General features: G+C 42.2%; 1 protein-coding gene across 1 annotated transcript; it reads left to right on the forward strand.

Moving 5' to 3' along the window:
* Nucleotides 1–12,275: 12,275 nt before the first annotated feature.
* On the forward strand, nucleotides 12,276–48,888 carry C9H8orf48 (chromosome 9 C8orf48 homolog). The gene is made up of 6 exons (XM_065411317.1): nucleotides 12,276–12,489; nucleotides 15,890–16,009; nucleotides 32,344–32,576; nucleotides 35,245–35,397; nucleotides 36,853–36,943; nucleotides 48,755–48,888. The coding sequence occupies exons 1-6, from the start codon at nucleotides 12,276–12,278 to the stop codon at nucleotides 48,886–48,888; spliced, it is 945 nt and encodes a 314-aa protein (XP_065267389.1).
* Nucleotides 48,889–72,089: the final 23,201 nt, after the last annotated feature.

Genomic DNA, 72,089 nt, shown 5'->3' on the forward strand with positions numbered 1-72,089 from the left:
TGTCTAAGGCTACATGCAAACAAAGGGCGGGTTTTCACTGTCAGCCAACTCCAGACAGGATACTGGGCTGGATGGACCTTTGGTCTGACCCAGTAGGGCCGTTCTTATGTGCTGTCAACCCTATGCGGACAGGGCCCTGGGGGCTTCTACCGCCACGGAGCGAGCTGGGGTCAGTCGTAGGCTGAGCTCTATTAGCTGGGGCAGCCGGGGCCCGCGCCCAGCCAGGCCGCCCCGGCGCTTTCTCCGTCTGTCACTGGCAGGCTCGGAGTCCGGGCCCCCTTCCCCCGCAGCAGTAGCGGCAGCTGAGCCAGTCGGGCCCCCGCCCCGCGCGGCTAGAGAGCCTGGGGCAGCGGCCGCGCTCGGAACCCAAGTGCGGGCTCTGGGGAGCGGAGGGGAGGCGCCGCCGCACCCGGGGCGGGGAGAGAGGCCGGGCTGGCTGCCTGGGCAACGCCGCAACGGGAGCGGCCTGCAGGAGGAGGTGAGGCCGGGGTTTCCCCGTTCGGAGTCTCGTCCCCCGGAGCGGCTCTCCCCGTGCGGGGGAGCGGGCGACGCAAAGCCCCTTCCCCGGTTTGAGGGTCTCCCCGTGTTCCGGGGTGGGGGGCGGACACAGCCCCTCCCCGGGTTCTGGGGGTCTTCCTCTGCTAGTGGAGGGGGGATTTTAGTGCAGGAGCCTTTGCAATAACATTGGCTACATCTTTGACACAAGATGTGCTGGCCTTTTGCATCTCTCACGCCCCGTGGGATCAAGCCTGGCTTAGAACTTAAATGGGAAATGGGCAAGGCAACACTCCAGTTTGCAGGAAGTTGTGTTAGCACTTGGCAGTTCATTGTGGTATTGTCCTTCAGTGTGTCCTAGAAGTGCTGCTATGGAAGGGGGTGTGAGCGGGTTGGGATGTGCACCAGCGGATTAATGCAAAGCATGAGTACACACTGCTGGTCTAGGTCCAGCAGTGGATGGGAGCAGCAGGTCACATTCATTATTTCTTCCTCACTCCTGCACTCTGCAGCAACTGGATGTAGGCTGCTTGGTTACATGGAGTGGGAGGCTCTGAAGTTTATCCTGAGCTTGAGAATTCCTGTCCTTAGCCTTGCTGTACTTCACTGTATTTTCCTCAAGTAAAGTGCTTTCTTTGTGCCTTTCTCCAGTTTTCAGGAATATTTATGCCATGTAAAGATCCTTCAGCTCATTTAGGAAGAATGGGGATAGTAACACCAATGTATTCCTGATCAATTTCCAATTTGAGTCACTGCATTCTGCCTCCCTGCATTTCCCCTTCAGTTTCAATTGAGTACAGTGCTGATCACTTCATGTCCTAAAATGTTGGATAATTTAGTTGTGAGTTGCCCTATTCCACCCCAGAGTTAGCTGCATTTTCAGTCATGAAGAAAGCCGTCCCCTTATAGTTTGCTCTAGGATCTTGGAGAAAGTATATATTATGCACTGAAATTTTCAATCTGCTTTTCCCTTAATGGCACATCTTTTCCTTTCCTTTCCTTTTTAATAGCTGCCTTTGTATTTCTAATAAGAACTACAGCTGGAATTTGAGTAATCAGAATTATAGATTCCCCAATATGTATTTTTCAGTGACAATTGAGTAGCTGTTATTACATGCAAATATATGGGTTGTTTTCTATTGCACACAGGAAAAAAAATATTTGAAACATTATCTGACAGATTATGGGGGTGTTGAGGAAACACCCCCACAAGACATGCCCCCAACTCTATTTTCCCCCTTACTCTCAGCTGCCAAACCTTCTTACAATGCCTAATGTAGTTGCCTCTCAACCACCTCCCCACTGCCAAACAGTTCTGCAGCCATAATTCAGCCCAGGGGTACTAAACATTTCTGCAACACTTAATGACAAACACCCCCTAAATCCATTATATTCTTGATGGTAACTTAGAACACCAACTTAACTAGTAGAAAGCATCCCCATTCCTGACGGTCATACTATGCTCTTTGTCACTGTCTTTTTTCTATTGGGGTGTTGAGAATTGTACACACTATTCCAAGTGCAATGTCACCAATATCACACAAGGAGAAACTGTGGCCTCCGTAACTCACCTGGTACCTCTTCATTAAAAACAAAACAAAACACCTTTATGCATAGTGAGTTGCCAGTTTTCCACATGTTTGTGAACTTCTGTGATGAGCTCTTATTTCTATGTGACATAAGCCTAATAAACAAAAATGTGATTTTTGTAAAACCTTCCTTTGCTATAAAATTAGGGAGTATTCTGAAAGAAGATGATGTCACTACTAGAGTTCCAAGGGAAAAGAGAGCAGTTAAAAAAGCTAACAATATTAGGAACCACTAAGAGAGGGATAGATAAGACGACAGAAAATACAATACCACACTATAAATCCATGGTACGCCCACACCTTAAATACAGTGTGCGATTCTGGTCACTCCATCTCAAAGAAGATACATTGGAATTGGAAAAAGTACAGAGAAAGCCAACAAAAAAGATTAGGGGTATGAAACAGCTCCTGTAAGAGGAGAGATTAAAAAGACTGGGACCATTCAGTTTAGAGAAGAGATAAGTAAGGGGGGATATGATGTAGGTCTATAAAAATCATGAATCGTGTGGAGAATGTAAATAAGGAAGTGTTATTTACCCCTTCACGTAACACAACAACTAGAGGTCACCCAATGAAATTAATAGGCAGCAGGTTTAAAACAAACATAAGGATGTACTTCACAACATACAGTCAACCTATGCAGCTTGTTGCTATGAGATGTTGTGAAGGTCAAAAGTATGTTAAAGAAAGAATTAGATAATTCATGGAGATTAGGTCCATCAGTGGCTATTAGCCAAGATGATCAGGGATGTAACCCCATGCTCTGGGTGTTCCTAAGCCTCTGACTGCCAGAAGCTGGGACTAGCTGATGGGGAGTGGATCTCTCGAGAAATAGCCCTGTTCCGTTCATTGCCTGTGAAGCAGCTGGCTCTGACCACTGTTGGAAGACAGGTTACTGGGCTAAATGGACCACTGTTCTGACCTAGTATGACCATTCTTAGGAAGTAGACTGAAATGAGTGATGTAAATTTTGTTCCCTTCCATCTAACAAGTTACATACCTTGCAAGCAGAATACACTTAGGCCATATCTACGCTAGCGAGCTTACAATGGCACAGCTGTGCAATTGCTCGTGTAGCTGCTCTGTGCATATGGGAGAGAGCTCTCCCATTGACATAATTAAGCCACCACCACCATAGTGGCAGTAGCTATGTTGGCAAGAGAGCTTCTCCTGCCAAGATAGTGTTGTCCACACTGGTACTTCTGTCAGTGTAACCTATGTCGCTCAGAGGGACCCCCACACACCCCTGAGCAACATAAGTGATACCGCCAAAAGTGCTAGTGTAGACAGCCTTAGGCTATGACTGCACAAGTTAATTTGCTGACATTTGTTCATCATTGGAAACATACTGCTGCTAAGACTGCAAGTGGTCCTGATGCTGGTGCCAACAGAACAGTGTTGCTAAAAGATGTCCAGAATAGTGCTGGGTGGTAAATAGTTTTCCTGTTCTGCATAAGAATGAACTTGAAACATTTAGAAGCTTTATGTGAAAAGCAACAAGAAACCCTCATTCCTCCATTAGCTAATAGCTCACTGGTTAAGGGACTACTTATTTGGTATGTGGGAGACCCTGGTTCAAATCCTGATCTAAATTACACAGAGCAGAGATTTGAGTTAGGGTCTTCCACATCCCAGGTGATTAGCCCAATCACTGGGCAATTGGCTATTCTGGGGTTAAATTACATCCTGGATGTGAAAAACCTTTCTTGACGAGCGTTTCATTGAAGCTGGTACATTCCTGCAAAAAGAAAAAAAAAATTGATTTCAACAAATCAATATATTTCAATTAAAAAAACATCAAATCAAAAATAGCTGAATAGCTCTAGTTCAGAACATGTGGTTTGTGAAATCCATTTCCAAATGAGAAATATATCAAATTATAGTATTATACTTTGTGATAGAGTTTTACAAAAAATCTTCTTCCTGCACAGGAATTCAGGAATTACAAGTTTTTGAATGTTTCTTTTTCTTTATTTCAAACACTAATCTACAGAGAGAATAGTTTCTTCCCTGATTTTTCTTGCTAGTGCTTTAAATAGTTTGAGAATGTGGTGGCCCATTTGGAGTGTGAATTACTGCTTACAAAGAGAGAAGAGAGCACCTCTTTTCCTCAGGTTTTCCTCTAGAATCCTTCCCATGTTCTCTGGCCTCATGTTACAGCCACCTTTTGTTGCCACTTCTGTAGCTGGCCAAGGGAGTTACTACAGAGCATTTCAAACCATCTCACCTCCACGATTCCTCCCTCCCAAAGCCCTCAATAGAGAATTTAACCTGCTGTTTGCAAAAGCGAGTACATATCTGCTACATCCTCATTATTTTACATAAGACCTGCTGTAGTAGGAGCACATCTAATTTGGTCTGAAGTCTGTTTAGCTGTAATTTTGGCTTTCCAGGATATTCCAGCATTGTGTGAAAGGTTGCTGCTAATACTTAATTCAACTTGTTTAGTAACTTACCACTTTGTTTTGTAAAGACAAGGTGATGTTGGTTACATCTGATGTTGTGAAGTGGTTCCAGCTCAGCCAATCCATCATTTTGCTGAATTCCTCCAGTTCCTTCCCCTACCTTCTATGCCTGCTGTGGTAGAAGCTTCACTTAACACCAAGATATTAGGTAAGTGTGTGCGTTAGAGTACTAATTGACTCCCAGCTTGCATTTCTTATTGTTATCCTCCCATGGCCTTGAACTCAATAACCAGTTTCAATCCTGCATTAATGCTGCTGTAACAAGCAGAAGAATTACATCAATGTTTATTAATATTAGAAGTCTAGATCAGAAAGTTCTTTTGATTGTTGAACCAGCCTAAAAGCAAAATAGAAACCCTTTTACAATCTGACATTGAGACCCTATCCTATTGCCTTCATAACCTATTCATCATTATGGCAGCCACTAACAGATGCAGTAGACAATAGGCTGTGAAACACTAATTTGCATTTCCATAAGTAGCTCTTAAAGCTTAATACATTACAAACCATCCTTAATTGAGCCTCACAACCTCCATATGTGAGTTTACAGATGGGCAGGCCAAAGCCTAGGGCTTAATTTCAGAGGTGCTGAGTACTGGCAGTTTGTCAAAGTTAGTTGGAGTTGAAGTAGAGCAGGGGTCGGCAACCTACGGCACGCGTGCCAAAAACACGGCACACGAGCCAATTCTGAGTGGCACGCTGCTGCCCACTGAGGAGGAGGAGGAGGGGCCGGAATGCACCACATTGTCTGAAGAAGCGGGGGAGGGGGGAAGCTTGGCTACTGCAGGATCAAGCTTCTGCCTCCTGCCCCCGCAGGGGAGAGCGGTGGGCGGGGTGGGCTGAGTGGGGCGGGGGGCCGGGACCCCTTCCCCACCACTCTCCCCTGTGGGGGCAGGAGGCAGAAGCTTGATCCTGCGGCAGCCAAGCTTCCCCCTCCCCCGCTTCTTCGCACGTGGTGCATTCTGGCCCCTCCTCCTCCTCCCCCCAGAGGAGCAGAGCCGAGCGGCAGCGTGCTCGCTGCTCCGTAGAGCAGACAGAGAGGTAGGGACGGGCCTAGGGGTGGAACAGGTCATATCCCTCCCAGCCCCCTGCCATGAGCCGCTCAGGGCAGGGGGCTGGGAGCACCCCCACGAGCCGAGCACCCCATCCCTCTGCCCTGCACCCCCACAGCCCCATCCCTCTGTCTTGCACCCCCCACAGCCTCCCCAGCCCTCTGCCCTGACCTTGAGTTGCCCCCAACACCCAGCCTTGTGCCCTGCACCTCCACACACACCCCAGCCCTCTGCCCTGACCTCAAGTCCCTCCCCCCCCCACACCCAGGCCTCTGCCCTAACCCCCCCCCACACCCAGCCTGGTGCCCTGCACCTCCACACACACCCCAGCCCTCTGCCCTGAACCCCCCCACACACACCCAGCCTTGTGCCCTGTACCTCCACACCCCCCCCAGCCCTCTGCCCTGACCTTGAGTTGCCCCCAACACCCAGCCTTCTGCCCTGCACCTCCACACACACCCCAGCCCTCTGCCCTGAACCCCCCCCACACACACCCAGCCTTGTGCCCTGCACCTCCACACACACCCCAGCCCTCTGCCCTGACCTCAAGTCCCTCCCCCCCCCCACACCCAGGCCTCTGCCCTAACCCCCCCCCCCCACACACCCAGCCTGGTGCCCTGCACCTCCACACACACCCCAGCCCTCTGCCCTGAACCCCCCCACACACACCCAGCCTTGTGCCCTGCACCTCCACACACACCCCAGCCCTCTGCCCTGACCTCGAGTCCCCCCCCCCCACACACACACCCAGGCCTCTGCCCTAAACCCCCCCCACACCCAGCCTGGTGCCCTGAACCTCCACACACACCCCAGCCCTCTGCCCTGAACCCCCCCACACACCCAGCCTTGTGCCCTGCACCTCCACACACACCCCAGCCCTCTGCCCTGACCTCGAGTCCCCCCCAACACCCAGCCCTCTGCCCTGAACCCCCCACCCAGCGGGCTGAGCAGGCTGGCGGCATAAGATCAGCATTTTAATTTAATTTTAAATTAAGCTTCTTAAACATTTTGAAAACCTTGTTTACTTTACATACAACAATAGTTTAGTTATATAATATACACTTAGAGAGAGACCCCTTCTAAAAAAACATTAAAATGTATTACCGGTACGCGAAACCTTAAATTAAAGTGAATAAATGAAGACTCGGCACACCACTTCTGAAAGGTTGCCTACCCCTGAAGTAGAGCATCTTTGAAAATCTGCCCATAAATTAAAAGGTATTTATGTGCTTAAATATCCAATTAGGTGCCTAAATGGGATTTTCAAAAGCACCTAAACAGATTAAATATCTAACACCAGTTGAAATTAATACTAGTTTGGTGCCTAAGTTGCTTGGCACATCTGAAAATCCCACTGCATCTTTACGTGCTTAAATACCTTTGAAAATCTGGCTTTCACCAAGCTCACAGTGAGTCAAGCATATAGAACTGCAAATAGAACCCAGGAATCCTGCTCTAGACAGTAGGGCCCAGATCCACAAAGGGACTTAGGCAATGTAGCAGTCAGCATCTTGGTGCCTAACTTTTAGGAACCTAGAAAGTCACAGGAACAGCACTGTGATCCACAAAGCTTGAGTTAGGTGCCTTGACTTCCTACCCACCAGGCTACAGAGGATACATCTAAACTGCAATAAAAAAAAGTATCTGCAGCACCAAGTCTCAGAGCCTGGGTCAATTGACATGGGCACAAAGGACTCCGGTTGGAGCCTTGGCTCTGAAACCTCACAAGAGGGGAGCATCTCAGAGTCTGGGTTCCAACCGGAGCCCAAATGTCTATACTGCTATTTTTAGCCCTGCAGCGCTAGTCAATTGATCCCAGATCTGGGACGTGATGCCTTGAGTTTTTTATTGCAGTGTAGCCATACCCAGAGGCATTCTCTCTCTCTCTGATCTAATGACTGTTTAAGTATTTATCTACAGTGGAACAGTCACTGGGGCAGAGAGAGAGAGAGAGAGATTGACTCTGTAGCCTAGAAGTGAGGGCACCCAAATGGGAGACCAAAGTCCAGTCCCTAGTCCCCCTTAACCACTTTCTCTTTAGAGACATTGGAACAGTGTCAATAGGAGAGATTGAGGGAGTCCCCACATCAGAATACCATATAGTCAGTGGTTAGAGTACTCACCTAAGAGGTAGGAAACCCCCTCTTCAAATCCTTACTTCCCCAGTTAGTGGATTTTGTTGGAAGAAAAACAGGCTGACCCAGAGGCAGATTTGAGTAGATGGGCTTCTTTATTGCGGTACTTGTTCCCCTGGACCCAATTGTCCAGTAAGCACTGGATTAGTTACATCATACTCTTTATCTACATTAGTATGTAAATTCCTACATTTATTATAACATCCCCAAAACCCTTATGGAGTAATATGAACACCCATACAATGAATATTGATAATCCTATACTGAATATAATTATCCCTGCCCCGGATTATTATTTACCTCATTAACATATTCTACCGATAAATTTTACTTTGAAGATGCACTTTTTTTGCTATAATTGCAGTCATGAACTCCTTGGATCAGCAGTTTGCAGGGAAGGGAGAAAGGGACCATGACCCCAAACTCGCCTGTGCAGCTGGGAAAGAAAGGGAGAGGGAGATAACACTACTTTACCCAAAAAGGCATCCTCATTCCTCAGGCAGCTGCAACCTTATCAAACCCTTAACAAGGAGAAGGGAGGGGTAGCCCTAAATCTATCATCAGACACAAAGATGCCTGCACTTTATCAAGTGGAGCTGCCAGTCATCTCTACCATTGGTGGTACTTCCCTGCAAAGATTGGTCTTCCAGGATGTATGGGGTGTTGACAGTAGCATTGTTGAGTCTGCCTATTAGGCAGCATGGAAGCACTGCCCACCTGATGCCCTGTAGACCCATGGTTAAGTCCAACAAATCCTCACACCTAGATCATGCTACATCTCTGCTGATTTTTAATTTTAAAAAGAAGCAAACAAACAAACATTTAGAGTTTGGGGAAAGAGGTTTCTTGCCATATGAACTTTCAAGAGTCCCATATTGAGTTAATATAAGAACAGTTTTGACTGCTAAAATAATGTTTGGAGACAGTATCTCAGGAATTTATTATCTTTGGGTTTAGAACTATTTTGGCATTATTAGCTCATTCAGAATTGACAGTAGAAATAAAGACAGACATGGCTGCAGGAGATGGACATTTGTGTTCTGAAGCCTGGGAGAACAGGAGCAGCAGCTGTTTTTGATCAGATCTTCATTCAGGGACACATACCATAAACCAGTGCAATGCCATTGAAGTCAGTGGGTTCCCAAGTGGCAGAATTTGGCCCTTAGTGATATGTAGGGTTTGTTTAATTAGATAGACTCATATGTTTACTTTGGCAAGCTGATGATATTAGCTAATACATGGATGTGACTTGGTGTCAGGTCAGATATTTTCTTATATAGGTTATAACTGTATACTTAAGATTGAGGACAGATGAAAGAATCCCAGAGGATTTACATTACAAAGATTATTACCCAGCTTGTCTCAAACAAAATGCTATAGGTGATGTTATCAATACACAGTTCCCATAACACTTTTTTTTTTTAAAAAAACACAAACTGTTCAAGGTACATAACATTGACAGAGGTAACACTTTTAGAGAGGTGTTAAGTTTCTGATCTTGTACCCATAGGCTTGCAACATGACCCATATAAAATGGATTTACAAATATATTTCTGGTTAGAAATTACAAATGCCGGTATATGGACAAGGTTCAGATTAATTTGTCACACCATTCAGCCAGCTATAATAGATCCTCTTTTTTTGGCCCGGATCCTGTGCTATGGAACTCAATGGGAGTTCTGCCATTAGCTTCAGTGAGAACAAGTTCAAGCTCTTTGTGTTCTGGTCTTCTGTTCACCACTATACACAGATCAATGTTAACTGAAATTTAGGAGTATACTTAGAACATTGAATGCAACACATAATTTGGAAGTTAAATCTCTATGTTGCAAACTTTTGCTTTATGGCATTGGTAGGGTGCGTATTCAGCTAAGATCACTTTAGTTTTATAATTATATCAATGGGAAAAAGTGAGCTATTGACTACGTGGGGTCTGATCCTGCAGTCCTTATGCAGGGAAAATTTCCATTGAGGTCAAAGATGGCAGTTACATGCGTGTCTGAATGCAAAGTTAAATATGGGTGAAATCCTGTCTTAGCTGAAGTCAGTGGCACCTATTGGTTTTAATGGATCCAGGATTTCACCTTATGTATGTACTGCAGATTCAAGCATTCTAATTAGTTGTGTATCCGTGTTTTGCTCTCTTATTGTACAAACTTAATGTTTGTATGCAGTGTAGAGTTTAAGTGTAGGCCCTGATCCTGTAAAGACCAATGCTAGTGCATAACTTTAAGCACCTGAATAGTCCTGAAGACAAAAAAAACAAAACAAAACCAACCCACAAACAAAAACACACAACACCACACAGTATCAGAAGAAAACAGCATTTATATACATAATTGGCTATGGCTACATTTTAAAAACTTGATCTTGCTTATTTTATCCTCTTCCACTAGGATAGTGACCTACCCACTATTTCCTTATTCATGAAAATCTTGCTCCAGTATATATTTTGAGTACTCAGTGGGACTACTGTTGCTTAACATTTAAGCACCTGCATATTTGCAGGATTAGGGCCTTAATCATTCATTCCAGCATTCTTCCTTTACAGGAGTTATTTTTTGTGAATCTGTTTTTAAATGTTGCCATCATTATAAAGACTTTGTTCACAGAATAAATCATTTTTAACATGCAAGTACCTGTTCTCAGAATCTTTAGCCTCAGATAAAGAAAAATAATGACTCTCTCTCTCTCCAAGGACCAATTGTTTTGTTAAATTATAATCTTTTTTCAATAAGAGGTTGAGCTGTATTTAAATAGAGATTGGCCTTTTTTTTTATTTGACTTGGGCATTTGAAGTTTGGAACTGATCTGTTTTACATGAAAAAACGAACAAGAAATGCAAATTGGATCTAAAATGGATGGCAATTTTTATTGCTCAAGAAATGTGGGATTAATATTTTATTAAACAACCTAAATTAAAGACTAGGGAAGGAAGAGTACCTGTAAGTACTTTATCATGTGAAGACATTTGTAGGCATACAAATAACTCTGATCAGGCTGCTTCTAATTCTCTGTTTGCTGTGCTATAACAGTACCTAAATTGAGCAGAGCGTTTCCATGATTAGAATGGAGGAAATGGTTAAGACATAATCCTAATGAAAGAGGATAAAGTAAGCACATTTGATGCTTTAAAATGTATTAATGACCAATTATGTATGTGAGTATTGTTTTCTTCCCACAGTTTGGGTTGGTTTTTTGTTTGTTCATTTTCTTTTTTCAGATTTGGAATAAATCCCCATTAATTTAAGTATATCAAGCAGTTGATGTCTGTGTTTTCTTTCCAATTTTCAAAACAAAGCTGAGTAGTCCAAGGACGCTTTGCATTTCTGAGTGGCCAGTGAGAGGGATAAAAATCCACAGCAACAATTTCAATTTCTTGGTCATTTTTTCATATTCATATGAAAAATTTTACCCACAATTTAGTGTAAATTCTTAACATTAATTCTTAATACCACGATTGCATGGTTTCTTTTTAAAGCCTTTTATGAAAGCTAAGCTATCAAAAATTCTGCTATAGAAGGCAGTCATCGTAAAGTGGGATAGCCTGAATTCCTTACTTAGGGCTACAACCTTGTTTACATTGAGTAGTACATTACTCCAGGAATAGTTCTATGAATAAGGTTGGTAAAATCTGGTTGTCTGTTTTTACTCAGGCAAAATGTCCATGGACTTCAGTGGGAATTTTGCCTAAGTAAGGAATTCATAACTTGGCCTCAGTCTATTCGTAAATCTGTGAAAAGTATAAAAAAATAGAAATCTAGCTAATTTGACAAATTGTCAGGTTCTGCACATTTTTAGAAATTAAAGGATATTGTCTTATGGTAGTTTTGATATCAATAAACTTTAAGTATATACTTTAATCTTTTGTGAGCAACTACAGTGATCAGCCATAACTGTACTAAATGTGGCTTAAGTAATGAGCTGTACTTATCTGCAGTAGTAGGTTATAGGGTATGTACATCTGCAATGAGGTTAAAATAAAATCACTTAAATTTTGATATATTGCAAATTCATGAAATAACTATTTCAGACTCATATTTTGAGGTCAGGAGCGGTGCCAGAGTTTTTGCTGCCCTAGGCAGCAGCGCTCCTCCTCTGAGCATTCGGCAGTGGGTGTTCTTCCGCTCCTCGTCTTCGGGGCACTTTGGCGGTGGGTCCTGGACCGAGTGAAGGACCCGCCGCCAAATTTCCGCCGAAGACCTGGAGCGGAAGGAACCCCGCCTCTGAATTTCTGCCGAGGGCAGCAAAATGCCGCCCCCCAAATCCTGCTGCCCTAGGCAACCGCCTAGGGTCGCCTAGTGGAAGCGCCGGCCCTGTTTGAGGTTGAACTATACCTTGCACACACACAAGTCTGTAACAGCTATTTGTAACTTGACTGAGTAAATTGCACTGATGATTTACAGAGCAGTAGTCCAGGTGAATCTTTCTAAGAGCCATGTGTTACCAAATCTGTTATGGGTTTTTCTTTTTATTATTTTTAGTATTCTACTTTGGTGACCAGCTGGATTGAATACTCGGTGCTTTGAAGAGGGGTAGATGGAATCAGGCCAGAGTTGCAGCACTACTCTTTCAGACTATTTTGAGGATACATTTGAATCCTTCAGTGAGGAGGAGGAGGAGAAGGAAGCCTGCAGGCAATATGAGAGTGAACCGTTTGAATCTTATTGTTCCACAGAGAAGTTGGAGTGGCCTGCTGCTGTGTTAGATATATCTGAAAGCGTATGGCAGTCAGTAAGCCAGGATGATGAAGGTACGCAAGGTTTCTGTGCATTTGAGTCAGTCCTCCACCCAATTTTAAAATTACACAGAAGGGCACAGATCAGCAAAAACAAAATAAAAATTACATCCAATTTTCTTGCTGTGCACAGCAACAGAAGCCTCAAAACATTGGCTTCCTCAGCCAGCTCTGTAATTTTGCTGAATCAAGACTTAATGGAGAGTATATGAGGAGGTATAATGTACCAAATTGAGTGTTTAGGTATGGATGTCCTTATTCAATCTTACTGTGTGCTGGAGTTTTATTGGTATGATAAACAGGTCTTAAAGATACCTTGACTGAATTTCCGTTTCAGAAAAATAGCTAGACTGTAAAAATAGTTTCCCAAGGGAATTGTGGAAGATCCATCACTAGGGACATTTAAAAGTAGACTGGAGAAAGACCTGAAAATGTACTGTTGTAACCATGGTGGTCCTAGGATATGAGAGAGACAGGGTGGTTGAGATAATATATTTTATTGGACCATTTCTGTTGGTGGAAGAGAGACGTTTGAGCTATACAGAACTCTTATTCTGACCTGAAGAAGAGCTCTGTATAGCTCAAAAGCTTCTCTTCCACCATCAGAAGTTAGTCCAATAAAATATATTACATCACCCACCTTATCACTCTAAAAAAATATATGTAACATTAACAAACCTACAGCAGGTAAGGGTAAAAGAAGCAGAGGCAGGAGGATAACACTACTGACATAATAGGGATCTGCCATCTTTGACATTTTGGTAGTGTTCCCCATCCTCCTGCAGTCTCCTTTTCTACCCTTTTGTTTAGTCTGGGAGATACAGTGGCGACTTCAAGCCATTGATCAGCTGCTATTTAAACCTGTCACATTCTCTTGGTATAAGGGCTTGTCCACTCTAAGATAAATAATTTATTTTTAAAATGTGTTCGCTAAAGTGGTTTAACTAACATGTTTTAAAAACTAATCGAGACAGTAAGTTGCGTTTTAACTTGTGGTAGTTGTTTGTGTCATAACCCAGCCTCCCACTTTGGGTTCACGTTGGCTGGCTAACAAATGTTAAAATATAGTTAACCCTGTCTGAACTAGAATTTTAAAACCTGTTCGCTGAAAACATTAGCAAACATATGCCTTTTATCCTAGTGCTCCTTATGGTATGTGTACACTGCAATAAAATACCCAGGGCACAGCCATGGCTGGCTTGGGTCAGCTGACTCAGGCTTGGGGGAACTCAGGCTGCAAGGTTAAAAATTGCAGTGTAGACGTTCAAACTGGGGCGGAGGTTAGAGCCTGGGCTTTGAAACCCCTAGAGAGTGAGTCTCAGAGCCCAGGCTCCAACCCAAGCCCGACCATCTATACTACAATTTTTAGCCCTGTATACTTGAGTCAGTTGATTTGGGCTCTGGGTTTTTTATTGCAGTATAGCCATATCCTTAGTGTCTTTCCTTCCCTCCCTGACCCAACAATACATTTGACCTTTCTCTCTACAAAAGTAACTAGCACTGCTACAGTTAAGGATCCAGCATAAAACTTATTTAGGCATGAAAGCTTACTATAGGCCAATTTCTGCCCTTGGATTCACATGTCTTAAATGGAAATCGTGTGCACTCAAGGGCAGAATTTAGCCTTATAGATCAATGTGTCAAAGATCTGCGTAATGAGATGTTTGCCTTGGTGACTTGTTCGTGCCACATTATATAAGTGTCTTCTTCTAGCCTTAGTTCCATCTGTTTGGGGTCAGCTCTTCTAGTCCTTCCATCTGGGAAACACCCTAGTTCATATGGGGCATATTAAGGACTCATTTAATTGATTTCTTTGGCAGTTTTACAGCCAGCTGCCAGCCTGACACCATTCCTCCTCCTTTTTCAACCAGCCTTGGGACTAGATAAGATGGAATTTAAGTGAATTGTCTGATATGTTAAATTTAGTGACTTGGTTCTGGATCTCAGTTTTCATAGTGCATACATTTTAATAAACTATTCCTTTTTCTGCAGAAGGTTTTTTTTTTTAAGTGCTCTTTATACAGCCAGAACAGCATATCTAGAGGAATAATCATCTAGCACACAAAAGTAAAATATGGAAGAAATTGACTAGTTAAAGGAATACATATAAAAAGTGAGACAGCCTTTTCTTGTAAAGAATACTTGTTAAAGATGGGGGGGAAATCTGCAAGATTTGACTGTTTTCAGCTGTGCTGTATACCTGTTTTAGGGCAGGTCTACACTTAAAACGCTGTATTGGTACAGCTGTGCCGTCTGCACTGACTGGAGAGAGCTCTCCCATCAGCGCAGTTAATCCACCTCCCCAAGAGGCGATAGCTGTGTTGATGGGAGAAGCTCTCCCTCTGACATAGGACTGTCTACACCAGAGATTAAGTCGGTATAACTGTGTTGCGTAGGGGTGTGGATTTTCCAATGTAAGTCTGTACAGTAACTTCTCACTTAGTCATCCCAGTTAATGTTGTTTCGTTGTTAGTTGCTGATCAATTAGGGAACATGCTCGTTTAAAGTTGCGCAATGCTCCCTTATAACATTGTTTGGCAGCCGCCTGCTTTGTCCACTGCTTGCAGGAAGAGCAGCCCATTGCAGCTAGCTGGTGGGGGCTTGGAACCAGGGTGGACCTGCAGCCTCTCCCCCCCCCCCAATCAGCTCCCCGCTCCCCTAAGTTCCCTGTGCAGCAACCACCCAGCGGGGTACCAATTGCCAGCAGTTCAGCTGTCCCTCCCCCCACTGCCATGTGCTGCTCCTGCCCTCTGCCTTGGGGCTGCTCCCGGGAGCCTCCTGCTTGCTGTGCAGGGGAGGGGGGCTAGTGTCAGGGTGTCCCCCCCTCCTCCCCATCTCCTATACCTTATCTCCATGGGGGGGGGGGGGGGGAAGAGATTGTGTGTCCAGGGAGATTGAAGTGTTCTCCTAGGATAAATGGACACAAGTCAGATATTAGGAATGGCAATATACAAAAACCTTTAGGAGAACACTTCAATCTCCCTGGACACACAATAGCAGATTTAAAGGTAGCCATCCTGCAGCAAAAAACCTTCAGGATCAGACTTCAAAGAGAAACTGCTGAGCTTCAGTTCATTTGTGAATTTGACATCATCAGCTCAGGATTAAACAAAGACTGTGAATGGCTAGCCAACTACAAAAGCAGTTTCTCCTCCCTTGGTGTTCACACCTCAACTGCTAGAAGAGGGCCTCATCCTCCCTGATTGAACTAACCTCTTTATCTCTAGACTGATTCTTGCCTGCATAGTTATACTTGCCTCTGGAAATTTCCACTACATGCATCTGACGAAGTGATTATTCACCCACGAAAGCTTATGCTCCAATACGTCTGTTAGTCTATAAGGTGCCACAGGACTCTGTCGCTTTTTACAGATCCAGACTAACACGGCTACCCCTCTGATACTTATTTTTATAGGTGATCACTCTGAGTTGTCAGACTCAGAAACGATAGAAAAAGAGTTGACTGGAAAATGGATCAGCCGTCTCAAAAATAAAGATAACATTAAGCAAGGCAAATCTATCAAAACACACACAGGTGAGTTCAAAATCTGTATTAAAATCATTGCTTTTTAAATCTGAATTTTTCATATTTTAGTTGTATATTTTCAAGTCTGTCCAATAAATTAAAAAAAAAAAAAAGACCCACTTTCATTCCTCCTGTAATTTTGTTTTAGAGACCTCTTTGCCTTCTGCATCTTGTATAAATATGTTATCTGTGAAATAGTGATATTGGAGACCCCACAGGCACATTAGTCACTAGAGCTGCATGAAGTTTTAAAATTTAGATTTGACAAAATTTCAATTTTGATTAAAAAAAAACTTCAAAATTCAGATGCATTTTTTTAACCAGCTACAGAGCTGGTTGGAATTTCTTGTTTTTCTTTTTTAAATTTGTTTCAATTACATTTTGTTTAATGAAATGTACAGTTTCCCCCCACCCCCGCAGTGGTTCTGTTGGCTATAACATTAGCTGCTCCTAATCTGTGAACACATAACAGCTTTAACCAAGACAATGTAGTATTATGTAAATAGAGAGGAATGCTATTCGCATGTGCTTGGCATGCCTGCAAGAGTGCGGTCTTCAGGGGAAGGTGTTTAAGTCCCTCTTAAATTTTTCCAAGGAGGTCAGAACCTAAGTTCCCTGTAAGCTGCAAGGCCACCTGGCCATGCAGCAGCCTATTAAGTGCCGTACAGGCGCTCAGGGAACCTGCCCGGGGACCTGCCTGGGGAGGGGCGCCCCTCCCCAGCCCCAACCTAGCCCCCAACCTGCCACAGCTGGAGCAGCCCCTGGCCCCAATTATGCCAAAGCCTGGACCTGCTGCAGCTGGGGGGACCCTACCCCAGGCCGAACCTGGCTGGGGCGGCCCTGACCCAGCCAAGGCTGGGGCAGCGTGGCGCGAACCCATGTGGCTTGGCCCGGCCCAGACCCGGACCCGGCTGAGGTGGCCTGGCCCAAACCTGAGCAGCCCAGCCTGGACCTCTCGCAGGGCACCCCTCCCCAAACCCAGCCCGGATCTGAAGCGGCCGGGGTGCCCCTCCCTGAACCTAGCCCTGGCTGGATCTGCGGGGACCAGGGGAGGGGCACCTATCCTGCGGCCTCAGACCCAGAGCTGCCACGCCAGGTAGAGGCGCCTCTCCTCTCCAGCCCAGGTGCTGCTGCTGGGAGAGAGGGTTGGGGGAGTGCTGTCTCCCCACCATAGTCCCAGAGCACCCTCCTGCACCCCAAGCCCCTCATCCCTGGCCCCATCCCAGAGCCTGCACCCCAAGCCAGAGCCCTCACCCCCTCCACCCAACCCTCTGACCCAGCCCTGAGCCCCTCATCCCAAGCCCCACCCCAGAGCCTGCACCTCAAGTCAGAGCCCTCACACCCCTGTACCCCAAACCTCTGCCCCAGCCCTGAGCCCCGTCCCACACTCTGAACCCCTCGGCCCCACCCCCACCACATGAATTTTTTTATGTGCACTGATATGGCGGTGATATGTCACACATCACCTCCATATTGCTGCACATAACAAAATTCATTCTGCACATGGGTGGGAAAAATTAGAGGGAACACTGGTCAGAGCCACTGTTATTTAATTTAAAAAAATTATGAAACAAGGACTTTGCCAACAATTGAAGTAAAAGTGGATTTTCTTGAGTGAACGAACTCAAAAGTTTTTGGGTCATCCCTAAGTCCTTGATCCAGCAATCAGATCTCAGCCAAGTGAAGTCCTATGGTATCTGGGTCCCCAACTCTTTTTAACCCCTCTTCACCATGAAGAACCAAAAAAACCACCACACACAAGCAGGGAGGGGAAGGGGCCACGAGCTCAAACCCCTTTTAAAAATCACACTTAAGCATGTGGCCAGTAGCCACACAGTTGTGAGTCAGAATTCCTGACTCTGAGTCTGTAGCTCTGACTGTTCTATTACAGAACTCAGGGATGCCATACAGGACAGTGTGATGGGGGTGTATCTACCCTACGACACTTGGTGTAGAATGCAGGCAATGATAGGGACGTGCTAAAAGGTCCAGATAAGGAGGAACAGATGAGGAAACCCTCATGGCGGATATGGAAACAGAGAAGCTCCTGAAGTGGATGCTGGAGAGCCAGCAGCAGCAAGTGGCCCAACGACAACAGCAGCAGGCCCAGCAGATAGCCACCCAGCAACAGTTCCAGATGGCCCAGCATCAGGAGTAGCAACAGCAGCTGGTCTGGGAGCTAGCCGCCCAACACCAGGCACGGAAGGAGTGCCTGGTTCAACAGATGGTGACGCAGCTGCAACTGACCAGGCCACCTAGACTTGCCCTGGCAGGACCAGAGGCAGGGGACTTCTTGGTGGGGTACTGGTGCAACTCAGCCAGATGGGCCCAGCGATGATCCAGAGGCATTCCTCGTCATTTTTGAGCGGGTCAGCACTGCCACCCGATGGCTGCGGAGCACTGGGAAACCCTGGTGGCTCCATATTTGACTGGCCTAGCACAGTCTGGCTACTGTAACTTGGATTCTCATGAGGTACTGGATAACCCCAAAGTGAAGGCAATCATCCTGGGCCACACCGCCATTAGCCCCAACACCTACCGACAGCTGTTCTGCCAGGAATGCTAACCCTCCCTCGGAGCCTGACCTCAGACAGTGTTTCAGTGCCTTCAGGACTATTGCTGGAGATGGCTAAACCCAGAGAAGTTGACTAGGGCCCAAGTAGCCTTGGAACAATTCACCCAGATCCTCCCCACCGGGGGAAAAGAGTGGGTGCAAGGTCACCATCTGGCAAACCTTGCAGAGGTGGTATCCTTGATGGAGGACTATCTGACCACTGAAGGGCCCAAACAGCAGAACCCTAAACCAGGGAACCCCGGGGGGCAGGGGCCGGACTGCCAATAGAGGGAAGCATAGGCCCAAAATGGAGAGGCCCCAGAACAAGCCAGGGCTGCTGCTGACCAACTCATGGCGGGAGCCGAACCACACATCCACCCTTCTGTGAGAAAGAGTCCCATCAGGTGGACTTGGGGTACTGAGACCTGACCTGTGCATGGGAATACCCAAAAGCCAATGCTATGAGTGTAGTCAAGAGGGGCACTTCCAGTGTGATTGCTGTTTTATGGACTGCAGCCATAGCCAGGCGTGGGTGAATAGCACCCTGGTGACAGCCCCTCATCGATTCAGGGTGCAGTCAGATACTGGTCTGGGCTAACCTGGCGAAGTCCCCAGATCCGCTGGGGGCTCCTGTCCACCTGCAGTGCATCCACGGGGATGTATGACCATGCCCGACTGCCAGGGTGCGCCTTGAGGCAGGGTGCCTTGGTGAAGTATGCTGGGTTGGCTTAGCCCCAGCACTGGTGTGCCCAGTGATCCTGGGAAACGACTGGCATGGTTCAGAGAAGTCCTGCATGAGTGGGAAAACCAAATCTAGAGGAAGGGAACCCTGGGCCAGCAAAGAGGGGACTTCTGGGCCCTGAGGGACCTGACCTGGGTGAAGGTCCCCCAAACACCAGTATAATGCCCCGCATTGGATGAAGCTGGACAGGAATGCCTGGCAGTTGATAGGAACTTCCTAAGGGAGCAGAGGGAAGACCTGACCCTAAGGCCTTGAAACAAGTCAGACCCTGAAGAGGAGGGGGGCATACACCAACAGCTACCCTAGGGGACACATTTTGAGGTCCATAACAACCACCTTTACTGGCTGACCAAGGATCCTCAAGCATGAGAGGACCTCTGATAATTGCTGGTCCTCTGGAGATTCCAACAAGTCCTGTTACGGCTGGCCCATTCAGTGCCCTGGCGTGGGCACGCGGGGTGAGAAAAAACCTTGCAAAGGGTGGCTGTGATTAGGGTTCCAAAGAAGCCACACTGAGATTGCTCAATTAAGGCAAACTGTAGAGAATGGGACAGACACTTCCCAAAACTGGTGGTTATTCTAATACTTGGATTTACCAAGCCAGCAACAAAACAGCTTCTACAATACCTTACTGGTAGCACAGAAGCCAAAACACAGTTTCCTTAAAGCAACCCAGCCTTGGGCTTCCACCCAGACAGCCAAGTCTAATACGATGAGGATTATTGAAAATCTTGTTCATCATATAGAAAGTTCTACCAATTCCAAAGGATCGGACACATTACCTCCCAGGTTAAATATTTCAGAACTTACCCAAATATACACTTACAGCCAATTATTAACTAAACTAAAATGTATTAAAAAAGAAAAGAGTGTATTGGTTAAAAGATTATACATACAGAAATTAATACAGTACTTAGGTTAGTTTCATAGTAGATATGGTGAGCTTTAGAATTGCTAAGAGTCCTTTTTAGAATTAGTTCATCAGGTTATAGTTCAGTGTCCAAATATTCAATATCAGGGCTGTGAATTAAGCTTAAGCAGATCTGAGATGAAAGGATCAGGTCCCAAAAGCCCTTTATACATTTTCTGGGCATCCTCTTGACCCATGCAGTCCTTGGGCGAACAATAGGCTTTTGAAGTAACCCTCTATTTCCTAAGCATCACTGGTAATTAGCTACATGGATTAACATAAGGCAATTGCCTATCTCTGCCATTTGCAGGTGATTTGCTATATATTCAAAGAGAAATCAAGACAGTGATATTAAAATTTAAATGAACTGTAAATATAGTGATATCTTCTTTTGATCTCTGAATTAAGAGAATACAGGAATAGACAGGAGCTGTTGGATTACATTCTAACAATATATATGTAAACACAAAACCACAAATATTATCTATCAATATGTCTCTAAAGGTTGAATCTGGGTCAATTAGCGTGCAAATTGCTTAACCCTTTCTGGCCCCGTGTCAGAATGGTGCTTCAATTCTGACCTGGCATGCACAGGAGGTGCAAGACTTTTGTGTCTCGTGCCCATAGTGTCAGCAAGCCGGCCTGAGGGGGATACTGGGGGCACCTCTGATCCCACTCCCAGTCGCAATGCCGTTGAGAGAATCAGCATGGACTTGGTGGGATCCTTGGAGAAGAGCAGGTCAGAGTTCTGTTACATACTTGTAGTTGTGGACTATGCAACCCAGTACCCCGAGGCTGTCCCACTACGTGTGACCACAGCCCCCACCATACCCACTGAGCTCCTCAAGATCTTTGCCAGGGTTTGGGTACCCTGGGAGATACTAACAGACCAGGAAACAAATGTGTTGTCTAAAATGATGGCAGAATTGTGCCACCTATCAAACATCTGAGCCCTCAAAACAGTGAGCCACCCACAAACCAATGCCCTGGTAGAGAGGTTCAACAGAAGCCTGAAGGCCATGCTCAAGAAGTTTGTGGATGACAACCCGTGGCAGTGGGGTTCCCCAGGTCTCTATGGGATTCTCCTCATTTGATCTCTTTTATGGGAGACAGCCCAGGGGGTTCTTGGACCTGCTCTGAGACACCTGGGAGAAGTCCAGGGTCATGGGGTCGGTCCCCTATATCTTATAGATTCGGGAATGTCTCCAGGGTTCACACTGGAGAATTTACTTCAGGCACAATGAACCCAAGAAGTTAAGTACAATCGGGGGACCAAGCTGTGGACCTTTGAGTCCAGGAACAGGGTTCTACTCTTATTGCCATTGTCAGAGTCCAAGTTACTTGCCAAGTGGCAGAGACTGTTTGAAGTAGTTCAGAGGGTGGGACCAGTGGATTAAGAGATCTGGCTAGTGATATGACGGAGGGATCTCTGGATATATCATGTTAAGCTCCTGAAAGTGTAGAAGGCCTGAGAAGGCCTGTTGATCACCCCTTACCCTCCCAAGCTGGGACCGCTATATTGGGAAAGACCTTGACCAGAGCAACAGCTACAATTACAACAGCTGGCCCAGGCCTTTGCCACCGTGTTGTCACCCCCCCTCCCCGGCAGACGGATGTAACCAGCCACCATATAGCCACCAGCCCAGGGCAGAAGGTCTGAGACCACCACCGTCTGCTTCCCAAAAGATGTGGGAAGTGGTCTGGAAGGAGCTTGAGGTGATGCTTGCCCTGGGAGTCCTGGAGTGAAAGCCCAACGGGACAATGAAGTTCTGCATAGACGTCAGAAGGGTCAAAGCCATCTCACATTTCAATGTCTACCTGATGCCATAGATAGATGAGCTGCTGGAATGGCTGGGAAGTGCAATTTTTTTTTTAAATCAATACTAGGCTTGACCAAGGGATACTCACCCTCTGACCCTGACATCCTGAAAGAAGATGGCCTTCCCTACATCGTTCAGCTTATACCAATTTGTCACCATGCTGTTAGAACTGCATGGGGCCACAGCCACATTCCAATGGCTGATGGGTTGACTGCTGCACCCACACAACTGGTATGCAGGAACCATTCCTGTTTCATCTGGACTTTTCAAAACCCTTCATCCTCCAGATGGACACCCCAGAAGTCGGAGTTGGGGCAGTACAGTCACAGGAGCTGGATGGGGAGGAACATCCCATGTTTTGCTTAAGCCAGAGACTGTTCCCCTGGGAGACTAAATATTCAATGATTGAGAAGGCCTTGGCGGTGAAGTGGGCATTCAAGGCCCTGAGGTATTATCTGATAGGGAGTCCCTTTCACCTGGTTACTGACCATGCACCCCTCTGGTGGTGCAACACCATGTAGGACACGAATGCCCAGTTTATGCAGTGGTACCTCTCCTTTCAACCCTACGAGTTCATTGTACTACATCATCCAGGCAGGGCCCATGCTAATGAACACTTCTCCCAGGTGGGAGGAGAGGATGAAGAGGGAGGGCCCCCACCGGGTCCTATCCTGAGGGGAAGGGTGTGTGGCAGGGTGTATCTACCTTGCAAAAGACAGTCACGAATACAGACAGTTTTGTTGATCATGTCTTGTCAGTAGGAGAGAGGCACTAAGGATTTATCTGGGGAATCCCTCTAAGACCACTGTTTTTAAAATACGTCAGAATCATATAATTCTCATTTAGAAAGATCTTTATACTCCAGGGCCCACTAATTTGTGCTCATTTAAGGAGTGTTAAGTAATGATATAGCATTAAGGAAATCTTTTACCTCTGATTTTTTCCCCCTCAGGGTTAGGGATTGTCAGGTTTAATCCTTTGCATCCATAATTATATTTATCACCAGTGCAGTGAAGGAAAAAGATGAAGGGAGGCAGGGGCGAGGGGAGAGTTTCATATGATGTGGTCTACAAATGTCTATTCCTCTTGGAGTTAATAAATGCTATAGTCTGTAGCCATAAGAGCCTCTTATTGTTTTATCTACTTGGAGACTATCTTGATTACTTCTTAATTGTTTTTATACATAATTGAAGATGAGCTCATCTAGTACTAGGCTGCTGTATAATTAATGTCTCATCAGTAAACTTAGTGAAATTCTATCAGTATACACATTGAAATATTACTCTTCAAGTAGTGCAGCAAAAATTTTCCAAATCTTACTAGTGACATTGTTAGATATGAATAAATCACATGCCTGCCTATGGGAATACCCTGAAATAGCCTTTTATGTTTTAAGTTGTAGTTTTCCTTCTTTCAGGTTCCAGATAAAACCAGGATATTTGCTTTAAGAAAACAAGAAAGCTTCTCTCTTTATTATTCTTTCCTACCTCCTTAGCCTGTTTTATTGAGTACATGCACTTCAGAAGTGACTGTATGCTAATTATCAGGGCCGGTGCAAGGAAGTTTCAAGCCCTAGGTGAAACTTCCACCTTGCGCCCCACCCCCCAGCCCTGCGGTAGCTCCCTGCCCCCCCCCCGCCCTGCGGTGCCCCCCCCCACGACAGCTCCCCCCCCCCAGCTCACCTCTGCTCCGCCTCCTCCCCAAGCATGCTGCCCCCGCTCTAATTCTCCTTCCCTCCCAGGCTTGCGGTGCCAAAGAGCTGATTGGCACCGCAAGCCTGGGAGGCGGGAGAAGTGGAGCAGCCGCTGCGTTGGGAGAGGGAGTCTGAACCGCACGTGTCAGCGCGCCGCCGGCAGCCCAGCCCAGGAACGCTGTAAAAAAAAAAAAAAAAAAAAAAATTGGGGGCACCACTTTTTGGCACCCCCAAATCTTGGTGCCCTAGGCAACCGCCTAGTTTGCCTTAATGGTAGCACCTGCCCTGCTAATTATACATAAAAAGATGTCATACCTATATAAAATGACTAACAACTATAAAATTTACCATGAAAAGCAACAATTCCTAAATTGCAGATGTCTGTATTTCTGAAAGTTTAACTAGGAGAATTTAATAAAAAGGTTTAGACAAGTGCTTAATTTAGAAGTCTAATCTCACCTCTGTGGGCTTGTCTATGCTAAACTTGTTCCTCTTAAAATTTCTCCCATATGGTATCACTGCATCAGTTAAAGCAACAGTGAGGGCTCTAATATATCCATTTTAGCCACTGGGTTGTCTAGAACGGTTCTGAGCAGGGTTTGATGACATGGTGGTTAAAATACATGTCAACACTAGTACTTCCACCATCACTGGTGTGGATGGAGCTGTACCAGTGGTAGCAACACAGGGACATTTTAGAGTAAAAAAGGCTAATGTAGATACAAGCAGTGAGTACATGTAAACTTCTATTTCAGTGGTGTATGTGTTTTTGTATGTGCATAAAGGGGAGCAGAGAGACCTATTTTTGTGCATCTGAGGTTTTTTTTTTTTTTTTTTTTTTTAAACCTGGCCTCATATATTCCTGTCTGCTGAATAGATCTAGTTTCTCATTTGTGTGCGCACAGGTTTCCACATGCCCAAAGACAGTAACTATTGACATATTTAACACACTACCCAACTAGGCTTTAAGGAGCTGTAAGGTTGAGAGGCAAACCATGATCATCTTGTGTTGGTCGATAGCATAGAACATGCATTAATGAATTAAACATCACAACATCCCTGAGTGGTGGGTGGGTATTATCTCCCATTCTACTGAGAGAGAGAGAAACTAAGGCACAAAGAGACTTAATGACTTTCCAAGGTCACGCAACAAACCTAAAGTAGTGCCAGAAAGATTCCAGACCTTTGGACTTTGCCTTTGCTGTAACTACTCATCCCTGCTTCCTGTCCTCTCAAGGAAAGAGACAATGCAGAATAGTTAAGGCTGACGTGTTCTGTTGTACTTAGATACGACAAATACATGAAGGGTTATGGGATACATAGAAACATATGAGGTGTCACACCAGAGTGAACTAGTCAGGTACGTTGCCTCTGGCTGATATTCTGGTTCTGATGCCAAGCCCAAGTAAACAGGCTTGTTGTAGGAGGGGATTCAAGAAGCGGTTTTTGGCGATGGAACCCTCCCCCCGCATAAGCTGTGGAGTGGCAGCAGACTGCACTGGAGAAGGGAGGGTTTGGACAATACATCACACAGACAGAATCCAATGGCTGCATACCTGGACTCACTGTCCTCTCCCCCGAAACCTCCAGCACCATGGATTACAGTTCTGCAACATGTAGGGGGGGGTGGAATTCCTGCATGAGCCCCCAGAAAACTGCTCCCCTGTGTTGGGAAGGACAGGGCAAGAATTCTGTCTATTCCAGTTTGAATTGCAAGTTTTTTGTACTGCATTGGCTTACAGCTGACACTCAGAGGAAGGGAGAGGCATCCCTCTCATAATGTTCTTGATTGTGCAATATGATTTCAAGGATCTACTTCTTGACAAGACTCACTCTACCCCTGCCGACATAGCTAGTTTGTTCCCTGAAACACGAGGGATATATACATTTTAGTTCCCTGCAATAGCTGCACACAATTGACCTAGTTAAGAACACAGAGCCAGTCTTCTCTTTTAATGTCTATTAGTTTGCTCAACATTTTTACTGTTGTCAGGTAAAATAATATATGGCACTGTGACAGAGTTGGACTCACCACTGTGGCACCTCCCGCTGGTCACTCCAGGAATTAGTTCAGTCCATGGGGAGCACCCTCTGCTGGTGGTGTCCCATCCATCATCTGTTCTCTGCTGGTGTCCGGACCCACGTTGTTCCCCACTCGGCAACATCCATTTCAGACCACTGCCCTCCGACGGTGCCCCCTAGTCTAGCCTCACCCCTTCCAAGGGGTGGGGGTTAGCAACAGTCCTTGCACCTGCCTCAGTGGCCAACCACAGCCTCCAAAGTCTAGCCCCTTGTCTCAAGGGCTAGTTGCAGTTTGTCTCGGCCACCCTACTGTGGGGTCAGGTGCAGTACAAGTGGGGGGAGGGGAACAACCCAGGCCCACCCACTACTCTGGGTCCTGACCCAGGGACCCTCTAGTGGCAGCCTCCCTGCCCTCCTCTCCCCTTGTCCAACTGTCCCTGGGCCACTTCCCATCTGGCCCCTCACACCCTCTAGGCCCTTTCTATCAGGGCCCACAGTCTGGTAGGTACTGGGCCAGAACCTTCCTATGCTTCCCCCCAAGCCTGCCCAGCACTGCTCTGTCCAAGGTGCTGGTCTCCTGCTCTGGAGACAGACCTTCCCCCATGAAGGTCTGGGACAGACTGCCTACTGCTCTCCTGGGCAGCCTGTATATAGGGCCTAGCCTAGCCCTGATTGACTGGCTCTAATCTCAGCCCTGATTAGCTCTCAGTAGGCCCTTCCCTGATTGGCTGCCGACCTGCACAGCCGCTCTGGCCTACTCTAGCCCCCTCTCACATGGGGGTGGGGCAGCCGCCCCACCACAGGCACCTTTCCTCCAAAGAGATCCCAAAGCACTTCACAAATATGTACTATGCCACTGAAATCTAGCCACCTCTGAGGTAAACTTCTAATGCACAACCCTGCAGGATAAAGGGAAATGAGGAAGTTCTATGGCCTTTGCTATACTGGAGCTCAGACCAGATGATCACAGTTGTCCCTTAGAATCTATGAATCTATAAACCCTCACCCTTAAGAAAAGTGCTATTAAAGCTTTAATGTCCATGGAGAGCTAATAAAGCAAAGACAAATACCTTTGTAATGTCTCATCTGGAAGACCTTGATCGTGCAAGGTGCTGAGTGCCCTCAATTCCTGTTGACATCAGTCTTAACCAGGCAGGAGGCATTCACACCTTACCAGATGTGGCTCCAAATGATCAAATACTTATATTTAATAATAGTAACCTGATTTACCAGCTAGCCTGTAGCTACTCTATATTATACAGTATACACAAATATTGTGAACTCCCTTTTTGCCTATTAGGCACGCAGCCTGTTAATCCATATCTGAACTGTCTGCATATTTAGACAATTTTGAAAATCGATCTTGATATGCAGAGTTAAAATCCTTCTGAACAGCACTTATCATTCAAGCATGGGTGCTGCTTTTCACAATTAATTTTCCTTTACCCATTTTACAATTTCTCTTTTTAAAATACCAGAAATTGGTAGAACAAAATAACAACAAAATGCTTGCCAAGTTTCTAGTATTAAATCAAAGTTTTTATTTGAATGATAAAAAGTGCAAAATAAATCAAACACTGAAAAACTAGACATTTCTTTTTATTTTATTTTCACTTATATAACATTCAAACTGTTTTTTTTGGGGGGGGGAATTCCATGTGGAAAGCAAAAACCATGTAGGTCAGTGAGTTATAAACCACAAAGCAGGGTTTAAAATATAAACACAGCGACTTACTTATCTACATGGTGTGTGTTCAGTGCCATTATAATGAGAGCGGCTGGGTGATTCAGTTTGTTGTGCTTGAATTCCCTAATGTTCAATGTTTTATGATATTATGAAGTATGTAAAATACAGTTCTATTTTGATGCCCTTCTCCGAGCCCCTGAAAATAAGGACTTGGGGATGATCCAACATGCAGGGTCCTGGGAAACCAAGCATCAGTGAAGCATGTTTCTGGAACAATAATCAGCACTGTCAGGGATTGTCTGTAGAGAGATACACAGTGACATTTACGTCTGCCACTGCAAATGGAGAGTGAGCATTCAAGCATGTCTAGCCCAAAGATGGAAAGAAGAGAGAGAAGACAAAGAAGAAAACTGTATTAAAACCAAACACTCTGTGTATGCCCTTTCTTAGCATGTGAAAGACAGGCAAATACTGTACATATATGCAGGAGGCTGAAAGGATTAGAGATTAATAACAATGTACAATGGTATGGAATACCAGTTTTTACAAATTTACAGTGTGTAGTAACTTAACTCATTCCTTTTTATTAGCTGCCTCTTTTTTCAGTAAAATTTGAGTCCAAGATTCTCCAACTGTTCATTTTTAAAAAATAGTCTGACATTGATTGTGTCTGCCGAGACATTAAATCAGTGACTTATGATATGTTGTGCATCTGAGAGTCAAAGATCCCATTGCTTATTTAAAGGAATAAGGGACAATCTCACAGCCCTTGCCAACATTCTTTCTCACAATAAATTTGATTCTTATTTCTAGATTAATAGTTTCCAGGGCCAGAAGGGACCATTGTGATCATCTCTAGTCTGACCTCCTGCATAGCGCAGGTCATTGAATATCCTCAAAATAATTCCTTTTTGAATTAGAGCCTATCATCTAGAAAAACATTGTCTTGATTTAAAAATTGCCAGTGATAGAGAATCCACTACAACCCTTGGTAAATGTCCCAGTGGTTAATTACCCTGACTGTTAAAAGTTTATGCCTTATTTCCATCCATATTTGTCTAGCTTCAACTTCCAACCATTGGATCTTGCTGCTAGAGGGTTCTAAAAAGCCAAAGGTGAGCATGAGCTTTTGCTGGGTTCATGGCATTGGATGTGTTTGCATAGTCTGAACTAACATATGCTGATGCAAATCAGATGTAATGCCATTTAAGTTAATGAAGTTAGGCTGGTTTTAAAATGGGGTGAGATGTGGATTGAACGCCTATATTTTATTTTATTAAAATTTAATATATAACTTGGTAAAGTGCTATGATAGAGCTGGCATATGGAAGGCACTGTTTCAGAATACATTTAATTCCATTTTAATTCAAATGAGCCGTATACATTCATGCTGTATGTTAACTCCTAACTTGCCAGGCTATGATTTTAGTCATTGCTTGACAATGATTCTATGCACAACCTCCCACCTAGAAAATTCCTTTTAAAAGGAAGGTGAAAGTTTTTAGGGCAGCCTTGCAAAGTGGCGCATATTTACCAGCCTATGCACAGAATCTTTTTGCCCAGCCTTAACATGATAATGAAAATATATATTTTACATGCCCATAAAAAAAGACAAAGAAAAAAGAAGACTCCCCCTTACCCCCACAGATTAGTATGTAAATAGATATTGGCAAAGATGATGTACCAGCTATTACTAGGACAGGGAATAAATGTTCAGAAGTGTATGGGCTGTGTTTCTGTCCCTAAGCCTTGCCTGAGAAAGTCCTCTACTGCTCTGATCCTCAGAGGTTCTGTGAAGTTACCTCTCACTTGATTTTAAGAGAAACTAGGTTTGGAACAGAAAACCCTTCTAGGGAGCTTGAACCTGAGCGGTGCTGACCACCTACAGCAATTCTGAGGATCATGACCAGAATTTGGTCTAGTGGCTTAAGCCTTAAGCATGATGGCTCAAAATCAACCTTAAACTTGCAGCTTCCTGTTAATCATTTGATATTGGCAGACAGAACACCAGATTAGGGGGACCTGATCGGACTTGGTATTTCCTATCTTCCTATAATTTCTGTGCTTGTTTGAGAATTAAAGAATATATACATAGACTTAGGGAAAAGTTGCTTAAAAGTGACCTGAAGAATTTTTTACTTTTCAGAAACTTCATTCAGGATTTTGTGTTTCTCCTTCCATCAGGTGATGGTAGAATTAATTCCAAAAGTGGCTGAAAGTGCTGCAATTCCTTATGCTGTTTCTGGTGCTTATGATACTGTCAGAGTCTTGGTAGATAATCAAAGGAAGAGCTGAGTTTTCAACTGTTTTGTTTTCGACTGTGTTCATTTGTAATTTTTAAGTCTGCACATAATATCTGTTATTGACTTGGAATTCTGTAAAAAAACATTCAGTTCCTTAGTAACATGCGCTAAAAAAAGTATGTTCAATGACCGGGGCATGTGTGGGTCAAGCCTAATGGTCAGAGCAGAGAGTCAAAACCAAAGACAGAGTGAGGTACCAAGCCAGAGGTCAGAGTCAGAGTCAGGTGCCGAGCCAGGGGTCAGAGCCAGAGACAGCGTCGGGGTAAGGCAGAGGAGCAGGGGCCTGCAGTAGTAAGGAACTGGGAGTAGATGGGGGTCTGGAATGGGGGACTGGAACCAGGAGCATGCAGAGAAGAGGAAACAGAAGCAGATAGGAAGGGAGGGCTCAGGAGACAGGTAAGCAGGAAGCGTCCAACATCACAGCCAGTCAAAGATTTCTTCTTGTGCAGACAATTTCCTACTGTTACTTCCTGGTTTATATAGTACTCCTTAGCCAGTCGGGGGACTGGATGTTTCCCCCAAGCAGGAGATTTGGAGACGGGGCCCTCTGTGAGTTAGTCCTTCCCTAGACCCTTCCCTAGTTATTCAGATGAGCTGCTGGGTGGCAGTCGTGGCCTGAGGGCTGCCTGTGGGCTTTGGTTTGAGCCCTGTGATTCCTCACAGTATGTTGTATATATGTATCTCTGTGAAATAAATAAAACTCAAGTACTGCATTTTTGCAGTGGTAGTTTTCTTTTTTGCTTTATCCGTTCTGAGAGCAGTACATGTGAACATGTGCACAGTTGATTAGTGTAATTAAAACTCGATGCCTCTCCAGTGTATCAGTCCAACTTTGTAACATGGCCTATGTGCTGCACTTGTAGGGGAAAGGACTTGATGGCTGCAATTATCTTTTCCAGTCAAACCTCTGTGATCTTACCTAAGAAAAAGGCAATTTTGTTGTGTTGCTTTTAAAGTATGGCTCATTCTTATTCATGTAAGTGGGATACGAGGTAATACCATGTCTTGCTTTGTCGTTAGTGGAATTGATACACCAAGTCATAAGGAGGAATAAATTACCTTGCTATAATTGATTCTGAACTGTGGCTGTTACAGTTCACTCGCTTTCCTTGTCGTCCATAAAGCAAGGCTTACTGTTTTCAACTTCACTTAATCTTAAATATAGATTGCTTGCTCTTTATAAAGATAGGCTGCATTTCTGAAAGGATGTTCTGTTTCCTTCCAAGATTCCAGAGCTACATCTTGTAGACGTCACATTAAATTCATCACAACATATTTAAGAGGAATTTTGTACGCTAGCTTATTATTTTTTAATATTTGTATTGTGGGGATGCCCTAAGGCACCAGACAGAATTGGAGCACTACTGTGTGAGGTGCTAGGATGTAGCTCTGGAATCTTGGTGTTTGTCTCTGAGGAAGACCTGGTGTCTGCCCTGAAGAGTTTACGATCAATTTTTAGACAAGATACGACAAAGGAGTGGAACAGCCTATAGGAGGGAATTGTTACAGTGGTACAATTACACTGTCACATAGACTTGGCAGGGCACAGCTTGATGTTTCTGAATAATATGAATTTAAGCACATGCAGTTGGGTTTTGGCAATCATGCAAAAGCAAGTTGAATGTGGATATAGAGAAATACTCTTTATCCTCCATAAAACACTTAAAAACAGTGCAACAGATGAAAGCTGCATGGAGCCATCACTCAACAAAGCAATGCTGCTAATGAAATATGTAAATAGTAACCACAAGAAATTTGTTACTCATTTTATCTGTTCTTTATGGGCTGGATCCAGTGCCCATTGAAGTCAATGGAATGACTCATGTGACTTCAATGGGTGTTGGGTCTGGCCTTAAATTCATTATTACGCTACTATCTTAATTGTAATTTCTCACTTTTTTATTTATTATTAAATGCCACCTGAAAGGAAGAAGGAAATGAGAGAGTGAAAGATGATGTTTAAACAGAACCAAATAAAGAATTTATTAGATGAGCATTGAAACTTGGGAGGAAAGTGTTTGCTAATGAAATAACATTGTCTTTTAAAAAAAATGTGTGAAGATGAACTGTAGAATATATAATATATTTTAAGTGTTTTCCAGCAGTAGCTTTTAATAGAACTGTAACTACTAAATATGTGTGTGGTTTGCTATCAGATCTGGAGTTCTGACTTCAAATGTTAATGAATTTTGCTCTAGCAGATTGCAGTTCCTGCTAAGAAGGGGTTAAATCCAAATTAAGCAATCATATGGTCTCCATTAATGTATTAAGTGTCTAAACTAAGGGTAACTTCTGTATTGTTTTATTTACCACATTTACTTTTTCTCTTTAGTAAATCTGCATTTGTCTTGTGTGCTCTACATCAAGTACTTTCTTTGCATGTGATCTTTATCCTATCCCCTTCCTTTTGGACTGTGTTTCCTTTTTGGTGCATCATAGAGGTGTTTATACTTTGCATTTTTCTAAATGGATTATGAATGCAAATACCTTCATACCTGATGTTGCAGGGTTTCTTTAACTACATGATAAGAGGTCACAGTAGAAGACTTGAGATTCTTCTCCTCTCTGATATAGTAATTGCGATTTTTGTTTTGATGATGCACTGTTGACAGAAATTACTGAAGTATCAGATGAAGAATTGGATGCTCTGCAGTCTTTTTGCGCCATTAAGATAAGCCAGATCCATCATCAGTTGAACTCTAAGCAATCAAACAGCAGCAAACATAAAGATCTGCAGCATGGATTCACTTCAGAGAAGCCAGTGACAGGTGACTTGAACTGTACTATTCCTGATCAGCTGGTGAACAGAATCCATCTGAAAAATATCAGTGAGACAATGAAACAGGTACTGTAACCAAAACATAAATCATGCCTGTTTGTTGGTTGGTTGGTTGGTTGGTTTTGGAGGGCTCCTAAAGAAAAATTGAAACTATACGGGCCAAATCCTGCTGTTCTTACTCATGCAAAACTCCCATTGACTTCATTGTGAGTTTTGCCTTAGTGCGGACTGCAGGATTTGTGTTTCTGATTTTCTCATTAAAGACCATGCTGCAGAAATGCTTTTAATAAATAGCAAAATTATATAAAATGTTGCCTACTGACAAAATTCTGATTTTTCATTGCGACATTATAGACGATATGAGTAATTCACAGAGGCAGGGGTGGATAGTTATTGTCAACCTCTATGACCGTTAGGTTAACTGGGGAGTAGAGTAGTAAGTGATGCTTGTCAGGCTGCCCTTGCCCTTTTGTGTACAGAACTGTTCTGGAAGTGACTTGTGGAGTCTGGGGGCAGCATCAGAGAAACGTGCTCACTGTCCAGGAGGTTTGGCATCCCCACTATAACAGTGCCCCCGTTGGTTAATGTACAAAGTGGCATTGGCTGTGCTCAAAAGAGGTCAGAAGCTGTCTTGCTACTTCAGCCACAGAGAGTTGACAGGATTGCAGTCAAAAGAAGTGGTGGATGACTGAAGCCTCCAGGGCAGCCTGGGAGAGTAAAATATGAGAGCCCTTCCTCTCCCCTTTTGTATAAACTCTTTATTGTAGTCCGGAATTAGAAGTGGCTATCAGGACACCAGCACAAAAACAGAAATATGTGTAAATATATAATACATTCTGGGCTAGATGTTTCCTGGTTGCAAGAAGGGAGGGCACAAAAAAGGTCACCCCTTATGCCTCTTCTCTGCCCCGGTTGCAGTCCCTGGTCTCTCCTGAGGTCATGCTTCTCTAGGGAATAGATGAATGTGGGCAGTAGGGGAGTGTTTTTTCAGAAGGGTAAATATTGCTGGATAGATCTTCACCTTAGGGTCACTTGGCCATGGATGTATCTGGCCTGTGGCATGGTTTAGCTTTTGATTGGAAAACTGACATCAGTGTTCCTAGATAAAAAAAGATAATATCCACGGAGACAAAGGTAAAATATTTTAGCACATAGGTATGACTTTAGCCCGTCACTGTGAATGACACATTAGCAAAATACCTTTTAAGCTAAGATTTCATGGAAAATTGTTGGCTTTTATTTGTCACTCTTTTGCACGAAAAACAAGAAGTGTTTAGGCATATTTTAATAGAAACATTCCTAAATACCTGATCTTTTTTTTTTTTTTTTTGGCCAACCTTTAATTTTTAACACTTGCCTAAAGAATAAAATATGCCTGATAGAATCTGGGTTGCATCAGTAAGTTTGGTAAGATGTGCATGTGTCATTTTAACAGTTTGAAGGGCTTTTCTTTTCTGCCAGCCCAGTGCTCCTTTCCCATAGGACAGGCAGACTGAGACAAACAACGCCTCTTTCCACTGTGTGTGTGTCAGGAATCACAAAACTGTTGTTTATTCTCCAATGATCCTTGAATTCTAACTTTGTATTTGTAAGGGGGTTTGAATATGTTACTGTGACAGTCATCACCTACAGATGCCTTTACCCATAAATCTTGGTGTTGGAAAGTGTCTGTGCCTCGTTTGAAATGGGTACAGCATGTCTGCATTGGAGAATAATTTTGATAGAACCAAAAAATGAGTGGTGAATAATAATTGCAGTCATGTATTTTGCTTCAGTTACTACCACATACATTTGCTTTAATTTACTGCCATACAGCATGTAAAAGTAATTGTTAAACCATTCATCAGCTAACCCTGTGCCAAGTGAGCAGAGAATAGTGGGGTTGTTTTTTTTCACTTGATTCTTTCTTTTTGGTGTTTTTGAAAGTCAGTTCTGGGATATCGAGAGCTTCATTTTTTTAACAGTTTTGAAATTACAGCTACTTACCTCCTTTCACTACACTAAAATGTAATAAAAAACAGCTACTAATAAATTTGTTACAGTCTGTAAGCCTGATTCTTCTTTCGCTTACATTGGTTTTACTCTGGTGTAATTCCATGGAGTTAGTCCTGATTTACATCTGTGTAAGTGAGATCAGACTCAAATCCTATATAGATATATATCCTGAGATTTGTATAAAGCCTTTAAGCACACTCAAGATTTTGTGGTAAATAAGCTAACACACTTTAATAAATATTGTTATTCAACACTTGAAGGAAACTGCTTGTTCAATTTTACTTTGGTTTTAATTCAGAACTGTATGTACATATTTGAACCAATATCGCTTTAGGGTTCTTTTTCTTCTTAAAAGTTGTGAAAATATTTATTGTCTTTTAAAAGATGGCATGTAGGTTTCAGTTAGCCTGCTACAAGAAAAATCTGTTGTATTACCAGTCAGTGATATGATGGCTGAAAAAAATCAGATTAACCTTAAATGAAACAAAGTTACTGCTGCTAGAAAGGGTAGCACATGGGGGAAAGCAAATGTAGTTTAGTGTAAAAGTCATTCAGACCGGCTCATCAAGATGATATTGTGAAAAAGATTATGAAGTAATTTATGGCTCCCTAGAAGAGCAAATCTTTCTCTTCAAAAGCTATATATATTTATATTTTTTATTTGTTATTTTTTAATAGAAGCGATCACCTTGCTAAGATATATGTTACTCGTTCATTTTTTCAACTTCTCATTTTACAGGTGAAAGAAACTAAACTACACCAGCCTTCACAATGCCATGATTGTAAGAAAAAATGGACAGAACTGGCCAAGATTACCTTTCTCAGACAAAAGAAGACTTTAGTGGAGAAAGCTTTACTCCAAGATAAATTAGAAGAACAGATTTATGTCAAAGTAAGCAAATGTTATTAAAACAAACACTCCGGTGCATTTTGTACACACTTGCAGTTGAGGAATCCGTGAGCCAAATTGCATCCTGATTTATGACCATGCAGTCGCATAGACCTGCATGCAATGTGAGTTGGGATGGAATCTGGCCCCATGTCGTTACTAACCTGCATGGGGCTAGATCCTCACCTTGTACTGATCATATCTATGGAGCTACTCTGATTTACATCAGCTGAAAATCTGGCTCACCATTTTCCAGAGGTTTTTTATATTGGGCGTGTCTGGATTGCTTTCCCATGATCTGTTTTCTGATTGGCTAGCCAGGAACATAGTAAATTATATCATTGTTATATGATGCTTGCTGGTTACATCCACACAGGCTTCCATCCCATTTTCTCTCTTTTCAAGGAATGGGGTGCAAGGTGACTGCCGCATTGCATGGATGCAGAGGCAGTTTTACTGTCGCGGAGGCTGTTCCTGCTGCTCTTTCTTAACCATGACTGTATTATGGTGCTGCCATTTGAATTTCATCAAAATAAAAAGTGTTCTCATGGGGTTTCAGATAGAAACCTTGTCTATTTTTCCTTACAGCTTCAATGAGCTCAAGATGGCAGCCACCTTGTGAATTGTAGATTTGGAATGCAGAGGTTTTTCATTTACAATATTCTCCTGCTTGGCATGCACACTTCATCCCTTATCTTATGGATTCTCAAATCATCCTGTTTTGTACCTGAAGCGAGTTTTGTAGTTGCTAGTTTTCCCACTACTCTTCATTCTAACCTATCTAAGTATTTACACCATGCTCATCATCAAGGTTCATGAGTACCTGATGCAACGGAGGGGAGTTAGACCTAGTGAAAACTGGCCATAGACTCAGGGAAAGAGGAGGAAGAGTGGCTCTGCAACATACTCTTTCTATCTGTCAGTGTTACAGAAGCCCTTCCAACCCCATATTCTGCTATTCAGACTCTTTGTTTCTGTATTATGCCTGGGGAGATGGCTGGTCTGCAGCAGCATCGACAGATCAAAAGGGATTTCCTCTTGGAAGATAATGTTGACCCGATTAGCATTCTGTCCCATGGATTCCTACTTTCATGCTAGGAAAGCCTTCTGGAGTGGGTTGCTGTAGGCCCTGACAGCATGGGTGTGCACCTAGGGAACTGAATAAAGGCAGCGAGCCTCTTTGCCCCTGCCCATCTCAGATGTCCTGAGATCCCTGGGATTTCTCTGGTTTGCTGGCTCTCACATCCTGCTCACTCTGATGTGGGGAGAATCCTCGTTCTCTGATGCAATGTTCTGCAGGATATTGTGAGCTGTAACTCATTAAATTTGCTGGCCCTTCTATGGGTAGCTCTGCACAAGGGATAATTTGGCCCTTAAGATGGCCTGTATCAGTATAGTATGTGACAGATGGTAGGAGTCCAAAATAAAATGCCTCACTGCAGTTTTCTTTTATTTCAGGACTCGCTCACACTCATAGGAGAAATACACAAAAACCTCCCCAAGCTTTCTGAGGATCCAAGGAGTATATGGCAAAGACTGAATGAGAAAGGTCAGAAAGTGTAGAGCCTGATTATGATGAGCATTAATCAAAGAACGTAAGAGCTGGCAAAAATCTTCTGGTGACACTCATGTGCCTAATGCCTACTAATGAGAACTGTTTTGTTAGTGACAAACTAATCAGTGGGCAAATATTCCTGCAGGTAGAACCAGATATTCCCAGAGCACAGGATTCCAGCTGACAGTCCTGCTCTGTGTCCTTCCCGAATGCAAAAGCTGCAATATAGTGTAATCCAACCAAATACATTTTTCAAATTATGGAAGCTGACATTTTTTTTATTATTCTGACAAGCAATAACTATTGTTTTTGTGGGTTTGCTTATGGGATTTCAGAGCAGCTCACTGCTTCTTCCATCTGTACAAAAAATAGATGGTTCTGTTTTTCTGGGTGGGGAGGTGTAATTATTGGGCTTCAGGTCAATCTTTACCTTCTGCCTCCTGTTAAATTGAAAGCTAGAGCCCCAGGTGGAGGAGAGAAAGAGAAGGTTGCAGAGTAACTGTAAAAGGAATAAAATGAAACTGGGCATTTATAGAACTGAAATAATGAGAATATGAACTGAAATAAATCAGTAACCCTGAGGATGCCAATAGGACAAGAAATGGCATTAAATTAATCATAGAACCTGTCTGGGGTGGATGTTTAGAAAGAGAAAGAAAACAAAATACAGAATAAAACTGGAATAAAATGTCAATTAAGATAATATTTTGACTGTTTTCTGAACTTGCTGATGCATTTGCTGTGACTTTCTATCGATTCCTGAAAAGGAATGTCACTATCTCATTGAGATTATCTCTGGGTGAAAGTCTGATACTAATAGGAAGTCCAAGGAAAGGGGCTTTGCACAGGAGATCTCTGGGGGCAGGAAGCAATGAAATCCTTCTGCTCACTCCAAGCAAGGCATGTGGGCAGCAGAACTATGACCACTACTATGGTCACCATCATGGCTTCTACTGACAGCTGTAGCGTGTTCCATCATCCCTCACCGGGGATGTGTAGCCAATAGATCCACATGAGTTGCAGACCCGCTGGCCTCTGCAACCTCCATGTTTTCAGCGCGTTTGGGCCTTCCACAGCAATTGAGGATCTGGGAAGACATTTGTCTATCAAATGTGTATATGAAGGAGATCACTGCCTAATAGTTCAGTGGCTTGTTAAGACATTAGAATGGTACTTTGGTGTTGCATTTTTTTCCCTTTTGGTAAAAGAAAATCTATTGATGGGGTTGATTTGATGTTCTGTTTAAACAAACTACAGGTATGTAGTTGTTACATATACTATGTACTGTAGCTATCAGATCAGTGTACCCAGGGTTGTGTGTTTAGCCACATGGTTTCACGATGCACAAATCAATATAAAGCATGAAAATAAATTAGGATGGCGGGAATTAGAGGTTCACTTAGATTATCCTTGATCTTGTGGTATGAATAACCTCCATGAACGATTTCATTAGTTTTGCCTGAGTAGGTTAGGCCTTCAGTGAATCTCTAGAGCAGTCTTAAATTCTTTAATACTAGCTGTTCTCATTCTTTCACTGGCAGCTTATTCCACCTTCTAGCAACCCTCTGGGCATAGTAGCCCATCCTAAGAACTCCCATTAGCATCACTTTCAGTTTTAGATCACGACTGCAACTTATATAGCTATCTTATATGGTGAGCAAGATGCCACTGGCTTTTTTTGTTAATGCACCATCCTTAGGTATCTTAAAATCCCCCATAAGTCTCCTATTTTCCACTTTTATAACCCTGTTCACATTAGACATTCCATCTCTGCCCCATATTTGTCTTGTGACTCCACTTCCCCAACTCTGCCTAATTCTTTGTTGAACTTTTTTGAACTCCATTAGCAAAAGTTCCCCCGTTACTCAACATAAGGTCTCATAAGGGCTCTGTTATGGAGCAGTGGTAGCAAAGTGCACACACAAAAAGGGAGGCCATGCCTAAGACCCTCTGAAAATTTACCCTTGCATAACACAGTGCAAAATAATACATCTGTGTAGCTTTGTTTCACTACTAAAAACAGGGAATATTAGATACAGGGTTCTAAATACATGTTGACAGGACACAACAGTGCATTTGAACTTTGCTTTTGCTGTCCAGATTGTCACTGGAAAGCTTGAAGTATTTCTTTTTAACTCTTAGTTCTCAACTGTTTGTGTAAATAAACTGAATTATAAGTTCTTTCGATCAGGCACTTACCAATTTTATTTTCCCGCAGTGTACCATTCACACCCAATTTAGAGAGGCAGTTCAGAAAATTTATTTAAAAATTCAGCACCCGTATGGTCTGTGATGTGTAGCTTTTTCTGCTGCTCAGTACTGCAGGCTCAGAACAGTTTTGGAGTTCTTCTCTTTCATATTTTATTAACAGTAACTCTGGGATCTGAACACTTATTTTCTGTTACCTGGTTGCAGCTATTGCTGATGTACAGTATGAAGCAAATGAGAGAGCTTGCCCTGTAAATTACTTATTTCATACTCCTGCAGGGACTGAGACTAGTAACCAAAGAATTTTGACATGGAGACCACAGAAAGGTGCCTAGATCAGTGCTCTTCCTTTTACACTCCCCAGGAGCCATTTATTTTTTTGAGAGAGATTTTTGTTTTGATCTGGAGAAACATCTTTAAAACTGTGATCAAGAAAAATGTATTCATCTGGTTTCCTTGTCTGTGCTCATTGGGGTATAAAAGGAGCAAAACTGATGCGGGGTGAGTCATACAAGAAGCAGATGTGGCACTGAAACAAATTAGTTCATCCATTGTTAAGTGTCATTTAGAGTTTTTCTTTTTTGGTTTTCATACTGCACACTCTTACCCATTTTTAATCCTCTGAATGATTTGTGAAGTACTAGAGTTTACTGCTATGAACATCTTGCAAATGCAGAAGTAATTTGTTTTTGTTACATACACTGATTTATTTTACATATTCATTAGTAATGGTTTTTCTGAGGCTGCACTTTATTTGTTGCTAACCTGACCATGAATGTTGCTGAACTGACAACCTGAAAGATTATTATCTTGAAACTAGCACCAGACTGATACAGCATTGGCCACCATGGCAGTGCAATCTTCCCCTGAACTGTCCCACCTCTCCCTGAAGAGGTCAACTCTGAGGGGGGATGAAGTTAACTCCAAGCCCATTCATTCCTTAGCCTCTTTTCTGAGCACCAGTTATAGGAGTGGACTCTATGATATGGATACTTGCCACTAGAAAATAGGCCAAAATGTCCATTTCATTCCCCATAGGCCACTGCAATGCCTTAAGATGGTAATGATGTTCGATTGCTACTGACCTGGACTGGATTTAAACAAGGGCAGAGGTGGAAAACTGTATATCCCATTTCCGATCCCTTGTGCTCTCTGCTGCTTGGCTAGTTTCTTCACCAGTAAGCCTTATAGCAGTTTTAAATTTCTTCATTGTGTGCAGGCCACACTCACTGGGAGAGAAGTTTAGAAGTGCCACAAGCTCTCTAGTGCCCCCTGCCTTGTCAGAAACTCATCCCTGATCAACAATCTACGTAGCTTCATTGGTGCCAAGATTATACAAATTTACCTTTCCTTCCTTGAGACACCTTTCACTGTAGCCAATGTCATCAGAGCCGATGAAGCCAGTCCGATCCCATTCATTCAAATAGAAAGTTTGTCAGGAGCGTTGAACTGGTGGCAATGAAGTGAAAGGTTTACTGCTTTAAAGAATAGTGCCCTCCTGTGGGGATGAAGCATCGTATGGACATAGTGCCCAGCTTCTACGCCGCTGCAAATCTGGACTAACTCTACTGATTTCAGTGCAGTTAACCCAGAATATATACCCTGGTATCGAGTGTGAAAGTTGTTCTAATATGTATAGTTTTAAAAATAATAATGTGCCCCGTGTCTTCAAGTTACAACTTAAATATTATCTGGTATAACAAAGAAATTACCTTTTATTGTCTCCACTGAATAAAAATGTAGCTGGACACACAAACATGCGCAAATTGCTGCTGCATACAGTATAGATGTTATAGTAAGTGGCACTTTGTTAAAAATTTAAAATGTTTCAGAGTTTTTTATTTTCACAAATGTATATATCAATAATGTATGGATTAGGTTTGCATTTTTGTCCTCCCCAGTGTACTGTCCCTTTCTCTCACGTAGTTGATATACTACAGGTCTTTACCTACACAGACATGAAAATGGGATTGATGAGTTATAAGGGGTGGTGGGGGGAATGCCACTTTGCCCTTTCCCCAAATAAGGTAGTGGGTACCTTGTTCTTTTCAGAACATGCCTTTCAAGTTGCTAATAAAATAGATCAGGGGGCCCTATGAAAGCATTATCCACCTTCTGGACATGGGCATTCACTGCTTGCTTATTTATTTATTTATTAATAAAATAGTACTGTTTGTTCTCACAATGAATAGTGTGTATGATCCATAAATACATTGTAAAATAGATCCATAGCCTGTAACAGAGTCTGCCTTTAGAATATCCTATGAAAATCCATATTTTTGTTGTTAACACTGTTAAGAACATTTACATCTTTAATCTTCTTGCCAGTTTTTAAATTGAACTTTTTTGCCTACAGAAGCAAGTGTACAGCATTATCACAGTATTATAGCTTGTTTAAAAATACATACAGCACCGGCTAATGGTAATTGCAAGCAAGCTATATACTTGAGCAGGGTTTTTGTTTGCATTTTTTACATATTTTCTACATTTTAAAACAGCTACTTATACTGATGTTACATCCAACACTTTGTTAGAAAATATTACTTACATATGTTACCCACAATAGAGTCGGCATCTTTTGCATGACATAACATTACAGGCTACAAAAATAGAAACACGCCATTGTAAGCCTGGTTAAAAATAATGGCAAGCTTTAAAAAAGTGTGTTCAGCTTGCATGCTCCTTAATAAGTCTGGGACCATCATGTGAGGTGCTGAGTGCCCTCAATTCCCATGGACCCTAAACAAAATAAATGGAATTATTATCAACATACAGTCTGCTAGCAAACATAGGGCTCAATCTGTGCATGGAACTCTTCTTGAAGTCTTTGGGAGTTCTGCCCCAGAAGGCTTTCGGGATTGGGTGGTAATTGGGAAAATCCTGTGGACCTTACTCAGATAAAGCTCTCATTAGCTTATCAAATTTCGAGCCAGATCATCTGCTAATGATCAACTCCTATCAGCTATGCTGATTGGAACGAGCTGAGACTCTGGCCCTTTGACTTCCATGGGAATTTTGATAGAGTAAGGACAGCAGGGTTTGACCTACTGTTTTTTTGTAAATAAAATGCAGATTAAAATACATGGTTGCATTTATTTTACTTTGCACAAATGAGACAACTGAATATTTTTGACTTATAAGGAAGCTGTTGGAAATTTCCAAACTATTAAAAATTCTTACAAATTAGGTAAAACCAGGATATATTTAGGTGGATATTTCAATATGTAGCTTCCAATAGTTAGTTATTTTTCACGTTCAGGTAATGCAGGAATATTTCATGTTGGATTGATTTCTTTTATGAAACAAGTCCTGACATGCTTTGGAACATGCTCTTTTCATGGTCTCGCTGATATTCCTCTTGCGCTTTCTGCAGTTTTTTACCCCTCAGTTGCCACTTGTGGAAACAGTAGGTCACTAAGGATGTCATTATCAAAGAGAAAATAATGATCAGCACTATTATTAATGCAACCGTGGATGAGAGGGACCCTTCTAGCTGTTTAGTTTCAGTGTCTCCTGTTGCATTCAGCTTAGCAAAGTTTTCATATTCCGTCAAAGCCAAAAGTGCAGGTACAGGAGTTTCATTGAACTTGGGCCTCATTGGGATTCAGTAGTTGCTCTCACTCACTCAAAATTTCTGAAGAAACATGAACTAGGATTCCCACGTAGCCGACGTTGTCCATAAGAATTTTTTTTCTCGGCTTCTCAAGGCATAGATGGGGCTCAGAAGTATTATTTGTTTATGAAGCCATGCAGTTTATAAGGAAGAGGATGTGTCAGAAAGTTAACAATGCACGTCATCTATATCCAAATGGTGTATAAGTCAGAAACTGGTGCTCACTGTCACCTTCTCTGTCAGAAGAAAAAGCTGCTGATCTCACTGCCAGTTTTTGAATCTTTGTTTGGATTGTTGAATGGATAATTAGAGAAAATCAAATCAATTTTCCTGTAACATTCTGGTGGCAGGGCTCCTCCTCAGGCTTAAAGGAAAAATAAGCGCTACAATGAGCATAGTTTACATCTTATGAATTTGCTTCACAGGGAGTGTTTTCTTTCCCCCGAAGTATTCCCCAAAGAGAATAAAATCAAAGGCAGATTTTTTGCTGAGAGGCAGACTTGGTTTTTCTAACATCATAGTTTCTAACAAAATCAGTTACAGAAAAAAATATTTCATTCTAATGAACGGATTTTTTTTCCTCTTCTTTAATATTTGTTCTCACATTCACCTTGTCTGGAAGAGATTTTATTTTTTGTCCTTTTTAAACTGGTAATTCAGAGATGTCATCACTGATTGCAAAGCTGGGGTCTGGAAAAATTACCTAGGTTAAGAATAACATAGGGTTAGGTAAGAGTTTTGCTTTCATCAGCTGTCACATGAGCTAAAAGCTAGAATCTTAAAGACTTGATGTTGTATACTTGTGATATAGCTTAAAACCACAAGAACTGTTTTATTACTGTTTGCCATGAATATTGACATAGAGCCCAATCCTGCAAAAATTTAATCATGCGAGCAGTTCCACTGAAGTCAAAAGGGGTTAGTCTAGTGAAGGACAACTGGTGTGCGGAAGGGTTTGCAGGATCAGAACCTCATTGTGCTTCAGATGTCATTTTGAAGTTCAGTTTAAAGTCAGGAGGGACCATACTCTGCTGTCCTGACTCTGGCAGAACTGCCATTGAAGTAATTTATTTCTCCCTCCAGTCAGGATAGCAGGATTTGGCCCCATAACATTTTCTTTTGGGAAGGAGAGTGATGAACATTTTTAGAGCTATTTATTTGAAATAACAGATTGCTCCAAACAGTCCCCTCCACCCGACTTCTAAATGCTTCAAGGCCAAAATTAGGTCTTGGAGATGTTGCATCACAAGCATTTGTTCTAAGATTCTCCATATAACAGGATGCAATTGTAACTGATCCTACTTATGAAAAGCCGTGGCTCATCCCACTCAGGCTAGCAGAGAACTGAGGGTCTGTTTTACTAATTAACAGCACTTCTAAGCCATTCTTGACTGTAATAAAGACTGTTTACTATAGATTAGCATTCTGTTGATGTTAGAAGATGTAAATGAGCAGTTCTTGCCAGTTAGAAACAATATGTTCACAAAGTGAAAAATAAATGTCTATTTTAAAGAAAGTTTAAAAGCCAGCATTTAGTTTAGCTTAGGACAACAAAAAACTTGTTGGTAAAGAACAAGTATAGTTATAAGAAAACTATAGGTGGAGAACACCCAGCTTCTTTAATGAGTAAGTCTACTGCTTGCACTGTTCAAAAAGGATATCTCAGGAGGTTTTGAGCAACACGGTTATTATAATGCTATCCATCTCCACAAACAGCACCGTTGTCAAGCAGCCTAAGGCAGGAAACTGGGATGAGGGATTTAAGACCATTAGGAACTGCCTGTCTGATTTTCAGTGTTGCTGAAAGCCCACCACCCACTCTGAAGTCCATGGGCATGGAGTATGCTCAGTGCCTCTGAAAAAGTAGGTCTTGTCATATCTTACCCAACCTAACATCCATCTAACGTAGTATCCCTTCTCTAACTGGCTTTTACCAGATACATCAGAAAAAGATGTAAAAGCTTCATAAGACACCCAGCCAGGTATACAATACTATAATGTGAAGATGAGTGGGGATTCTTCCCGGCTCCATTTGACAATCAGTGAAGGTGGCCATGTTTTCAAAATCAAAATTGGGGTGCTTTTATGTCAAGATATTTTAGGACTGTAAACTAGAGCTCTGAATTCTTGCTCCTTTCTTTGGTTGAAAAGCAACAATGGTCTTGTGGTTAAGAGATAGTTCTACGGCCTATGTTATGGATGAGGTCAGACTAGATGATGACAATAGTCCTTTCTGAACTTAGAATCTGTTTATCTGTAAGGCAACTGGATTGACAGTCAGAATCAGGAGGTCTCAGCATTCAGTTCCTAGCTCTGACACAGTTTCCCTCTGTGATTTTGGGCAAATCACGTATAAGAAAACAACAGGTGCCTTAGTTCCCCATCTATAGAATGGGAATGTTAATGCTTCTTTTATCTGTCTTGTCTATTCAATTTGTAAGCTTGTTGGGGCAGGGAAAATATTTTACTATATGTTTATGCATGCTTTGCAGAGTGGGGCCCCAATATCAGTCAAGGCCTCTAGGCACTACAGTGATAAATAATAATCTGCTCCGCCTGCAGCAGTGGAGTAGCTCAAAGAAAAGCTTTTCTTTGCCTCTTCCTCCTGCATGTCTCTATCCATTGCTGCCCTCCCGTTCATGCTTCTGGCAACCATAGAGAGGAGGGAAGTGAGAGACAAAGGAACCACAGGATACCCCCTCTTTCCCAGCCGGAGCAGAGCTTTTGTACTGCCTAGACTGAAACTTCTACTCATCAGACACACACTGCAGTGTTGTCATCTGACATGTTATGACAAGAATTGACCCTGAATACTGGTTGAAGCAAAACCAATACTCCTTATATGAAGAGTTAGACATGTTAAAAAAATGTATAGCAGTACAACTACCTCTGGAACAAACACCTAGTAATTATAAAACCCTGCAGGAAATACCTTTTCACACAATGTTGAATTAGTCTGCGGAACTCATAGCCACAGCAAGACCAAGAATGTAGCAAGATTCAAAAAAGGATTGGACACTTTTATGGATAACAAGAATATCCAGAGTTATAAAAAGTTAATGCTAAAAAAGAATGTTGGAAGGGACATAAAATGTCATGTTTCAAGGTTTAAGCCAATCTCAAACTGTAAGAGAGCAGGATGAGACCTTCATAAAATAACTGATTATCCCACTGCCTACAACAAGGTTTTTTGTACCTTCTTCTGAAACATGTGGTGCTGGACATGGTCAGAGACTGGACTAGATGGACCATAGGTCTGATCCAGTCTGGTAATTCGTATGTCCCTATGAAACTTTTGACTGATTAAATTAAAGCACAAGGTATTTCAGGGATCCCCGCAGACACTGGAACAACATATGAAAAATCAGAATTGTCCCAGGATGTATTTTACAATCAGTTTATGTTCAAAACATGAGTATTCGTAGCTCTGGACTTTTATTTTAGCTCATGGTATGGCACATATTATTATTATTTTTCATAAAAGTGTTTAATCCTTTTTTAAATAAAAAAGAACCTGAAAACATCCTCCAACTGAGGCAATTTCATCCTTTTTCTTATTCAGTCTGCACTTTAAAAGGGCAAACTATACTGTGTTGTTAATCTGTAATTCTCATCAGTCTTTTAAGTAAAACAGAGTACTTTAAAAGTAATGACCTTCAAAGATCCCAATCTCCACTTAGCAATTAATCTGTGTTCATATGATCTGTTCTTTTGAGCAGAAGGGTAGCAGTTAAAATTTCCAACCACCTGCAGTATTTTGCAAAAATTGTTGCAGAACCTTGGAAGATGAATACATTTTCTGCATAGTGAATGTATAAGAGAAGAAAGAAATCCTAGCATCTGCTTCTATTGAAGTAACTGACATTTTTGCTCCTGAAACCTCTGCTGACAGGATGGGGCCCTTAGTGCTATGTTTAAATTTAGCCCAGGGCCTTTAGGGTTGCCTTTAAATCATCATATTAGCCACTCGCAAAAAAGTACACACATCAAATTTCAGAGTGGTAGCTGTGTTAGTCTGTATCAGCAAAAAGAACGAGGCGTACTTGTGGCATCTTAACCATGGTCTACACTGGGGGGGGGGGGGGATCGATCTAAGTTATGCAACTTCAGCTACGTGAATAACGTAGCTGAAGTCAACGTACTTAGATGTACTTACCGCGGTGTCTTCACTACAGTGAGTCGACTGCTGCCGCTCCCCCGTCAACTCTGCCTGCGCCTCTCACCGAGCTGGAGTACAGGAGTCGACCCGAGAGCACTCGGGGATTGATTTATCGCATCTAGACTAGACACGATAAATCGATCCCCACTGGATCGATTGCTTCCCGCCGATCCGGCCGGTAGTGAAAACATACCCTTAGAGACTAACAAATTTATTTTGGCATAAGCTTTCGCCCAAATAAATTTGTTAGTCTCTAAAGGGCCACAAGTACTCCTCGTTCTTTTTACATATCAAACTGTGAGTGTAAGGTCAACTGCTCCTCCCACTGAAATTTAAAAGTCAACAGCCTCTCATGGGAAAACTTCCCATTTAAAAACTATTCAGTAGGATCTATGCCCTTTTTTAATACCTAATTTCATTCGCACAGTCATTTAGGACCAGAAACAGCCCTGGGCCCTTAATATGTAGGAGAGTTCTGCTGTATTTATCATATACACTGCTAAACTTGTGCCAGAGTAGAGGGAAAAAACACATCCAAGTGGAGAATTTGCCTGCCCCTGCTGGTTTTCCACCACCTGAACTTTTTAGAATTTAAAGACTCAGGGTGAAATTCTGGCTCCATTGAAATCAGTGAGAGTTTTCAAGCAAGGACCGGTAGTTAATTACAGTGTAAATGGGAAAAAAAGACAAAGGCAGATTTGTTTCTAAATTAAATGGTTTTCAAAGGGTTTTTTTTTACTAGTTATCATTGCATCTTTTGAATGACAAAAGAATCTTTAATGTGGAACATATATTAAAAGCTAAACTTATTTCACAGTAAAAGCTCACACAAAACAAGAATGTCCCTCCTTGAAGTTGACCCTCAGCAATAAAAATGCAAATGTATTTGGTTCATTCTGAATATTGGGCAACAAATTATTTCCTATGCTGTTTGGTTGTTTTCATGTATCATGAAAGCGAAAGTGAAATGTCTTTGGTGTCTCTTGCTTAAGCATTGTTGTAGTTCACTTTCTTAGAGATCTAATACCCCAATAATGTGTACACCTAAATTCCATTAACGTTTAATGTGTATATTGAGCACATTACAACGGAGTGAATAAAACCCGTTAATTTTAAGGTGACAAAATGTCTCGCACTAAGGATGTATAAGGTGGCTCAGATTGTTGATCAGAAACAAAAGAGTATGCTAGTGATACAGTATGTATCACAGTTTAGAGTCAGGTTCTGCCGCCCTTGCTCATGTTGAGTAGCATCTTCTTATTCTGAGCTACAGTACTACTCAATTTGAGTTAGGGAAGCAGAATTGGATTGTAAGATCCTTAGTGCAGGGATTGTCTTTTCTTGTGTGTTGGCCTCTAATAATTTTATTTGATTGAACAAATATACATTCCTGAAGTGTGTTCTCTGTACTTCTAAATGGAATTCTCCAATAGGGAGTCAGCAGGTGGATTTTGAATTTTCTTGCAGTTTTGGGAGAGAGAGGAAAAATGGAATGTTTGATTATCATTTGCATGAAAAGCATTCTTGGTCCTCCCCTTCTTTGCTCTCCCCCCAAATAAAAGAGTGCTTCAGACAAAGATAACTTTGTTTAATGTTACTCAACAGCTTTGTGACTTCATATAGGAAGTTGCCTGCCCTGTATGTGAGAGCAGAATACGGCCTACTCTATTTATCACTTTGCTTTTTAATAATAAACTAACAATTTGCATTTGACTCATTTGCAGAATCCTTTAAAACTAAACACTGGATCGGAGACAGAGCTTTCCTCATGTTTTTTTTCCTATTTCCTTTTTGTATAACTATGTTTTGCCAATCTTTATTGCAGTTAAATTAGGAAGGGCTGAATATTGTGAGGTGCTGATGACCTTTACCTCCACTGGAAGGATTGGGCCCAGAATTTTCAGGTTCGGTATGAGAAATGTTAATGAGTCTATGAATATATACTGTGCATTTTTGTAATTGATCCAGATCTTGCTTGTCTGAATTTCAGATTGTATCAGCTGAATAGGAATGGATTAGAGGGTCTTATAAACCACCAACAAATGTGAGAAGTGGTGTCATCCACTAGTGGCCAAAAGCTCTTCTCTAAGGCTATTAGGGTGGGCTATAATTCTACTCCAGTGAAATCAGAGGCAAAATTCACATTGGTTTCAGTACGAGCAAGATGTCTGGCCCCTGAGTTGTAACATACACATCCTCCATTTATAAATAAAATAGTATTACCTCTAGCAGTTGTAGCATCTTAAATATATATTTGGGGATTTTTGTATATCTAGTTATAGGGTGTCATTCTTCCTTCAGATATCTTGTAGATTTTCCTGCTGCCTTTTGAATGGTATATTGTGTTTTATTGTATTACGGAATAGTGTTCCTGGTTTTTCTGTTTTTACATCTGTTTGATGGAGGGATATTTGTAGTAAATATATCCATCATGGTGTAAGCCAGATATGTAAGTATTGCCTCTCTTCCTTCAGAGCCTGTGTGGCAAGACAATGAGTAATATACTCCTATGCAAAACAGCAGATGAAAACTAGAGTGAGAACAAATAAGGGACAGGGAAAGACTTCAAGAAGCAAATAGTATGAGGTTTCTGGCTGGCAACTGAATTTTGGTTGTGCAAGGGATTTTTCATAGTCTCCGGCACAGGACCAACGGCCATATTTTTAAAGGTATTTAGGCATCCTACGATGCAGATAGGCACTTCAATGGTATTTTCAAAAGCACTTACAGTGCCTAGGCACTTCTGAAAATCCCACTAGGTGCCTGCCTCCATCTTTAGGCACCTAAATACCTTTGTAAAACTGGCCCTCTGTTCCTGAACCTGTGAAGAGCTGAGGAACCTGAACTCCCGCTAACGTCATGGGGAGCTGACAGTGGTTCATACATCACAGAAGGTACTGGACGCCTTTTAAGATAAGGACTTAAAAGTAAACTTGGGGATATTACAGAGCAGAAGCCTCATCAAGGCATTCTTGTGATGTCACTAAGTGTAGGAATCAGCACCTGATCAGTTTAGTTGAGAAGTCCAGAAATACAACCTACTTTTATTTTAACCTTCCCAACCTTGTGTCCCAAAGTAAAGCCACAACCTGTGCTACACCAGACTTACATTTATGCACACACCCCTCCCAAAAATAACATTTTGCATTAAAAAAAAAACCCTTTGCTGTTATGTCCTGTGATATAACAGGACACTTAGATGAAGATTTAAGCAAGTCAATTAGTTCTTTAATTAAATCTATAAAATTCCAGCCCTAATCTCTTAGCATACTTTACTCTATTTTTATCTTAATGAGAGAGAGAACTCAGCTTCTAACAGTTTTCAGTCTGGTGACTCCTGTTTAGCTTCATTAAACTGTATTCTGAAATATGACTTTGCTTTTCTAGCTGTTTTAATAGTTACGTTTTGTGGAGGGATAGTGTTTATTTCCTATTTCTTTCTCTGTGTTGTTGCCTTCTCCACTGCAAAACAAGGCTGCAGCCTTTAGTGTTACTCATAATACTCTTTTCAGCATTGGTGTGAGATTCATGAACTCAACAGAAGACCCAGTCCTGTTCCTATAGACACCAACTCTAATGAGACTAATTTCTCCAAGAAAACACTATAGTATTTTCAGGTAGCTTTTAGGGACAGATTTAAATTGACAAAAGCAAGTCACTTCAGAGCTGAAACTGACACTGTCCTTAAGAACATAAAAATGGCCAATGGTCCATCCAGCCTAGTAGCCTGTATTTGACAATGGCCAATTCCAGATGTTTCAGAGGGAATGAACAGAACAGGCAATTTAGACTGACGCATCCCCCGTCATCCAATCTGAGCTTCTGGCAGCTGGAGGTTTAGGAACACCCGGAGCATAGGGTTGCATCCCTGACCGTCTTGGCTAATGGCCATAGATGGGCCTATCCTCCATGAACTTATCTAATTATTTTTTGAACCCAGTTATACTTTTGGCCTTCACAACATTCCATGACAACGAGTTTCACAGGTTGATTATGCATTGTGTGAAGTAGTACTTCTTGTTGTTTGTTTCAAATCTGCTACCTATTGATTTCATTGGATGACCCCTAGTTCTTGTGTTTCATGATGGAGTACATAACACTTCTGTATTCACTTTCTCCACACTGTTCATGATTTTATAGACCTCTGTCTTATCTCCCCTTACTTGTCTCTTTTCTAAGCTGAACAGACCCAGTCTTTTTGATCTCTCCTAGTACTGAAGCTGTTCCATACCTGTAATCATTTTTGTTGCCCTTCTCTGTACCTTTTCCAATTCTAATATCCTTTTGGAATTCCAATTCTAATGTTCTTGATAGCTCAATGAGCTGAATTCTGAGAAGCTGAGCACACACAATTCCCAATGATTTAGATTTAGTGCAGCACTATTCAGCATGTGGCCTCTTTTGCCTATATATTGCAGAAGTCTCTAATATGTGTTTTTATACACCATATTTGCTGCTCAGTTTAGGCAACATATAGCATGTTAAGGATTACTGAATTTCCTCAGTTTTTCTGGTTTATATAAAACTCTTAAGGATTCATATTTGATTTTTTAAATTTTTTAATTTTAAACTAGAAAATCTCAAAGAACAGGAAAGATGAAGCAACAGACCTATTTTATTGTTTTGTGTTTCACCTATTTTTGAAATTCATATTTATCTCATTGACCTTAATGGTTTCTTCTCAGTTGTGGTGATCTAACATGTTAATTGTGTGCAGCTATGACTTAATACACATTAATGTCTTCTTAGGCATGATTACTGTCTTTCATGCACTGCATATTTTTATGAATTAATGCCCCCCAAATCAGTGCTTTTCTAGTTATACATGTGCAACACTTATTTTAACTTCAGTATGTATGTTGGGGTGAAAGGGTGGCTGATAGTCTTAAGCTCTGAGAAACTTGTTTGCCAATATTTTACAGTGCAGTTGTGAACCTATAGGATTAGATAATGATGATGGTTGTGTTGAATAACCCTTACCTATAGCAGCCCTTCTGGGCTATAATGCACAGTTTTAGCCACTGTCATAGGGTGTTGTTCCTTTCAGGTGTCCACATTCAATTTATTTAAAATACAAGTTAGGAAATCAGTATATGGAGAACCATGTTGTATTGTAATGTTATTCTCTGAGCATTTGAACAGGTCTGTTCCTTTAACGTATGCACTTAGAAGTAGGCTTCATTGTTAAAATTGTTTTGATATTTCTGGTCTCAAAACTACATACAATATATTTCCCCTCATAGGATGGTTCTTGAGGATAAGCCACAATTTGTTTTTCCTGTCAGAAAAACAGTCTTACATAATCAGATCCAAAATGTCCCTCACACAAGCAGGCGCATCCTTTCGTCCTTCTTGGACAACTTTTTTCTTCTTTTAGTTCCACATTCTTGTCCTTCCATACCTGTCTCTACACTGATTCCCACCTCTCTCACCTTTCAAAATCAGGGGTAATTATCAAGCATACTAGGAGATCTATAAATGGTCTAGATTTTTATGATACATTATTCTGTGAAAACACAATTCTGAATTCCAAACAGACCCTAATGTCTCTCAGAACCTGCATATCCAATGCTTAAAATCTCTCAGTGAATGTATGGTAATTTTTTTAAAGATCAGCTTGTCCCTAGTGCTCCATTTTACATCTCTCAGAGTCAGAGCAAATGCTCACCAGCCCAGATCCAAGTGGATTGTTTTAGTCAACCCATAAAACACGGAATGGATTAAAAATCTGAAAGCTGCTTGGAACTGATTTTTTTTTTAACTGGAAGCAGAATCCTCACAAAATAAATTAAAATCTCAAAACCTTCATTTCCCTTTCCATTAACTTCTGATTTTCTTTGCAGATGCAGGAAGGTTCTGTTTCAGAGTTAATGGATTGGTTGTAAAAGGGAAATGAATGAATGAGTCTCTCTTCTCCCCCCACCCCTTCCCTTTTTTCCTTTACCATGCTCGTGATAAATATAATTATGGATGGGATGTTTCCATGGATTTTAAATGAAAAAGAGAAATGGCAAGACTGAAACTCATACAGGGATAATATTTTTTGAAGTTGCCAAAGAGCAGAAGATAATGTTGTGAACATTCAATTGCTCATCTAACTCATTTAGAAAAGAGAGACTCTCACATTCCAGCCAGTGTGCCTGTTCTGGATGAATAGACCCAGCATAACACTGTAATGTATTCAGCACTGTGGGAATTGCACCTTCCAAGATGTGCAGGAAAAATAACAAGTTGGAGGAAAGAAGTGGAGCGGGTGGGCAGTGAGGGATGGTATTTTGGATGTATATGCAGAGTATCTGTGGATTTCTGGAAGGAGATCACATTTATTTCTCTTTCCCCCCACTCCCATCCGTGGGCTGGGTGTTGTCTGGATCCCTAACAATAAAGGGTGATAGAGCAGGAAAAGCATCAAGCCTCCTGTTTCCCCCACCCACACTTTAAAACAGAAGTAGTCTCCTTTTGGGGATAGAAGAACTAAGGTGCAGTGGAGCTGGGCTCTGTCTGAGCTGAGGCTGAAGAACAATGCAGTGAAGGAGAGGGAGACAGACTTTCCTTTGACATTCTGGATATTCTAATGGGGGCTCGCTTTGCCTTTAACTTAAAAGAGCACAGTCAGAGAACTGAGAAGTTATATGAACTGCATTACAGACCAATGGGCATGACATATATTAGTGTGTGTTACATGTATGGGTGTAGGCGTGTGAAAGGAAGGTTACATGTTCTAGGTATGTGCGGAAGAGAATGTATGGTATGTGTGTAAGGGTGGGTTACATGTTATGTGTGTCTGTCTATGTGTGTGGAAGAAGGGTGCATGTTCCATGTGTGGAAGGGGGTCCCTGATGAGTGCATGTGTGTGGAAGAGATGGGGGTACAATTACCTGTGTGGGAGGGGTAGGGTGCCTGTTATATGTATGTAAAGAAGGGGTGTGTGCATGGCATGTATGTGTGGAAGGGGGAAGGGGTGCGTGTTATCTGTGAGGGGGCAAGGGGCTGTGTGGGGAGGGTGCATAGTGTATGTGTGTGGGGAAAGGGACTGCATGTTACATGTGTGTGAATGCATCATGTATGTTTATATAGAGTTGGGTCATATATAAAAGGAGTCCACTAAACCGCTCAAAGTGCAGCAAACCGCCAAGGTTGCCTTGTAGCTTTGCCATCATCGGAAGTGTTTTGTCTCTCCAAGTCAGGGCAGGGCTGTGCCGTGCGGGTCTGGAGCTGTCCAGGTGCTGAATTTCTCTCCAGCCGGTTTTATGCAAAGAGGCGACGGCTTGCGGTAGCTGACTAAAGCAAAATGCAACACTGCAACTTCCTGCCAGCCGCTCTCTTTGCGATGCAGCCGCCTGCCCCTCCGGACTAAAGGCACGTCTGGAGCATGCATTGTTCAGTGCTCTGATCGCCTCACGCTTTCCCCTTCTTCAAGCCCCAGGTGGTCACAAAATCAGCTCATTAGACAGGTTTCCCGGGAAAAGGCCACACGTGCCCTCCGCCTTGCCCTCTTGCACAACAGGAAAATAAAGGGTTTAGAATTTGTTTAAAAACAAACAAAAGCACCCCCTGCCGAACCCGCCACTCCGCACAAAGGATACAATTGGATTCATCAGAACCGTGCAGCACTTACCTTGCCCGGCCACATCTTTCTCAGCCCCAGGGGTTACTCTGGAGAGGGAGGGTTGTCAGGGGCTGTGGGGCTGGCAAAACAGCCCCGAGCATGAAGTCTGCCACGGTGTTAACTAACCATTCTCCTCCGCCGTGCTCTTTAAAACGGAGAGGCAGCTAGTGCTGAATATGCGGGTTGGTCGAGCTGCAGACCCTGCGAGGCTGGAACAGCTGCACACACCAGCCACCTCAGCAGCACTCACTGATCCCAGCCAAAATGTTCAACTTTATTTAGGAGGAAGAATGGATCACATGAGGAGCTTCACCAAGCTGGGAGGAGCATGTTAGTGCAAAATCAGGTCACTAACGTAAAAAGCCAGGACTTAGTCATAGACACAAAGATTAATAGTGTTAGCATAATCCAGGCATATAAAGCAGGCTGAGACAAAGCCAGGAGATACTCACAGGAATTAAAAGCATCGCTGTTTTCCTCTCTTGTCTATGTCATTTATCAGGCTAATCTATTGCTCTTTTTAACAGGCGAGTTTTACTCATTTAGTCAAGAATAAATTAGAATGGGAAAGAACTGTTTTCACCTTCCAAGTGCTGTTGGCACTTTTTTCTTTTCTTTTCTTTTCTTTTTTTTTAACTGGCTGTTAGTTTAAGATTTGTACAGGTTTGTTTGTTTGTTTTGTTCTATTTTGGGCAGGTTTTTTTTAAACCAACGACTCAACATTATTTACCTTGTCTATCCCTCTGTCTATATCCTTGATATTTTGGAGGGTTTCCTGTATGATCTAGTCATATATACACCCCAAAACATATCAAAATCCCACAGGGAATAATATCATTTTCACAATGGTGTCTGTGATTCCAATTCTCAATTTACATCTGTTGATCAAACAAAAGAGAGAGGCCTGATAGCCAAGATCACAGTGTCTCGGTGGCTGAAGAGTGGTGGTAGAAGTTTCCGCAGTGTCCTGTAGAGAACAATGGCCTATGGCCACCATCCTCCTCCTCCTGTTGACTTTAGTGGGAGCGTAGTTAGGAAAAGAGCTATCCATCCATTCTGAAGGATTTGTTACAGCATGACCAGAGATGTCATTGCCTTGTCTGTTCCACCACCAAATACACATTCAAAACCCCACACAATCTAGGATGGACTTAGATAAATCGCATTTAGATAAATTAAGCTTAGAGGCCAAAATGTTCACACTTGGATGCCTAAAGCTGGGAACCTAAGCACATATTTCGGCACCTGCTTTCTGTAAGTGGCCTGATATTTATAGAAGCTGAGTAACTGTTGCTCCTTTTTTCAAGATGCTTTTATTTTGCATCCCTCCCCATGCCACCTTTTCTTTGTCTGCATTTTATTTTAGACTGTAAATTCAATGGGAAAGAAGAGTGCTAAGCACCTCTGAAAATCAGGCTACATTTTATGTGCTGAAATAAATTCCCTATCCCAAACAGGTTATAAAAAAAAAAAATACAGACAAAAGGAAATCAGTAAGGGAATGGATATGTAGGACTGAGCCCTGATCAACCCCTTCCCCCTGCCACCCCCCATATTAAACCAGCCTTTGGTGAAACTCAGGGAGTTAACTATAAAGATGCACCATAAAGCCAAAATGATTAGCATATATTCTGTTAAAATAAAATTATTTGGAAAAGGGCTATGCACTCCAAACAACAAAAAATGACTCAGCCAACCAACAGAGTGTGACTATCCACAGAGTAGCATTCTCGCTTCCGAACTAGTAGTGTGGTGGGGTGGCTGCCCCACACAGGGAGAAGAAGGGGTTAAAAGCAGCACCAGGGAAGCTGTGCAGAACCCACTAATCAGGAAAGGATTTATTGAGCCCACCAATAGGGGGAAGGCTTGCTGGAGCAGCCAATCAGGGCCGGCAAGGGCCATATATAAAGGGCTGCTCAGGAGAGCAGAGGGGAATCTCTCCCTGGAAGGCAAGGGAGGAGGCTGTCTGAAGAAGTGCTGCAGGGGCAGGGGCAGGCTGACCACTGCCAGACTAGGGCCTGGCTATAAGGTCTGAGAGGGGGCTGGGGCTACAGGGGAAGTGGCCCAGGGACAATAGGCAGCAGGTTGGATGAGGGCAGTAGGTGGCTGCTGGCTTCAGGGTCCCTGAGTTGGGACCCAGAGTAGTGGGTGGGCCTGGGCCCCCCAACCGCTTGCATCCCATCTTCCAGTGAGGAGAGTGGCTGGTATCCAGACTGCAGTTTGCCCCTGAAGTGAGGGGCTGGACCTTGAACTGTAGTTGGCCGCTGAGGTAAGTGGTGGGACTAAGGACTGCTGGTCCCTCGGAAGCGGGGAGATACTGGAGTGGGGGCACAGCTGGAGTACTGTGCCCAGAAGAGGATGTTGCAGTCTGGAGAGCGATGTGGGTCCAAAGAGTGGAGACAGCAGTGATGGCAGGCATGACACCACTAGCTGAAGAGCTGAGAGCTAATTTCTAGGACGGCCAGCAGGAGGTGCCGCGGTGGTGGGTTCTGCTTGTTACAAGCAGAAAATAAACCAGCTTTGGCAGTTAGACTGAAGCATTGACTAATCCCCCTTTCAAATTATTGTTCTACACGCACCTTCTACTGAAATGTCTTTTTCAGTTGAAAGAGCTGTGTGGCCAGTTACAAAGCTCTAACAATTGAAGCTTCTACTAGGTTGGATTAATGCAAGTGAGTTTTTTCTCTTCATTTTAATAGGCTCCCCTCCCCCTCTACTGCACCCTTCCCCATGCACTTTTTTGAAAGAGTATTTTTTTTTTTTTTGGTCTCTGAACACTGTTGGACAAAAGGAGGACATCCTTGTATCTGTGGGAGTGTTTGAAAGTATTCTCATTTATTTTTATGCTACATAGACTCTTATTTTCTACAACATTTGTTTTTAGTCTAGCAACATGCCTAACAAGCTAAAAGGGTCTGCAGTCCATCAGATTTGCTATTTGCTGAACTTTCTTTATTTCAAGTCATGTATGTGGTCATGTGACCAGACTCAGCCAATCTGAAGAATATCACTGGATAAAAAGACTATTGACCCACTAAAAGAACGATATAGAAAATGTATTTGTGTGGCATCACCCTGTCTCCTTCAGAAAGATGATCTTAAGCAATCCAAAGGTGCAATAAATCATCTATATCATAGTTGCATCCCTGACAAGACAGAATGGCCATGAGCCTGATCCAAAGCCCGTTGAAGTCAAAGGAAAGACCATATTCTGTTCTGACAGATGAAGCCTTGAAAACGAACAGCTCGACAAGATCTTCAGGCACTGAAATGGATTGAGAGATTCTCTCCTAATCTGCAGTGAAATGCTCTTTGTTTTTTATCATGGAAATCTTTGGCATCCCAATCAAATTATTGACATTTCAACTGCTCATTGTGTCTGTAGCATTTTATTTAAAGTGAATTTTGTAACGTGGTATTACACCACTGTGGGTTTGGCTCTGGCAGCTACAGTTTCAAGTTTAACAGAGTGAAAGTCACCTCTGCTACTTGCCTCAGAGTTAGTCTCTAGGAACACAAAGAACAAAGGTAGTGACCACACATACATTCACAAGTACAAGGTCTAGACTGTTTTTTACAAGTTTTATTAAAGTTACGATTACCCAGGCATAGAGAAATTCTATATAGACCTATGTACAAGTTACAAATATAGTTATACTCCCATCCTTAACAATAGCGTTAGGGTCTGATGGATCTCTCATGGCTTGATCATCTGTAGAGGGATGGTTCCTGCTGGAGTGTCCCATTAGGAGCTCAATTTTCCCGTTCTGGGCATCCCCTTCTTATAATGTGATTCTGTCTAGACTTACATTCCACGCATGTCCAAAAGTGTCAACCCTCTTTTTTCTTATTGGTCTGTGACCCCTGGAAACTTAAGGGACCCCAATTTTCTATAGGCTGTGTCAGTTCCCTTTATTCTCATTAGCATTGACTCACAGCCTGTATCCTTAAGACACATGTCGGAGACAGATGCGACTTTACAGTATTTTTATGATCTAATATTTATATTCTGGGTAATTTTTTGCAATCTTACCAGTTAGTACCTCTTTTCCCATAGTCTTAGGGCATCAGGTTATTTTCTGGTCACGTATGTCATCATTTCTTGTCTCCAAGGCCTAAAATAGCTACGCTAAAGTCTTGCAGGCCTCAACCTACAGGTTCTTGCATTTCAGCTTGTCTTACCCATGTCTAATACTTTGATCAGTATATAGAGGAACCATCTTATACTTTTGTAATTCTACAAATTCATTCTAATTAACATACAATGAATATATATGATATAACATATTGATTAATCATAACATCACACAATAAATGGATAATAAACTAAAATAATTGGCTACATGTCTTAAAAATTATATAATTAGTAACACTTCACACCTCTAGATTGCCTTTTATCTAAGGGTTTAAAGGGCTTTATAAACATTAACTAAGCCTGACGCTGACTGTGTGGCATAGGTAAAAGGTATATAGGGATTGCTTTCGAGGTAATGTTTTACCATATCTTACGTAAAAAGCTTCAATGACTTGTATTTGTTGTTCTTTCTGTCCAATATTAGGGAGAAAGTATGATTTTATTGGTAGACATAAACTGTTTTTTTCAATAAAATAAATTTTACACTTTACTCCTGGAAGAGAACATAGTACAAAAATGGCTCACATCAGTGCTGTCACCATATGAACTGTTATCACTAACTTTAACTTGCTCATAAAACACAGAGGTTTGAAAGTAGATTTCAAATCAATTGTTTAGAGTTATCAGCAAATTGTCCTACTAACAGGTGTAATGTTGTACATGGGTAGTCATGGAATTCTGTATGAGGGCATATTGAAAAGTTGGGAACTGTTTTTTTTTTTTTTTTTTTTTTTTCAGAAAGGAAGCAAATGAGAAGGAACATGATAGAGCTACATAAAATAATGAATTATATGGAGAAGGTAAATCAAGAGCTCCTATTTTTCCTGCCTCAGAATACAAGAACAAGAAGGCACTCAATGAAACTGAAAGGCAATATATTTAAAATTGTTAAAAGGAAATACTTTTTAACACAGCACATTGTTAACCTGTGGAACTCGTTGCTACAAGATAGCACCAAGGGCTGGAGCTTAGTAGGATTCAACATTCACAGGGGAATGAGAGCATCCATAGTTAAATATAATATGTTAATACGATAAGAATTTTAAAAAAATGTATAGGGGACATAAACCATCATGCTTCAGGCCATAATCCAGCCACTACCTGACAGGGTTAGAAGGAAACTTCTTCTTTGAGCAGATTAGTCTTTAATTTTCCATTAGATGGTTTAATTCACCTTCCTCTGAAGTATCTGAAACTGGCCAGTTTCAGGGCCAGTGGACTAGATGGACCTCTGGTCTGATCCATTGAGTCAATTCCTATGTTCCTACCATAAAAATGGTTCTACCACCTCTTCCAGACAAAAGTACAGATTCTGTACTCAGTTACATCCATATAAATCTTGAGTAACTTCCTTGCGGTCAACTACTGGGATGCAATTGTATGAATGTACACATGCATAATTTTCTAGCCCTGATATTATTGGCTGGAAAATCACTGTTTCTTTGGGAAGATAAAAAAAACTATAAAAGAAATATTCTGGAATACAGAAATCTAATCAGAGTATTCTAATGCATGTAAGATAGGTTTTACACTGCTATATTGCAAAGGTCAGAACTGTTAAAGAATCCAACATGCTTTCAAAATGACCCAGAGTAATCTCAGAATAGATCTCTGCCAGCACCAACCTTGTCATTTCTTAGAGGTTCTTTTGTTGTCTTTCTTGACTCATAGAGAGAGCCAGTTAAATTTAAACACCGATCACATCTCTGGATGGCAACTCTCACTTTACACAGAGAAGTAAAAGCATTCTGTAAATGAAGTTTCAGGCACTGTACATATCTTCATTTGTTTTGTATCTGCAGTTGACTTTTTTTCCTCTGATTTTCATTTTAAAAAGAAAATAGAGAAGCTTTCAGAGGGGAGGAAGGGCCCATCCATCAGTTGGCAGATCTAAGGTTAACAGGCTCATTTTCTTTCAAAAGGGAAGCTACAACAACTGCCTGTCTTTACTGCAGGGATTGCTTGGAAGCTTAGCCATAGAAGGAATGTGCCTGGGCTTTTCTGCAGGGAATTACCTACTCTGATGGGTCTGTAGGAGAAGGAAACTCTGGTAAGTCTGCTGCTATGGTCTGCATTTATCTGTCTTTCTACCTCTTTCACACCCATCACAATAGTATTTGAGTGCAAGGGGTCAACATTTTGACTCCCTTTATTTGAACCCCCAGATTCCTAAGTTCTTTGCTCTTTACCTGACCTTGACTCTCCTCACCATGGGATGCAACCCATTCATTTCCCCTGGATCATAAAGAAATACACTTTTGTAAAACTCCCTATTGAGGGTATAATTGTTCAAAAGCTACTTACTGTGTATGTATGATTTTTGTCTTGGCTAACACATTGTCATTATGTTCCGTAACATCTGGTGGCGTCAGCCTTGTCATGATGACACAAATCTGCTTGTGTTGAGAACCGAGAATTTTTGGAGGGCAATAGCAAATAGTTGGGTTGCACTTGTCTTTAAAGAGAGCCACATTTTTCATGAACAGCTTGTGATGTCATTACATAAATCAGCCTTTGTGTTAGTGGATTCTCAGCATGGCAAGAACATTCAATTTACAGCCACAGAGTGTACTTTAGACCTTTCAGCCATGTTTTGAGTGCCTGTGCTGCATGCACTTAGCAAAAGAACTACAACACTCTGGGCCCACTTCTGCCACACTTGCACATAGAGTACGTCATCACTAGATTTTTGTACCTGGAGTTAATTGACTGCCAGTTAACTCAAGGTAGTTAACATGTTTGTAAAAGCTAGTGTGGACAATCCCCACGTGTTTGGTCTACAACACTAAAAACTTTTGTTCTTTACCCAATGATGATCCCTAGCATAAAAAAACAAATGTTTGTAGCCTGGATGAAATGTGTGGAGTGTGTCCATACTAGCCATTACAAACGTGCAACTACCTTGAGTTAATTTGCAATCAGCTAGTGAAGACTTACCCTCAGTAGCACCATGCTTCTCCAGTAGTTTCACTGAATTCCAGAAAGCTACCTGAGGAAAAAAGAACAGGAGTCCTTGTGGCACCTTAGAGACTAACAAATTTATTTGAGCATAAGCTTTCGTGGGCTACCTGAGGAGTAAGGCTCTTCTCAGAATTAGGCTCTCTGAAGTATATTCAGCCTGCTGTTTCCACCACCAATTTATGTCCTCTAACTGACCACAAAAATGTGTTAGAAAGTGGAGTATTTCATATCTTGTCTTCAACTGTATTGTGAAATAAAACAGATAAAAGACTGTAGATGCAAGAGTGTGATAGAATTGCAGGGAAATTAACATTTTCTATCCACTTCACAAGGTGTTGTGAGACTCAGTTCATTAAAGTTTGTAACCTGTTTTGATGCCCTTAGATAAACTTGCAGCATATGCATGCAAATTAATATTCTAGCACTCAGAATGCATATACATGTATACATCTAATCAAAGCAAAATGTATTATTGTGCTAATAAAATGTCTGTATTGTTATGTATATATGTATTTGTGCCTCTATATATGTGATGATAGAGATACATGCCCTACACTCAATCAGAAAATAATAGTGTAACACATTTATAGCTACTATAAACCATTTTTATTTCATTTTATTTAATATAGAATCCCAAACTCGAGGTCGGATTTAACCATCTCACCCAGTAAAATCCAAACCTCTTTGGTTCTGATAGCAGCCTGTTTGAATTTAATGTGGTTCGGGAAGAAAGCCAGAGTTTCTATTAAATCCTGATTTTTTTAAAACAAACTCTGTTTTCACCCATAAAATCACATACGTTCTAGGTTTTGGAACCTCAGCTTTGACAGTAAAATGCCATCATTATCTCTATCTCCGCATTCCACCTTGGCCCAGCCTATGTATGCTGCTGCTGTGGTGTAAGGGGACTGGAAAAAGCTGGCCAGGAGAATTCCATGCTGATTCTGACATAGGGCAGTGTAGTGTGCTGGGGGAGGAGGGACAGGGGAGGACAGGAGACGCGTGTTGGGGATGGGAGGGACAGGGCTGCAGTGCATAGTGCAGTGGAGATTGTGGGTAGTACTGTGACCTATGTGCAGCTGGGCAAGGGTTGCATATGTTGCTGTGAGGGCTACACCAGCTTCCAGAACAGTCTAGATTTAGGAGGATGCAAAAATGGATTAAAGTCAGGTTAGCCTCACCACTCTGGACTACTACTGTGCTGTGCGTGTATAGGAGGGTCAAACACTTAGTTGCTTCTGTAGGCCAACTCCATCACACACACCAGGGGTTCCTTACGTTCCTCCATCTCCCCCACCCCCAAGCTTCCTGTATGCTACCCTCCCTTCCCCTCTATTTCAGAGACTCCCTGCAACCCACACCTCATCCCCTTCCTCATGCCTGGGGCTCTGTGTCCCACATTCCCCCTTCCCCTATACCCTTCTCTGCCCTCTTCCCCGATGCCAGGGGTTCTGTGCGTGCTGCCATTGCCCCCCTTCTCCCTGTGTCCCCCCCGCCCATTCATCCCTTCCAGGATCTCATTCTCCCTCCTGCCCTCCCATGTCAGAGGCTCCTTGTGCCCTCTCATTCCCCCTTTTCCACCCTAGTAGGAGCTCTGTGTGCCCTCCCATCCCTGCCTCCACCACATGCCAGTGGCTGTATGTCCCCCTCGCTCCCTACATCATTGTCTCCTAGTCTTCCCTTCTGGGCAGAGGTTCCATGTGCCCTCATTTCCCTCTTCCTACCGCATTTCTTATTTATTTTCTTTTAGTCTGGGAGATAAGTCATTCAGGGTGTCCACTTTTTAAACTATACTGGGAAAATGGGCAGAGGTGAGATGTGGGGTACTGTTATGCTGGGAGGTGTTAATGAGAGCCTGGGGTCTTTGATCTATAGACAGTTACTGAGGTGTTTGAACTTGTGGGGTCTGTTTACCAGATGTCAGAGGCACCATGTGTCCCCCATTCTCCCTTTCTGTGCATTGCATGATACAGTGGTCCAGTGGAAATAAATAGTGTATAATCATATAATTAAATACTGTAGCATAGAGCATATGCACAAGGGGGTCGAATTAAGTTTGCACAGGCAACTTTACTTATGCATTTCCTAATTTTTGAGTGCTTGACTTTGTAACCTGAATAATGTTCTGTTAATATCATTTGTGTGTGTGTGTGTGTGTGTGTGTGTATATATAAATATTGTTTTATAATAAAACTGGCTTGTCTCCAAATCATGTCAGTTTCACACTGCCTGCTGTCACCATATTCAAAGTGGAAGCAGCTGGTATGCTAAAATGAGCTATGGACTTTGGAATCCTTTAAGGTTAGGAACTGAGTGGTTGGAGTGAGATATTTACACAGAATGGAATCTTTGTTGGCCTATTGGATTCCTCCCACCATTTTTCTCCACTGTATTTCATAGAGCAAAATACAAAAAAAACCCTCTCTCTGAGGTGTGCTGCTGTTCTGTTCTGACAAGTGACTCTAAAAATGCCATGGTGGGGTTTTGTGGTTAATGTGTCTCCGTGATGTCTCTATCAAATGTGCCCCGTTCACAAGTAAAAAGATGCCTTTTTTTTTTTCTTCATGACTGCCAGCTGCAAACACAGCATGGGAGCTGAGAGTCAAGCTGAGGTCTGCTCTGTCACATATCACTAACAAAAATGATTCTGCAGTCAGAACTTAGTTAACTATTCTGTTGATAATGCTAGAGCCAGAATACACTCTAGCTCCCTTTCCCATTTCTGGGTGGGCTCTGCATTGCTAACTAGAGCAGGGGTTGGTAACCTTTCAGAAGTGGTGTGCCGAGTCTTCATTTATTCATTCTAATTTAAGGTTTCGCTTGCCAGTAATACATTTTAACGTTTTTAGAAGGTCTCTTTCTATAAGTCTAATATATAACTAAACTATTGTTGTATGTAAAGTAAATAAGGTTTTAAAAATGTTTAAGAAGCTTCATTTAAAATTAAATTAAAACGCAGAGCCCCCCAGATCGGTGACCAGGACCCGGGCAGTGTGAGTGCCACTGAAAATCAGCTTGCATGCTGCCTTCGGCACGCGTGCCATAGGTTGTCTACCCCTGAACTAGAGTAAAAAAAAATAGCAAAAATTTATACTAGTTATTAAAATAAGCAAATATATATTTGAATACACATAGGGAACAGGTCTTTTGAATAGGAAAGTATGGTTTTTACTTAGACACTTCAGAGCAGAACCACATTTTAAGGTACCTCTTTAGTGATCTTAGGGAAATGGAACCTTAGAGAAGTCCTGTTTGGATTATTCAGAAATAAAAAGCAGAGTGAAATCTGAGCATTCTCTCCCCTTTACCCATCCTAGAATCTTTATACAAGAGAAAGGTCAATACATTTGGAACTAATGATGTAAATAACTTTTCAAGGCCACTTTTAGAAGATTTACAACAGAAGGACATCATGAAAAATAGCACGGCTAGGATTTTAGGACCTATAGTTGTTTCAGTTGCAAAACTCCCATTGAAGCTCGTGTGTGGAGTGGCTGCAGAGCTACATAGGCTAGATTTGATTTGATAATCTCTTATAGCAGTGGAGAGTAAAGGGATCACCTGTAGGTATCCAGAAGGCATGCCCCTCCCCCAAAGCACAGCATTGCTCAACTGGCCAGATGTAATGGACTCGAGGTTCATCATCTAATGACATCAGGTACTGGCTGCAGCTGGTGGCAGGGAATCAGAATAAATGGACCAATGGTCTAATCTGTTAGGGAACAATTCCCAGGCTTCTACCTCTCCTGCTAGAATTAAAGTTAGGCAATTCTAAAAAGATAATTTCAGTGAGTTTAGGAAACTCAAGTGACAAAATGGTTTTGTGCCATCACAAACAGCATTTAATTACTATGTTTACAGTTTGTCAGGCCAAATCCTGAAGACCTTACTTGTCTTTTACCCCAGTCAAAGTCCTGTTAACATCAGTGAGGGGTTTGACCTGAGTAACAATAGAATGAGAAATAAGTGAGGATTTTAGGATTTCATCCGTTATGCATAAAGAATAATCTTTTCATTCTGGTACTAGTTTCCTTGACCTGTGTGAGATATTCTTCCTGCACTGAATCCTTTGCCTCTGGTACTGTAACTGTAGAAGCAGATATCTGATTGCTAAAAAGGACAAGAAAGGACTCCTAGTTCATACCCATAAGGGTTCAGTGAACCTTAGACAGAGGTAAGAGGAAATAGGGTCATACAGATGAGTTTTGGAAACTCACAATACTGTTTGTCACTTCCTTGCTGATACATGTACAAATACATCAAGAAGGAAGTGACACACTTTATGGAGAGATGTTATACTGCACTCGGCAGAAAAACTGGCATCTTATTTCAATAAGTGTTTAAAACTACTCCGTGTCAGATTATCTGTAAATTCCCAAGAAAGGTTTCCAGAGAGGAGCAAATGCTAGGGCTCTGGATCTGCCAGTGGAACTCTCAGCTATTAATGAACTCTTCGCTGTTTTACTTTATGTCCAGCAGTGGTGGAATTACTGCTGAGTCTGGCCACATAGCAGGGGTGATGACTTAGTGTTCTAAACAGGACTTTAGAAACATATAGACTACCAGAAACCACCAGTTTAACTCCTGGCAGGGTGGGCTTACCCTATTATCCTTCCCATGTAGATAAATTCAATTCCACATAGTTTGCTAGGTGGCCTCTTTCAGATGACACCTTAAAAGCGGTAAACAAAAGGTCTTATGGTAATTTTTTGTAAGAATAGGGATTTCCCCAGTGTCTTTGCCCATAACTGTGCCATAGGTTTGACATGTGTTTTTCTCCCAGGTGCTGTCCATTATCCCCAGAGGTAGCTACAGTTTGGTGGTGAAGAGATTCCTGTGTGATTGCTCAGTTCTTTGAGATCCCCTACAATGAAAAGCACTGTATAAATGCTAATTGTTTAGTTTTCTCTACCTGAACTAGAGGGAAAGTCAGTTCAGGGTTGAAAACATCTTCCAACTGAAGCATTATTTTATTATTTCTGTTCTTGTTTTGTTTTTTTTCCTCTGTGCCCTTCATTCTTATGCTCTTTTTATTTAATTTCTTTACCCATGTGCATGGATTTTGCTGCCTTGTGGTTGTTTGATGATCCGAACGCATGACTGGGAGCCAGGAACCCCTGAGCATTTGTCCTGGCTCTGACATGCCATGCGGTGTTAGGCAAGTCCCGTAACTTCTCTGTGACCCTTCCTCCCCATCTGTAAAATGATAATACTCACCAAGGTATTATGAGGATTAATTTGCTAATGATTGTAAGGGGCTTTGAAGATTAGTGCTATATGTTACTTGTTCCTGTTAGCAGGAAAGTCATAAAATAATACTGCACCACATTTCTGTGGAGAAATTTTTTTCAGTGGAGCAAAGGAAATTTTCCTCCCTTATTTTATTTTATTTAGAAATCCCCTTTGACAGAATTTCTTCCATACATGCCAGAAGTGATAGTCTCAACGGTTGGCATTGTCGAGCAGGTTTTGGCTTCCACTATCTAGATCTGAAATGGGCACTCTTAGGGAAAGGCTTTAGACTCAGTAATTTACTTCCCCAGTTGGTCCAGATCCAGATCGCTGGCATTCAGGGAAGGCGAGGCTAGGCTCTCTTCACTCAGGCTTTTATTTGAAGGACAGGACCTGAATAGAGCAACTGGCTGCTGTGACTGCATGCATCTGTGGGGTGGAGGGAGGGGCAATGGTCATTATCTCTGGGTTAGCATTCATCAGTTTGTTACTTTTGGAACTGTTATTCATGCACCCAGAAGTCTGATGGATGAAATTTTGTGAACTGAAAAGTAAACAAAATAAATATGAATCAGACTCTACAGCCCTAAAATATCAGAAAGCAGAGGATTAATTAGGTGGATCTGATGCCTTCAGACTAGATATATCTGAGCAAGTATGGTTTAAACACTCCTGATTTAAAAGTGCCTAGGTTTTTATAAAACTTTGACATTGCGATCTTTAAGTTTAAATTTGGCCAGACAAGACTGCTTCCTGATTATGCAGACAGCTCATGTATCACACTTTGAGACCCTGCAGTACCCCGGTACAGCAAACATAACACATGCCTTCTGATACAAGCAGAATAAACAAAGCTCCCTCCAAATAAAGAAGACATGGCAGAACTGCAGAATGACTTGTGATACCTATTTCTCAGTCACTTTGCCTGGTGTAACCTCTATCCATCTGAAGAGCACTCAAGCAATGAACCAGGCATTTCCCAGGTAATAAACAACAATAGAAATAAAGTTCCCTACCACACATTAGACTGGACAGAGCACTAGAGAACATACTGCAGAGAACAATCTTGTACTTAGCCACCTGAGGACAGATTATGTGGCCTACTGAATGGCAGAATTTAGAGATGGAAGAGACCTATTAGATTATCCAGTCCACCCCCAAGTGCCAGTGTTTTGTCCATTCTAGTTTAAAAGCCTCAGGCAATGATTCTTTCAGTGATTCCCTTGGGAGATTATTCCAGAGCCTAATACATCTAACCTAATAACTGTATCAGTTATAGGAATCATCTATTGCTGCTTTGATTCCATGACATTTCTGCATTTTCCTAATAACTGGACTCAAGCTGTAAAATTTGGATCTGGATTTCAAACACTCCACTCCCCACTTCGAAGTTCTTGATTATCTTGATTTGGGATTTTAGCTCAACCCATTATAAAGGTAGGGACAATTTGGATCTAGATTTGAATATTGGTGATGGTGTCAGACCCTGAGTTTTAGTTTGGGCCTATCTTTCCTGACATTATATACAGGTCAGAGTTTCTTCAAGTGATTGCACATGTCCTTTCCAAGGTAGGTGTGTGCACATCCCAAACACAGTCGCTGGAAAATTTTTCCTCAGTGGTATCCATCACGTTGGCTCTGGCACCTTCAGAAAAAATTGAGATCATGTGTTTAGCTCCCAAAACAGCTTGTGATTTAGTGTTGACCTGTGAAAAGTTGTGTTTACTCATGTGCGATCACAGCACTGTCACTTTTCCCATTTCAAAGACCCTAGTATTTCTTGCTTTTCCCACTTGTTCAGGAAGTGGCTGTAAAATGAGTCCTGAAGTGCTTTGCTCCCTTCTTTCCACCAGCCAGTTGCTACTGGATCTCCTGGCTCTCCTAACACTCCATTCAGTAGCTGGCATTTTCTGTATTATAGCCCTCAGCAAAGGCATGGCTTACACTTAAGTTTTGCTGGCATACCTATGTCAGTTAGGGGTGCAATTTTTTTTTTATACCCATATCACTATGCTGGTAAAAACCCTACTATAGATGTAGTTGTAGTATAACTGTGCTTACGCCAATGTAGCTTATGCTGGTTTCTAGCATAAGCATTTCTATACGGCTGTAATGGCATTCATGCTAGAGAGTTTTGCTGCTTTAACTATGTATAAATATATCCACAAAACCCTCCTATTATAGACAAGGCCTAAAACCCAATTTTTCAGAATATTTTTGGTATCATTAAAGGTGCTGTGAAATTCTGATCTGAAATTCTGCTATGTTGTGCTGTAGATTCTATATTGTACAGGGAATGTGGGACAGTTCTGTCAAAAGACAGTTAATTTAAAAAAAAATCCTGTCAAATATGGCACTTCTCAGAAGGCTATTTCTCCAACCTTCTGTTTTAGTGGCTTAAGTTTTATTAGCAACTAAATCTGTCTTCATAATGACAGAACTGCTTAAAGTTGAAATTTCACATGCACATTTCAGGTCCCAGACACTCAGCAACTGCTGAATACCCAGAATAAATGATCCACAAATACACATCTTTGAGGCTGTAGCTGTGGGATTCCAGACCATCTGTTGCTTAAAGGAAGACAGTAGCCTGTTCTCTTCATGTTTCTCCCTTGCAAGAGCTACAAGGCTCTGAACTTCCTCTTCCCACTTCCCCTCTTAACTTTAAATCACTTGACAAGTTAATCGGCACCTCCTCATTGCCTGGAGCTATGGTGCTTTTAATGAAGTCCAAACAAATTAACTATTAAACAAGTTATGAACCAGCTCAGTGTGAACTGACTTGAATAAGCTGAGGATCAAAGCAAGTGGCTGTAAAATGAGTCCTGAAGTGCTAATAATGTGTAATAACTTTTAAAGGCTTAAATGAGAATGAATTAAACTGGGGGGGAGGGGAAAGATGTGCTGAATTCTGCTTATTTAAAAAAAAAAAAACACCACATACTGTGGCTATGTTGTGGTTGTGTTTTGACAGAAGAAAGCTGGTGATGAGAAGGATAGAACTGCATTCTATTTCTAATGCAGTTTATTCCAAAAGTGACAGTGTACAAATGGCCAAGCCTGACAGATCTGTTCCCTGTGCATACTGAGTCATATCTGCTTCATTCATTGACAGAAATAATTTTTACTGCTTTGTAGTCTCATATGCCCTAATGAGCCAGCGCCACCTTGGGAGACTGAGCTGGAGTCTTCTTGTAGCATTGTATACTAAATTCAAATCTGATTCACCTGTGTAAACCCATGGACTGCAATGTGTTTACCCAGCTATGAATGAGGGCTTAATTTAGCCTGCAGGACCTTTACTACTGCTGCTGCTATATGAGAGAGTTGAGCTGTGTTCTTTCTGATACCTTACACAGTTAAAAAACAGAATCTTTATTTTTTTTCTGAGCATGTTTGATCACGCAAGACACAATCAACATGCAGAAAAATGCCTGTTATGACATTTTAGTCACTTTTCAGTCAAGAACCACTGTGACAGGTTCCCCCACCTGGAACTGGGGTACCACTGAGCTCTCTGACCCACCAGCCTAGGTTCCCTTTCACACTGTGCTGCTGTGACAAGCTGCAAAGCCCTCCAGTCTGCACTTTCACCAGCATTCACACAGGTAGGGACACACCCAGCTGCAGTTACACACAGGCTCTCTAACCACCAGCTTCCCAGGCTAGGACCCCACAGGAGTACCATCCTGCCCTAGGCAAATCTGGCCAGTATACAGGTTTAATACCCGGTCCGCCTCTCCCTCAATCTAAAGAAAACCATGCACACTTGTGGTAACCAAACAGAGATTTTCCCCATACACTCCAGTCAAAGCTTACTAGTTTAGATAAAGCAAAAACAAGTTTATTAACTAGAAAAGATAGATTTCAAGTGAGTATAAGTGATAGCAAACAGATCAAAATAGATTACCTAGCAAATAAGAAAAATGCAACCTAAGCTTAATATACTAGATAGCTAGGGTGAGCATCTACTACAGGTGAGTCTCATCTTACGCGGGGGTTCCGATCCGCAGTTAGCGCATAAAGCGAAAACCGCGTATAGTCAAAATTACATTGAGTTCAATGGCGGGCAGAATCGCCCACACTACAGGTACAGTATTAAAATTGTTATTTCTCTTTTTTTGTTTTTGCCGACCGCGTAAAGCTGAAACCGTGCATGTTAAATGCGCGCAAGATGCGACAGACCTGTATTCATATCCAAACTGATGGTACAGGCAGACTTGCAGATTCTTAAGGCACAAGCTACACTTGTTTTGCAGCTTGGAATCCCCAGATGTTTCATACACAGGCTAGAAATCCCTTTAGCCTGGGTCCAGCACTCCACCCAGCTCAGTCTTTGTTCCTCAGGTCTTTCTAGGAGTCATCTTGTGTAGGGAGTGAAGAACCACAGATGTCACTCCCGGCCTTTTATAGCATTAGCATATGGTGGGAACCTTTTGTTTCAAAGGGTGATTCCTAGACCGGTTTGTGTAAAAATACTGACATCCCAAGATGGAGTCCAGAATCATGTGGCCTGGTCACATGTCCTTGTAGAGTCATAGCAGCCATTACTTACAGGCAGTCTGGAGTGTTCTCAGGAAGGCTCACCAGGAGATAAGCTTCTCCTAAGACCTACTGTTTTCCCTAATGGCTCATTGCCCTGAATTGGCCCTTCCCAACCAGCTATCTAGACTGAAAGCATCTTGTCTAGTGGAGGTTACACAGATGTAACTACATTTGAAGTACAGATACACAGTATTTATAACTTCAGATACAAGAATGATCATGCATACAAATAGGATATTCATATTCAGCAAATCATAACTTTTCCAATGATACCTCATGATTTATCTTATGATTAAACATAATTATGATGTATTATGTATCACTGAAGAATATAGGGTCCAGTGTCACAACCAGACTTAAGGCTAACTCAAAAACTGTAATGTCTTTCCAGCCTGACTTTGGTCCTCCATCTTTTCTCTTGTGTTGGTCCCACTATTGTTATCAAGTGGCTTGTGTTATTAAACACTTTGTGTCCTCCTTATTAATGCAAGGAGAGCTTATATTTAACAGCTGATTATTTTATTGTAAACATTACATAACTGTAAATCAATAGCAACCACAGACTGGTGTTGGTTGTATCCTCTGGGCTCTCTTCTGTCCTAAGCTGTGTCTTCCAAAATGGAGGCATGGCCTTTGGTCTCTGCAGCCACACCTCACAGATGTACATAACAATTACAA

The sequence above is a fragment of the Emys orbicularis genome, chromosome 9 (genome assembly GCF_028017835.1).
Source record: "Emys orbicularis isolate rEmyOrb1 chromosome 9, rEmyOrb1.hap1, whole genome shotgun sequence".
Lineage (NCBI taxonomy): Eukaryota > Metazoa > Chordata > Testudines > Emydidae > Emys > Emys orbicularis.

What these genes read in the sequence shown, in the direction of transcription:
- C9H8orf48 (XM_065411317.1), top strand. Translation starts at nt 12,276, where the DNA reads ATGGAATCAGGCCAGAGTTGCAGCACTACTCTTTCAGACTATTTTGAG. An exon ending in AGTAAGCCAGGATGATGAAG is followed by an intron (nt 12,490 to 15,889) that starts GTACGCAAGGTT and finishes TTATTTTTATAG; the next exon opens with GTGATCACTCTGAGTTGTCA. An exon ending in GCAAAGACTGAATGAGAAAG is followed by an intron (nt 36,944 to 48,754) that starts GTCAGAAAGTGT and finishes TCTTTATTGCAG; the next exon opens with TTAAATTAGGAAGGGCTGAA.